At 40.0% G+C, this 60,948-nt stretch overlaps 4 protein-coding genes across 4 annotated transcripts; 2 read left to right on the plus strand and 2 right to left on the minus strand.

The window, feature by feature from the left end:
* The first annotated feature begins 1,558 nt into the window (after positions 1-1,558).
* LOC146364388 (uncharacterized) lies at positions 1,559-3,258 on the plus strand. The gene is made up of 7 exons (XM_084916793.1): positions 1,559-1,594; positions 1,715-1,786; positions 1,887-2,005; positions 2,089-2,149; positions 2,257-2,351; positions 2,692-2,708; positions 2,792-3,258. Exons 1-7 carry the CDS (start codon positions 1,559-1,561, stop codon positions 3,256-3,258), a joined length of 867 nt encoding a protein of 288 aa, XP_084772919.1.
* Positions 3,259-7,153: 3,895 nt separating this feature from the next.
* Positions 7,154-29,462, minus strand: ccdc22 (CCC complex scaffolding subunit CCDC22). The gene is made up of 16 exons (XM_084916363.1): positions 28,993-29,462; positions 28,579-28,756; positions 26,521-26,653; positions 19,404-19,510; positions 19,036-19,120; positions 18,635-18,804; positions 18,031-18,246; positions 16,953-17,123; positions 13,661-13,780; positions 13,466-13,582; positions 13,287-13,388; positions 12,812-12,919; positions 9,454-9,549; positions 9,098-9,157; positions 8,932-9,006; positions 7,154-7,786 (listed from the first exon to the last, which is right to left on the minus strand). The coding sequence occupies exons 1-16, from the start codon at positions 29,040-29,042 to the stop codon at positions 7,673-7,675; spliced, it is 1,902 nt and encodes a 633-aa protein (XP_084772489.1). The 5' UTR covers positions 29,043-29,462; the 3' UTR covers positions 7,154-7,672.
* A 2,334-nt stretch (positions 29,463-31,796) lies between these two features.
* dedd (death effector domain containing) lies at positions 31,797-41,679 on the plus strand. The gene is made up of 5 exons (XM_084916374.1): positions 31,797-32,115; positions 34,722-35,353; positions 37,556-37,660; positions 37,763-37,900; positions 39,022-41,679. Exons 2-5 carry the CDS (start codon positions 34,789-34,791, stop codon positions 39,426-39,428), a joined length of 1,215 nt encoding a protein of 404 aa, XP_084772500.1. The 5' UTR covers positions 31,797-32,115; positions 34,722-34,788; the 3' UTR covers positions 39,429-41,679.
* Positions 41,680-51,440: 9,761 nt separating this feature from the next.
* On the minus strand, positions 51,441-59,986 carry efhd2 (EF-hand domain family, member D2). Its single transcript, XM_084916382.1, has 5 exons — positions 59,806-59,986; positions 59,406-59,707; positions 54,775-54,922; positions 54,528-54,662; positions 51,441-53,211 (listed from the first exon to the last, which is right to left on the minus strand). The coding sequence occupies exons 2-5, from the start codon at positions 59,690-59,692 to the stop codon at positions 53,080-53,082; spliced, it is 702 nt and encodes a 233-aa protein (XP_084772508.1). The 5' UTR covers positions 59,693-59,707; positions 59,806-59,986; the 3' UTR covers positions 51,441-53,079.
* Positions 59,987-60,948: the final 962 nt, after the last annotated feature.

Genomic DNA, 60,948 nt, shown 5'->3' on the forward strand with positions numbered 1-60,948 from the left:
TGTCATTTATGCTTAGAAATATTTACTCATATATGCTTAGATTTTATAATCAATGGCATATTGATAGGGGTTTGATCCTTAGTAGTCTGCAAAGAATTTGTGTGCGTTCCAGAGTGTTCTGGCATGCACACACACAGCTTAAGGTCATGAAAGAGGTTATATCTTCTCTTACTGATATATGGTATAGCAAACACATCTATATCTGTTTTAGTATAAGTGCCTTTTGTTTAGATGAACTGCTGGACTTCCAGACCAGCAGGTTTAGGGAAGTCATTTATGGGTTCACATTCTGACCCCACACACACACAAACACACACACACACACATACTTATACAACGCACAGACAAGGTACTCTTTGTTTGTATGTATATGTCATATGTTAATGAACCTATGCATACTCATGTAACCTCAATAAAGAGTAGTGTTGCGGGGGGAGCGGACGAGAGAAACTGGGGTCAAGCGAAGGAACAGCGTTTGTCCAGTTCTCTCCCGTGCACGAGAAACATAAAGAACTTTGCCTACTCGTGTCTTGCTTCGCTGTGTAGTTAAATTGTCTTGAACGTTCCAACGAATAGGTTTATGCTACAAACCTATCAGTTATCACGTGTATAAATCTCACCATTAGATGTCAGTAGATTGCAGATTGCAGTCAATTCAGTCACTTTTCTTATCCCTCCTAATTCAAGTGCATAAACCGATCTACGTTAGCTCTGGTAATTCTGATGATCGTTCAATAAATCTTAATCTTTTTGTTTGCTTTTTGGAGGAGTGAAGTTACAAAAACCTCTTCAATCAAATTTGCTTTGGTGGACAGAAAACAACCGTTGTAGATTGTTTGGGGTTACCTTTTATAATGTGGGACTAGTATTGAATTTTCAAAACTGAAGTCAGTTCTTCTGACCAGTTTCAGACCAGGATGAACATAAGTACAATATTGAACCTGAAGTATGATCCTCCCACCCACTAGGGAACCGCTCCCAGCTGTGGGTTCACCTCCTCCTGCTGAACTCATAGAGCAGCAAACAACCAGCCCAGGGACAGACTTTAATGTAGCATCACTTTCATCGGTCACTCCCGAACTCCTGTGAAACATGACGAATGTGGCCTTTGTAAATATGAGTAACTAAGAAAACATGTCCACTGTTTTGTAAGTCATTGTTTTACTGCATAAGTTCCCATCTACAGTAATGGAGATAAGCAGGCACATAATATGAAAAGGCTGTAGGTTGACTTTGTCTTTTCTGATTCATCAGTTTGTGTGGCTCTTTTCACAGGAGTGACCTAACCCACACTTTATTTACTTATATGATAAATTAAGTTTAGTGCAATGTAGTGCAAAATACACTTCTTTTAATTTAATAACATGAAGCTGCATCAAGTTTCCATGGTGACTGTTCAAGAAATTCTGCATTCATAAATAAATATCAGACTGTCAAAAGAGCTCATCTGTGCGAGACCACCGAGCTGAGAGCATTTTCAGGTCGAGATCTCCCCGTACGCCATCGTTGGAGAGCATTTAAAAGTTTTTCTTCCTGACTGTGATTTGAAAACGTCTAAATGGAATCAAGTCAAGGAATCTATAAACCTATCAGGGTATGTGACCGTTTTGGTTTTACTTCATTCAATAATTTGAAGAATTTGTTGTAGTTTTAAAAGCTGACAAACTGAGAATCATTTTAAGTAACAATGACTAAATTGCTATTTCTTTGACAGGTGTTGTTCAACACACCGATTTATGAAACAGCTGTAAAGATCTGCTGGCATCTTCCAGGCTACAGGACTCAGGTTAGACCCAGATTCATGCAAACCAAAGCTGACAGAAAATATCAGGTAATTTCTGAGGACCTGAGAGTGGTGGTGATTAAATGTCTCCTTTTATTTTTAGATTGCGATTATGACGGAGTTTCTCAGACTTCAGCAGGAAGATCAAATTCCACTTAACCTCACTGCTGAAGATCTGAGAGATCTTTTGGTGGAGAAAAGCAGGGAGACACTCAGAGAGCAGTGAGTTGCTGTCACACCTGAAAGTCTGTTTGTGATGACGTGTAAATGCTGAGAGAAAACCTCTGTTTTGCTTTCTTTTGAAGGCTATGGGAGTTTGAATTAGAGGATTTTGAAGAAGAGGAAGCCAAACCTCTTCTAAGGCTGGTAAGACTAGAAAACTCACAAGACTTGTAGTAATTTGGACTTTTTTTTTCATTATGTTCACATAACCTTTAAACATAAGTGCACTGTAAATGTGCTTTCTGTTTCAGTTATGGGCAGTGAACGATATCAATAAAATGAGGGACGTTGAATTTCAAGCCAGAATGCTTCTTCAGTTCCCAGAGGCCATACCTCCTAAATTTCAGTGAGTCACGTGTAATATACAGTTATTAACCCTGTAAGACCCAACCCATCAAAAAATAGCCAGAAAATTCAGATTTTTTTGGAACTGAGATGTTTATTAACCCTTTAAACAAAATGCACAAATTTGTTTTTTGACAACAAAACAACATGACAACAGACGTCATGTTGTGTATGATATACTTTTATTATGTATTTATTATATTTTTTTGTATCGCATTTGATACATTGGGTGTTTTGGCAACTTTTTGTTAACAACAATGTTAATTTTAGACAAAAAAAAGAAGAGTTTTGTTCATAACATTTAGAAATTAAGGCAAGTATTGATCATGTTGATGAGATAGAGGTCTCAGAAACTCATGTATGATACAAAGGCGGTTATAGGGTTAACAGTCCAGCTACAGTGTTTCAATATTTAAATGATGCTTTGAATATGTTTAAAAGATAACTCTTATAATGTTTTTCTACAGAGCACAAATGAAGAACGCTCCTCTGACGGTCTTTCAATGGCAAATGTTCCACCAGCCGAAGGATCTTTTTCAGAAAGTGTTCCAGAGCCTGATGTTCCCTGTGAGGAACTTCTTTCTGAAAGGGCATCCAGTCTGAGTTCTCAAGACCTTAAGATCGAAGGAGCTCTTTCAGAAAGTGTGCCAGTGGCTGACATTCCCTGTGAGGAACCCTATGCCGAGTCCAAATCCAGTGTTGAAGGCGAAGATCATAAGATCAAAGGATCTCGTTCGGAAATTGGGCCAGTTCCTGATGTTCCCTGTGAGGAACCTTTTCCTGAACCCGCATCCAGTATGAAGTCCAAAGACCTTCAGATCAATAAGAAGAAGAAGAAGAAGAAGGGCTTCTTCAAAAGACTTAAAAGTCTGTTCTGCTGTTGTTGCAGACCAAAAGACACTGACTGACATTGAAACTGAAATTGTCACCGTACTGAGTCTGCGGCCCAGTATTGGTGTTCCAGTAACTGTAAATATGTTCCTTGATGATTGTTGTTCATGTTTTGGGGGTTTCTTTAGTTTTCAGTGGGCTGGGTGGTTTTTTCCCCTTCGTGTTCTTTACTTAATTCTTGTTCATAGTTCCTGATTTGTTTTCCTAGTTCTTGTTTCTTAGTTTTTAGTTTCTTGATTCCAGTTGAGTTTCTATATGAGTTTTGAGTTTTTGGTTTGTTTTTTGTGACGTTTATCCCTAATGAAAATATTTTTCCGCAATAAAAGCTGCCGATTTAAGTTTCATTCCACGTAAGAGTCCTGTGTTTGGGTCCGACTACCTACCTGTCACAACACACCATGACAGAAATCAAACTTTATAAACTCATTCATATTTCTACATGAGTCTTCATCTAAATTAAAGATTTTTTTTCTTTCAAACATTTGTAAGAGTCTCTTATGGTTCTCAAAATACTTCCACAAGTCCAGTAGGTGTAGTTGGGTAAACATAACATATTGATGGTATTATTTTTAATACAATTTGAACTTATTCTGTTAACATATGAACAACAGTAACTGAAACTGGTATATAAAATGCATTTCCTGTAGAAAATGCAGTGTGAATGCTAATAGCTGAATAGTTTGAGTTGAATTTTGATAATTGCTGAAATCTTTGGTAAAAAACATGTTTAATGGGCTGAAATACAGCGAAACATTCACCTGACAGCCAAAGCACAGAACTGAAATTCACACAGAAGAACTTGGAAACTAGCTGAACAGCTCGAAAATGTACATAAGAAAAACTGTCTAATGGCAAAAGAAAATTTAGAACTAGAATGCATCTGAATGAATATTAATAGCTCATATTCTTTAAATCACTGGAAGAGTGGAATTATGTATTTTAAATGTCTAAACTCAACAATCTCAAATGAAAAAAACAGAATATTTTCAGAATATCTGCTGTGTGTGTGTGTGTGTGTGTGTGTGTGTGTGTGTGTGTGTGTGTGTGTGTGTGTGTGTGTGTGTGTGTGATCCAATTTTTATTCTTCGGGGGCAGCATTTCATTGGTGGATTCAAATTGAGCATTTTCAGACTGGTTGACTGGCATAGACACACGCAGGACACTCCATGCTCTGTGTGTGTCTCTTTGTGCCCCTGTCTGTGTATGTTTGTATGTCCGTGTTTATGTTTGCATCCATGTTTGTAAACATTGCATTCTGGATGTAGGTTATGTGTCACTGCATTTCTGTGTGGGTGTGTCCATATTTGTAAACATTGTTAGGCATGTCATTTTTGCCTTACCCTTGTGTATCTGCCATTTGTTCGAGGGGAATCCTCTGCAGAAATACACTGCAGAAAGCTTGTGTCTCTCTTTGTCTGAGTGTGTAAGGGCTGCAGCAGGTGCAGCTGTTTGGGCAGGAAAAAGTACACAGCCTCTCTGTTTGGTGGATTCAAAGTGAGTTCAGACTCATGACTGGCATAGATTCACACATGCCCCTCTGTGCTCCATATCTGTGTGTTTGTGTGAGTCTCTGTGTGCATATGCTGGCTGTTCCTTCTTCCTTTTCTAATGTTTCTGCCAATATTTCAGAGTTGAAAAACAAGTCGTTTTTGCTTTTCCAATATTTCTGCTTAAGTTATTACTTTTCTCTTAAATGATACTATTTCTGCTACTATGTTACATTTCTACTACGTTATACTATTATACTACTGTATATTAAGTTATACTGTTACACCACTTCTTCCAAGTTGTTATATGTGTGCTAAATATTAACATTTCTGCTTGATTACAATACTTCTGCTATATTGTACTATTTCTGCCAAGTGATTACATTTTTGCTAAGTTGTTATGCTTAAGCAAAATGATTACAAGTTCAACTACTTTTCAAATACTGACTTCAGCTTCTTCAGCTATTTTCAGCTGTTTTCAGCAGACAGCTTCAGCTTTACAGCATTCACACAGCATTTTCGCAGGAAATGCAAATTTTTCTAGTTGAGAATAATGTTTGTTTTTACCTGAACTCAGTACAGAAAATGTATTAGTAACAAACTGAGACATTGACTTGAACCTGAAACTGAAACAGTCTGTGAGTGAAGAATCCTGTGAGAACATTTTCACCTTCAATTAAAACTCCATTAAATCTGCTGTTAATGATTAATGAGGGGTTACTGAAGTGTTTCTGTCCTTACAGATGTGGAGACAGAAACATGCTGCTGTTTGTACATATTTAATAATCAGCTCTGCACAGGAGCTAAAGATAAGTCCAGCCTGTTATTCTTGCAGTATTATAATAAAAGCACAATAATGATTGGTAGTTAGTAAGCAGCCTGGGGATTTTCTCCATTGTTCATGTTAACCGTTTCACTGCCTCATCTTCAGCTGTGGGTCTGAACATCCTTCAGTTCAGTCAGAGCAGCAGAGTTAATGTCTGAACTACAGCACTGACTTTAATGAACATTCAAGTACAGAGTGATTGCTTCAGTCAGGGTATATTCACTCATGTGCACTGATTAGCTACCTATCACACCTTGCACAGACAGCTAACTGCTCATCTTAGTAAGGTGGCCAAGGAGTTACTAATCAGCTTACAAGCACACATTTCACTTACCGAGAAAATGCGGTGCCTCAGGTCCTTCTGTCAGTTATTTCAGTTACTGCAGAATACCTCACATTGTTAGTTTGAAACATATAGTCCTGGTCTCTCAGCGTCCCCGCTGTTCTGGAACAGATCTCTCTCTCTCTCTCTCGGGATATGGACTGAAAGTATCAGTGACTGAAAATTGTGTTTTACCCTATTTTAGACCATTTAGCAATTTTATTTTATTTAATTCCTAAATCTCCATCTTCTGAGAGGGGAAAATCGCCCCTCAGGTTCTCTCGTCATATTAGCCCTGAAGCATTGCTTTAAATCATGTGTTGGATCACATTTTTACCCATGAATTGTGTGTGGAAACTTTGACTGTGAACTTTAATAACGTACTTCTTGAATTATTGGACTCTGTTGCTCCTGTAAAGAAGTTAAGACTTGTCCAAAGTAGAAGCTTGTCTATCTGCAGTCCCTGCTTCTTAATGCTGATAAGACAGATTTGACGGCCATTGGACCACAAAAATTATATTACTACTACTACAACAAGGACTGCCTTTTATTACCTACAGCTAAAATCAGACACGTTTTATCACGTGATGCTGCAGAGGTTCTTGTCCATGCATTTGTGTCTTTGCACTTTGCTTATTGTAACACTCTTCGTTCTGGGTTACCAAAGAAAGGTTTTAGAGGTTTACAGATGGTAGAAAATGCAGCTGCTTGCATTTAAACCAAAAGTGGGAAATGTGAGCACATTACTCCAGCACTGAAATCTCTTCACTGGTTGCCTTGTCAGGTTTGAGCCGATTTTAAGGTCCTGTTGCTCACCTACAAGGCTTTAAAATAGTTTTGCACTTTCATATCTCTCTGCCTTTTTGCACCTCTATATTCCATCCTGTGCGCTCTGGTCTCAGGATATTGGCCTTCTAAGGGTTCCTAAAGCGAGAAGAAAAACCATTTTCTTCTCGTGCCCCATCTTTGGGGCAGCCACCCTCAAGATGTTAGGCAGGCATGCTCTGTGGGGGGTTTTCAAAGCTAAGACCCACATGTTCACCCTATCCTATGTGTCTTAATTGTATGCCTAAAGTTTTTACTGGTTCTTATTGCTAGTCCCTTTTGTTTTATCTGTTTTTAAAGTGTAGTTTTTTTTTCGTGTTGTTTTATTTATCTTCAAATAGCTGTTCAGCACTATGTTTGAAAGCATATATATCATTAAGAATCTCTGCTTTGGGGTATTATTGGATCATTGCTACTTGTTTAAAAAATAAATAAATAAAAATCACAGTATCTTCAAGCATGTAAGGCATCTTTATTTAGGCTGGTACCATATATACAACAATTTGCTGATGGACGACAGATTAACTACATTCAAATGCCATTCGCTCAACTTAAGCTCACATGAAATCATGACAACTTATAGACTGAAGGTCTGAAAATGGAAAACTTACTTGTGTTTTAAAATGTCAAAGGAAAACATTAAATTTCAATCACAACATCTTATGATGTCTCATGTATCATTATAAATGACAGCACCTGCTGCTGCCCAGTGTCGTGTTTCAGTTGAATGCATAACAATCATCCCCCAGGCACACCAAGTACAAATTCAACATTTTCCATCTACCGACCTATTTGTCCATCCATGGCATGCATTTCAATTACAGAGTTCCTGTGGTCCAAAACACACTTTGTCTTTTTCAAAGAAAAGCGGGTCTCCACGTTAATGGACAAACATCTAAGTGTGACAGCTGAAGTGCTGTTTCAGTCCCATTCATGTTTTCACTTTAGCCGCATAAAGCAGAGCTGTCCTTTCATCCTTCTCTCACTTTGGCAGCGAGTGAAGCGTTCTCCTGTCGAATCGCTTTGTAGTCTTCCAGAATCCTCTCCAGGTTAGCCACAGTTTTGTTTCCGTTTTCTGTCTCAATCTAACAGAGAATAACACAAAATGACCAAAAGACCAAAGATTTTTTAAAAGACACATGTTGCCTGTGGTGACTAAAGACAAACATGGATAAAAATATAATTACTGTGTGCCTACTATGGACCTGCTACAGGTATAATGTAGCTTAGCAAATACAACAACAAACAAAAAGACCTCAGCAACCTGTGACTGTTGCTGGTCAACTAATAGCCCTCAAATTTCAAGTCTAATACTTTTTCCTTGTTGGTTTGTTTTCATAAATACAGTATTGAATAAAACTCTCAGCTAAGACTAAATATTTAAACTAAAGAGAAAAATCTGTAAACCTCTTTGACAGCATTGTCTGTGGGGATAGGTGGGTAGAGGTTTGAGGCAATAACCCACAGGAAGAACATCCCCGGGGAAAAGGGTGACCTGAGCAGGAGATTTATAAAGGAAGTTTATAAAGGAGAGGCAGCTACTTTGGGTCCAAATCAAGAGCAGGCTTTAATCTTGAGGAGGGCAGAGCGGATCCAGAAGCACGGAAACAAGAAAGAGAAAGGAGCGGACGAGGTTCTTTCAGGACACTTTTTAATACGTGCAAAAGTCTACTGGAGGAGAAAAATAACAGAAAGCTGCCACCCAGCAGGACCTTGAAGAGCACACCAAGACTCAATTATGTGACCCTGAGAACACCCCACTTGGCTCTCCAGAGCATGTGCCTCGTCTCACTGAGCCAGTCTTCAGGTTTGATACTGCGCCTCCCAAATGGTCTGAAATTAATCTTGTGGTAAACAAGGCTGCCTTGGCACCAGGACCAAATGGCATGCCTCATAAGGTGTACAAGAACTGTCCCCATGGTGCTGAAGCTCCTCTGGAAACTGATGAGAATAGCCTGGAAGTCCCAAGCCATCCCCTCAGAGTACAGCCAAGCAGTCGCCACCTTTACACCTCAAGAGGCCACAACCAGCTGGCATCAGCTTGGAAAAGGCATTGCAATGGGTTGCTCAACCTCACCTATCCTTTCTACCACAGCCTTCAACATCCTGCTCATCGGGTCACAGTTAACTACATCCCGCAGCTCTTTCCAGGCTGGACAACTTTGACTTTTGATTCTATTCTAATGTAACACAGCAATCAACACTGCAGCAGTCGAACTGTAAATCCTACCTGCTCCTCGAGATCTCGAATCTCTCTCAGGATTGTACCGGTGTCTTCAATGGTTTGGATTAGCTGATTACAGTTCTACGGAAGAATCCAAGATGATGAAAGCATTTGTTGTTGATAGTCATCAAGGGTATAGTAATATATGATACACAGACAAACAGTGACATACTTCATGCAAGGCTGCCAGGTACTTGTAGGATTTGCGGACGGTTTCGTCTTTTTTGGCATCCTACACAAATCATACATGACAAATATTTATTGACAAAATAAACACAGGAGCAACTGATTTCTCTGGAAAAAAAAGAAAACAATCAAGTCAGGGAATGGACAAGATTAAAGAGCATCTATCCCATCGCTGGGAAGAACTCAAACCTCTTTTTACTAAACATTTGTTCAATGAAGAAAAAAAATTTGCTGAGAAATGGTAAAATAATAAAAAGAAATCATCCTCATAATTATGCATAACATTTCTGAACAATGAGACAGAAGAGTTCCAATCCTGTGAAAATAAAAACTCTCTACTACCTTAAAGACCAGCTCATCAGTCACAGCAAATGTCCTGTCTAGTTTTCCAGTCAGATTATTGATCTCTTTCTGGAGCTCCTTAGTGTCTGATAAAATCTGAAAGGAAAGTGAACAGTGTTAAATCTGAATTTTTAAGGTGCAAGATTTTCAAATCACCAGGATTTGAACTTTTAGCAGATGCACACATGGTACAAATGTGAAAGTCCTACATGACGTCCCTTGAGATCTTGCATTCAGAAGATTTTCAGAAAACCTGACCTCTGACCTCGACTGAAATTCAAACTTGTATGAGATTTTTAGTAGATGCACATGTGGTCTGTCTAAGGAGCTTGGAAAGAAAAGAGTCTGGACTTCTTTAAGTTTCTTGAAGATGTTTCACCTCTCATCCGAGAAGCAGCTTCAGTTCTAAGAGCAACTGGTGGAGTCTCAGATTTTTAAGCCCTATGGGAGTGTCCCTACTGATCCTCTGCCTAGTCACACGAGCCAGGGTGTAAATCCACACCCGTTTTTAAACCTTGGCTCGTGTGTGATTGCTCTTTCCACCAACTGCTCTTAGAAATGAAGAAGTTTCTCGGATAAGAGGTGAAACGTCTTCAAGAAACTTAAAGTCCAGACGCTTCTCTTTCCAAACTCCTTAGACTGCGATGACCTGGATGACTGAAAACCTTCACTCTAGGATTTTGGTACACGTTTCAAAATTCCTACGTCACCTCGTTCTTGAGTTATCGCATTCACAAACTTAAGTATTCACGCCACCTGCCCGCCTGTACAGCAGACCTCATCAGCCTTTTATGGCTGAGGGGTAAAAACAGAGAGAAAACCCAAACAATCAAAAGACCTCATATGAGGACACGGTGACTCCTACAAACCGGGCTCAGAGAGGAGCAAACATTTGCCATTACTTGTTGTGGGTGAGGGGAAAAGAAGAGAGCAGAGGACAAAAAGTACACTATGGAAGCAAGACAGAATTGAACTAGAAAAAGTTGCATTTCCTGCGAAAATGCAGTGTGAATGTCTTGTAGTAGAAACTGCTGAAAACAGCAGAGGAAGCAGAGCTTTCTGCTGAAAAGAGTTTTAAAAGCTGAACTGCTTGCTAAAGATGGCTGTATTTGAAAGGGTACAGTGAAGAGTGTCGAGAAAGCGGGCAAACATGTGTGGCAATCGCCACAGGTAGGATTCGAACCTTCGCCACCGGGTCTCACGGCGGCTGCTCATCCCACTGAGCCAAACCAGTTCTGATGCCAACCAAAGATATAATGAGAAAAACAATTTGCACTGATAAGAGCAGAAGAAACAAAAATTGTGCTGAAAAGAGCAGAAGAGATTAAGATTTGTACTGAAAAGAGCTGAAAATTGTGCTGAAAAGAGCAGAAGAGGCTGAGATTTGTACTGAAAAGAGGTAAAAATTCTGCTGAAAAGAGGTGAACTTTTGAACTTTGTGCTGAAAACAGCAGAAGAAACAGAAAATTGTGCTGAAAAGAGGTGAAAAAAATGAAAATTGTGTTGAAAATAGTGAAAAAGCTCAACTTTCTGCTGGAAAGGAGTTGAAAAACTGAATATTCTGCTGAAGAGGGGTGAAGAAGCTGAAATTTGTGTTGAAAAGAGTTAAAAAAAAGTTTAACTGTTTACTGAAATTTTTTTTTGTCCTAAGCAGGATTTGAACCTGGGCCTCCCGCTCTGAGAACGGCTGCTCATCTTACTGAGCTAAAACAAGGCTCAGCTCGGTGAGCTAAGCTGGTGATCACACTGATAATGTGGTCCCATTCAGCAAAATAGGCCAAAAAAAAAAATGGCATAAAAAGCTTAATATCTCAAAAAGTATAAAGGTTATGAGCACCAAAAGATATAGCTGGCATTAGTAGAAAGAGCAGAACAGTTGAAAATTTGATTGGTGAAAATCGGCTGAAAACTGAGGGAGTAGTTAACCAGCAAAGGTCGGAGCAACTAGAACTAGAAAAAGTTGCATTTCCTGCGAAAATGCAGTGTGAATGCCTTGTACTGGAATATAAGAGTACACTAAGCAGTGTCAATAAAGCAGAGTACATGCAAGCAGGGAAGATGTGCAGCAAATGTCACATGTAGGATTTGAACCTGCGCCACTAGATCTCACAGCGGCTGCTCTTCCTATTGAGCCAAACCAGCTCTGATCTCAAACAAAGATATGATGAGAGAAAAAATGTTCACTGTGCAGAAGAAGCTAAATGGTGCTGAAAAGAGGTGAAAATGCTGAAGGTTCAGCAAAAAAAAGATAAGGAACCTGAAAATTGCGCTGAAAAGAGGTGAAAAAGCTGAAAATTGTACTCAAAAGAGGTGAATCAGCAGAATTCTTTTGCTGAAAAGAGGTTAACAAGCAGAACTTTGCGCTGAAAACAGGTGAATTAGCAGAATTTCTGCTGAAAAGAGGTAAAGAAGCTGAAGTTTGTGCTAAAAACAGCTGAAGAAGCTGGAATTTGTGCTGAAAAGTAGTGAAAAACTGAAAATTCTGCTAAAAAGAGGTGAAAAAGCTGAAATTTGCGTGGAAAAGAGTTAAAACTGTTGAAATGTTAACTGAAGAAAATGTTGCCATAAGCAGGATTCGAACCCAGCCCGCCTGCTCTGAGAGCGGCTGCTCATCTCACTGAGCTAAAACATGGCTCAGCTCGGCAAGCTAAACTGGTGATCACACTGATAATGTGGTCCCATTCAGCAAAATGGGCCAAAAAATGGCATAAAAAGCTTAATATCTCAAAAAGTATAAAAGGTATGAGCACCAAAAGATATAGCACGCTTCAGCAGAAAGAGCTGAACAGTTTAAAGCTTGAATGGTGAAAATCGGCTGAAAACTAAGGGAGTAGTTAACCAGCAAAGGTCTGAGCAACTAGAATAGTATGGTAGAAGAATAAAGTATAAAGAGAAACAGGAACTCAATAGTGTGAATGCCTTGAGGCATTCACACTATTATAACTAGATGAGTGAAGAAGAAATAGTGAGTGAGCCTGCAGCAGCCCAGGCGTACTGCTTCAGGGTTACCTGATCCAGCCCTAACAAGTACTCTGCTAGGGTGATAAGATATGGGGTGATATCTGAGGACATTAAGTTAAGACTGGGCCTGTTTATTCAAGATCTTGTATTATGTGCAAAGAAGGACTTTAAATCCTAGATTTACCAGGGAGCCAATAAACAGAAGCTGGGAGAAATACACTATATTGCCAAAATTATTCACGCACCATCCAAATAATCGAATTCATGCAGCTCCAATAATTTCTATGGCCACAGGTGTATAAAAATCAAGAACCTAGGTATGCAGACTGCTGGTCTGGTCATAGGACATGTAAAAATCACTAATTAAGATTCCTTCAGTTCTTGGTTTTAAACATACCTTTGTAATTTCCTCCTTCTGTTTCTTGATGTTGCTGACAATCTCTAGAATTCTCTGAGTGTACGCTGAGCGAGACGCATCTTGAGGAAGATTTTCTAACTCTGTTACCTACGTTAGAAGCAAACGGGGACAAAAGACCAGCACATTTATTACATTCAGCAGCCAAAACACATATTTTGCAAACTAATCCTTCCAACTACTTGCCATAACCATTATAAACCTTATATTACGAAACAAGCTTCAAAGAATGAATGACCTAATTTGATGTATTGGAGATGCACTACTTTAGAAAAGGGATCTGTGGAGCAAATTTCCTTGCCTTTTCTCATGACATTTTTTTCAGGCTTAGAAAATACAATTTTCACAGTATTTAAAGGTATATCAACCACTCAACGTTACAAATTAAAATTATTTTTAATGTTTTTAAATTTGTCTATGTCAACCCCAATAAAAATGTAATTAGTATCTTCGATACCAGCTGTTTGTATGCATCTTCCTTCTTCTTGGCCTCCTCTGTAGAAACACGGATCTTTTCATGCAAAGACTTGATTTCGGACAGCTTCTTGGATGATTCCACCTGCGGAAAATACACAAAAATGATCAAACTGTACATTTATTGTTAAAGAAAAGCAAAAGGCCTGTTACACGACATACATCTTTGCTGCTGCAGATGTCTTTGAGTCTGCGATATTCATCAACGAGTGGAGCACGGTGTTTCTCCCACTGAGATGCCAGGTTCACTACTCGCTTGGCACTGGCCTCTACCAGAGCCTGCAGAGAGGAAGGCACATATATATAGTGGATCTGTGAGACCTGCTTGGCTGGGTGACATCAAGCATCAGCTCCTACCTGAAGTTTCAGCAGGTTATTATCTGCATCTGGCAGAAGATCAATTGTTTTCTTCTTCACTTGGATTTTCTCTTCTTTTTCAGAGTTTCTCAGTTCTCTCTGTTTCAGCTCATCCAACACCTGCACCACACCACAAATAAATAAAAATGATATTATTATATGCATCTACAGGTTATTCTGTTACATCATTAGCCACGTCGCCGTGCACATTTGTGAATCTTGAATCAGGAAACAATCATTTGTGCTCATTTTGCTCTTTTCAGAGATTGTGACAATACATATCCTCCACAGGTTCTTACATTTCTGTCAGCACCTTTCAGTATACTGTCTCTTCTCTCTGTGAGATGAACAGACTGACAGTGTCAGGAGTAAAGAAAAGGAAGCAGAACAAGACGTGGTAACGAAGAATTTACCACTCCTACGCATGTTGCAACCCATAACTCTCACCATGTTATGGATTACAGACCTCAAACCGCCAAGACAGATTGCTTAACTCCTCTGACCTATAGACTGGTGTAGACTTCCCATTGAGATGTTGCTGGGAACAAAGGAAATATGAAATATCCTATTTAGCCTTCTGCTACTGCAACCTGACTCCAGATAAGCAAAAGATTATAGAGAGAACGACAGATGGATTTTGTCATCCTTGTTGATCTTCGTCTTACTTTTTAAATCTAGAGCAAACCTGGGCATTGTACGGCCACATTCAGCCCTTTGGTTATGTCTGACTGAACCAGTTGAGATCAATGGGAAGTATAGCTCATGCAGTTTGTCCAGCTTTTCAGCCACCAAACAGTCTGATGCATGTTACATCTCATAATGACCATTCAAATTGTAATCCTTAAATACAGGAATCAAGCTTTACTTCTGACGTTGTGTTAAAAAAAAAAAAAAAAAACCCTCTACACTCTCTCTCTCTCTTTTTAATGTAAGATGACATCATTTGGCCCTTGCAACTCGCAGGACTCATCAACATCTGTTCCAACAGTGAGGGTTTTGTTCTTGGAGGTAACTGAATGTTTGGATATGCTCGAGCTGAAACAAGACGAACTGGGAAGTGTCATATTTTTCAAATTCTTCATTCCATACTTAGTGTTGAGTTGAACAAAAGTCCACTGCCATAAAATTTTGGTGATTGTTAAGTTACGTACAGGCCTCTTGCCATATGAAACAAATGCAAATGGAGAATGTGAAGTTGCTTTTACATGCACAGTGCCAGAGCAGCGCTCTCTGCCTGCCCATCTGTACTGCATTACTTGCTGGGTGTTGCAACATCCATCAATTAATGAATTCACGTTACGTTTTGATTTTGCATTTTATATAAGAACATTAGCAGTGCAGGTAAATAACTGTTCTACGCTTTCATGTTCAGAAATATAAATCAGCAACAATCACAGAGTGCAAGCGTCACTTCCTGTCTTCTGTCTTGCTCATTCGGTGTGGACAACCTCTATTTTAATTGCTGCAATCAAATACGTATGTTTTATAGAAGGGCTCAACGTTATGATTCTGTTATAATTATAATATAAAATGTAAATATGATTATATAATTACAGAATCCTTGAACAAATTTAAAAGGTCTAAGCATATAGTGTAGCAAGCCAGCAAATGAATGTACGTCCATGCTGCTCCCCCTGGTGGATACACAAGACATTACCATCGGCTTTCCTAGATGCTGCTTAGGGGCATTTAGCCCTCGTGATTACATCACCCACGTCACCAGCTTTTAAAGCCTACTGAAGACAATCTGAGAAAAACACTTCTTTTATTCCAAAATGCTGGGACAGCACTGAGGTACATGAAAAACAACTTAGAATAAAGTAAAAAACAAAAACAAAAATAAATTAAAACGCTTAAATGTCTAAGTGGGCATTACATAATTCAAAATAAAGGGTGACAAACGAGCTCTTTGGAGCAACTCTTTAAAAATCACAAGTTTTGCCTTCTGTCCCTCGTTCCTCTAATTGAAACCTTTCACCAAATGTTTTCTATCATTAGTAGTAGGGCTGCCACGATTAGTCGACTAGTCACGATTACGTCGACTATCAAAATCGTCGATGACTAATTTAATAGTCGACGCATCGTTTGAAGCTTTGTAAGATCCCAAAAGATGCAGGAATAAGTAGTAGGATTTAAGAGTGTAATAACGGACTGAAACAGAAGATGGCAGCACTGCATGTACAAGGATGCCAGCTGCCGTTAAACCCCGAAGAAGAAGAAGAAGCTCTGTCCCAGAATTCACAGCGCAGCCCTGCTCAGTTTCCAACAATGGCAGCAGCTAGTTAGTTTTAATGTTACTCTTATTATTCTTTCTGGGTCACAAAATAAACGTTTAACATATTTTCAGGCGGGAATGTAGCTGTGTAAACTTCAAATATCTGCTCAGTTTATCAAGACACCACATATTTTCAAAAGCGCTCCGACGTTTTCGGAGACGTCTGTTACCCACTAGCTCGATAGCTAGCCGGGGTTTAACGCTCAGTAGACCCGGTGAGAACACCGGACTCCCGGCAAATCGTTTTCAAACCCACCGCCGTCTTTCGCTACTCAGGTTAAACATGATATATAAGTCACTTAGATAACTTAAAAATGTTATTGTTTGGCTTTTTTTCAGTATTTTATTTGTTCCTAAGTAAATCGGTTTGGCTGAGATTAAAGTTATAGTTTTTACACAGCTGAATAAATGTCAAGCAGACAACTGATTATCAGAAGTGTGAGATGCTCGAGAATATACTCCGGTGTCCTGTTATATTTTAGATAGCAAGGAGTTTATTAAACTTCACCGAAACAATCTACAAATGTCATTAAAATTTAATAAACTATCATCTTGTCTTTATTTTTAGTTAGCACATACCTTAAACACTTAAAGCTGTAAGCTAAAGATAGTTATATAAGAGCAGATGCATGCTGGTGCAATAAGCTGTACGTTTTACGTTCATGATCTGATTAGTCGACTAATCGCAAAAATAATCGGTGACTAGTCGACTATCAAAATAATCGTTTGTGGCAGCCCTAATTAGTAGCAATACTTTAGTGAAAAAATGAAGTAAGATATGAAAGACACATTTGTGACAGGAACAATTCAATCAACTTAGTCAATAATGACTTCACCATTTCAGATAAGTAGGAAAAACTGCTATACACTCCAGTTTCCTCTCAGAAGAAAGAGACTAGAGTAAATGACATCTTTGCAGTGTATTCAGTTCTTATTTATGAATGAAAACGGGAGAAAGAGAAAAAAAGTAACTATTGACTGCCATCAGTCCATCAGGTTCATCTTAGGTGAGCTTACCTGAGCGTTGGTAACACTCATGTGCTTCATGTCTGCTGCTAGATGGTCAACCTCACTGCAAAGCTGCTGGAATTGCTGCTGAAGGTAAGCCAACTCCTCCTGCTGACCCAGCTGTACATCCCCCTCTGACTGATGATTAGTCGGGATGGTTTTTGCTACTGGAGGCAATTCCTGTAGAACACACACACACACACACTTAAACATGCTTTAAGGGGGAAGTAGGTTACACCCTGGACAGGTTGCCCATGCTAACACAGAGACAAACAACTACTGACAGCTATGGGCAATTTAAAATCTCCAGTTAATTAATTAACAACTACTAATTAACAAAAACATGTAGTTGGTGCATGTCTTTAGAAAAAACTGGGGTACCTGGAAACACGGGGAGAACATGTAAGCTCTACAGAGCAAAGGCCAAGTCTATTTGTCGTAACAATGCGCACTTTCACAGAACAAACTTTGCATTAAAATTTCCTGTTTGAATCTGTAAACATACGGAGTCACAGACAGGATCCATCAGGAAGTTGCTCAACTCAGGAGCTATTAGAACTACAGTGAAAATCTTTCTTGTTATAAGAAACAAAAGCAATTCTAAAGACTTTTCAGGCACTTAGTTTGCAGCATTACTGAAATAAAACTTCATTTCAATTTACTGAGCCCAAAGTAATGACGTGTAAAGGTAAGTTTATTGTTATCTGTATCTAATTTAGTAGTGGAAAGCGAGGCTGTGTGGTAGAAGTAAACCACACAATCTTTCAACTTTTAAGTTTCTTTTTTCAGTGAAATTTCTTACACAGGCTGAAGGATGTGATGTAGGCTTTGTGAGATCTGAGAGATACATTCAGGACCAAAGTTACAGATTCAAAGACAGGATGTGTTAAATGCCCCACAATAAAAGAATTCAAACTGTCAAGCAGGTTGTTTTAGGTTTGCTGAGGTGGTCAAACTTCAATCAGAATGCATTCATTTGTTGGACAAAGTGTAAATTAGGCTGAAAAAAATGTTTTCACTGGTTAAGAGTTTTGTGAGGATCAAACTGTATGTATGCAGTTGTTTTAAACAATGCTGAGGTCTCTACCTGTGTGAAGTTGAACTTCTGTGTGTGGGTGAAGTGTGTGCCCTTGGTCAGGATGTGGCCGGGTTGAACGGAGCCTTTGAAGGCCTGCAGGAGCTCACACAGGTCAGAGGTGGAGCGAGAAACACCAAAGGCACTATGAGAAGAGGGCAGGGCAGCAGAACGCAGTTGGTCCTCGATCCGTTTATGCAACCGGGTGAATTTCCGTAAGCAATATTCCTGTTACACAACATCCAATAAACATGTTCATACAGAGGTGTACAAGGAGTTAACACTTTCAAATTTGGTGCATTTAGACAGAGCATACTCAACAGGGGTTCAGTTAACACTATATCGACTCGTGTGATTCAAAAGATTAGAAATCTGTGAAAAACCTTCATAGTTTCATTCAAAAAGACATTACTTACTGACTTACTACAAGCCAATAATGAAACAAAAAGGGCATGAATATTTTTAAATGTTGATACAATATATCAAAGTTAACTTTTTTGATTTAAATTACAAAATAATGAACTTTTGGACATTTTTTTTGTACTGGCATTAGTAACATTAGGTTAATAGGAAGAAAATAACTCTAAGATTCAAATAGGACTGTGTGAATATTTGCCTGTGGAGTAAAGCGGGACAACAGTCCCTGATTGTTCCACTCGTTGTCCCACTCCTGAGCAGCACTTATTTCAGCTGTGTGCTGCTCCAATATGGACGCCACCACAGAAGCTTGACTGGAAATCTGGGCGGTGACAGGGGAGAGAACGTCCCGCTGGTAGTCCTTCACTTCTGCAAACACAGCACACCTTACATTTCACTCACACTTTCTCTTTTGTAAAGACTTTTCAGAAGTGATTTCACTGCAAGTGTGATGGCAAACTGAACATTTTCATTATTCATAATTAGTAGGAAAAAAAACACACTGTGTGTGTGTGTGTGTGTGTGTGTGTGTGTGTGTGTGTGTGTGTGTGTGTGTGTGTGTGTGTGTGTGTGTGTGTGTGTGTACAGTAGGAGGACTACCTTTTGTGTGCCTCTTGCTTGAGCCTTTAGTGCAGTTTGTTAGGCTGAGGGGCTGGACGTGGAAGCTGTGCATGACTCCTTGTCTCTATACATGTGAAAATAGAAATAAAACATTTTATAAACAAAACTGATCTTTACCTGGCTGTCTGTTAACTCAGGAAACATAGCTATGTTTAGCTCCACTTTATTATTATTTATAAGAATATTATAAATTATTTCATAGTTTATACGTTGTACTGATGCCATGAAGACATAAAAAATGTAATTCAAAAGTCTCACTCACTGCCAGTCATAATTATACACATACATTCAAAAACAAAATTAAAACTATAGCATATAACAAAGAGCAGAATGGGGCATTAGTTAACCTGTGTTTCACAGTTTAGTGGTAGTCTGCATTTTGGAGGCAGCCAAGGTACAGCAAGATGGGCTTTGATCACAGCAGCTATGGTTCTCTCCAGTACCACTGATTTCCCTAAAGGAAGACAAAACCAAAGCTTTGGGTGACTTAAATGCATCGTCCTTGATGAAAAGTGCCCCGGTCATGTCCACATCATGATCACATCACTTTTTTAAACAATCCACAGCAGAAAAATGTGTCGTCTTCTACAGCTGTGGTTCCCAAAGTGTGAGCCAGGGCCCTTGTTGGGCCACAAAGTTACTACAGGTGGGTCGCAGAAATTCACTTTAAAATTACTCACTAGTACGTACAGTTATGTATCTATACAAACTAACTGGCATAAAAAAGTGAAATAAAACTGGTAATAGGAGGTAGGTAGTTTATGATTTTACTCATTACTCTGACCTAAATGTACTCCTCGTGTTGAATTTTGCCCCGATCCACCTGCCAATCTCCCCTCTCTTCTCACATGAACAAGACAAGTTTACAAGATTAAACACAGTTCTCCACTTAACCTGTCCCCATCCCAGAGTGGGAGGGGCACCCTTTCCCGGCTAAGGGTGTTATTTTAGGTTCTAATTCTCATTACTGCCACTTCCCACTCGACTACGGACCACTCCAGTACGAGCTGGAGGGGACCACCTGATGAAGCCAGCACTTCCTCATTATCTGCAAAAAGCAGAGATTCTGAGTGGAAGTCTTCTCCCACTTGGCTACGCCTAAAAATTCTGTCCATAAAATTTATTATAAACAAATCCCTGGCAGAGTGCAACACCCACTGAGAACAACTCCAACTTATGGCTGACAATGCAGACCAAGCTCTGTACCAGGACCAAATGGTCTGTAACAACATGCCAAATACCCCTCAGAGGGTATCTCAGGGGGATTTGGTCCCAGGTTCACAAAACAGGTAGACTGGTTAGATAAACTCCAAAACACATCCTCGAATATCATCAAGAGAATAAAGAGCTGGTCTAGCACTCCAGGACCAGAATGTTCCTTCTAGATCTGGAGTTCAACTAACTGGACAAACTTCCACTCTCACTCCAGGACTCAGCTGCCACCAGTTACCCACAGTTGGCACCTTGGCCCACTCAATAATTAGCCGTCAGACATTATACAGGCCACAGATCCACCTGCAAGCGTTGTTGCTGGTTATCTTTCCTGCTCCTGGTCCTGCTTTAATTTTGTGTGTGTTAAACCAAGTAGAGATATTATCTTTGCCACTGAAGCCCGAGGCCTGTCCTGAGTAAAGGGGGCGTGTCCAAATAAAGCCCGTGTCAAGGCCCGAATCATTCTTCAGAATATTATATGATCAAAGATAAACAAGGTCCTGATTCTCTGAAATGACATGACTGCCTTGTTAAGTGATACAAGCTGTTGAAAAGACGCTGACATTGTTTTTTTTGTGTGAACTGGACCTGAGGTTATTCTGAGGATTATTATGAGCTTGCAAGGAGATTGTAAGCACACTATAAATCCACCGAAAAATATCAGCACTCAGGGAGCATTTGGACATGATATCTCCAATAACAACTTAAATCAATCTCAGAGAGGATGGTTAGTTAGAGGTGTAATATAAAAAAATGTAACAGTATACAGGAACAGATGTTTCAGCTTTGTCCAGCCACTAGCAGGATTTCTGGATGTCAGCCACTTCTTCTACCTGCTGCTTGTCGTGCAGGGACCTGTCCTTCCATCATGGCTCCTCTTCTCTCTCTGGTGTCTGCTGCCTGAGGTATTCACTAAGCACAAGGTCATTTGTGACCTTTCTGAACCTTTAATGAATACGTTATTGTCCCATCACATAGATCTGCAAACGCCTATTAAACCAGATATGTACGGTGGCCCCTAGAGACAAAGCACGTACAAACTCCAAAACACATGCAAACTCCAAAACACAACGGAAGTGCTCCAGGACGCTAGGGGCAGTGTTGAGCTTTTGTTACCTAGTAACTACACAAGCCAAGAAGTACCAATGACCGGATTTGGGGTCTGCAGCCTTAAAGGCCGCATTTTAAGGCCGATTATGTCACAGCGACATGGCGAAGGCTGTCCCAATTCAAAGGCTGCTCGAAATGCGGCCCTCAAATGCGTCCTTAATTTCCCTGAATTTTAAGGATGGGTCGGTGTAGCCTTCATGGCCCAACATATCCCAGACTTCATAGCGCGGCGGTGGTGTGGATAATTTTGCCGGAAAAAAAAAAATGGCGCAAGCGGAGCGGACGAAGAGTAAACTTTCAGAAGTAAGTACTGAATATTATGTCACTTATTTATGCGCAAATGTTTTTATAATGAAGAACATTAAAACATTACTGTTGGTTATGTGACATTAGCGATGTTTGTACTAACTTGGTTTTAAAGCCTTTACTTCAAAATATACGCCATTCAATAGTTGACTTTAATCTTACAGAGAATGTGATGATTTTATGGATAATTAAAGTCAGTCATATATCCACAAACACAACAAGCTGAAAGTCAGTGATGCTGCTCGGTTTGCAGTCCTGAATATCACGGCACAAGCAGGATTCACTGCACTGTTAATGTTAGCTATGTTATATTGCTGCCTCTGTTCGGTGATGTCGAGCCAAACGGACTTTAACGTGTGTTTGAACGAGCTGACGGTTCACTCCTTAAGCTGAAAGAAAGATGCTTTAATCACAGGGGTCACACATGTGTCCACTGTACCATCTGGGAACTCTTCTTGTTTCGTTATAACACAAACACTAAATCCTCCTTCTTTTGTGCTGTTTTGTAGCAGTGTGTACACCTGAGACTGTCACCTGTCTGTCTGTCCTGCACTCTGCATAAGTCACACTTGTGTTTGAATCCTGCAGCTTATCACACATTTGATTTCCATGTGTGACAACTGCAAGTGTCCAGAGTGAGGACAGACTGAGGGACCCACTGCTGCACATCATCTGTGAGGCTTTGCACCCCTGATGATCCACCAGGACAAACTCAGCAGTGTGTGAGGAAGAGGAGGAGGAAGAGCCAGCAGCAGCTGACAGATGCAGAGAATAGACAGACTGTTCCCTGTTTGTGAAGGACTGCTAGGAAAGTTTAAAATAACTAATTGTCTGTCCTGAATCAGTCTTATTAGGTAATGTTCAAATAATTTTATCATTCCAGTGTTTTCAGTGTGGGAGAAAGTACTCAGGGCCTTCAAGTTACACACTATGAAAGGCAGCAACACGTTTAATATTCAGAAACCTAAAGTATGTATCAGCAGCAGAATGGACCTAAAAATAAATGTTTGTTTCAGTTCTATGAAGCTTTGAGTATTTTGGATTAGTAGTACTGCTGTGTTTGTTGCATCATATTGCTGTAATTGTTTATATGCTTTATATATTCTGAGGTAAGTTGATCTATAGTGTTACATCATATTTTATAAAGATGTTATGTGTTTGTATACTTTCTGCCCAGTTTGACCCATTTAGCAGAAGTCAGCCTGTTTAAGGCTCTGATATCTATTCTGTATGACTTAAAGCAGTTATGACATGGTCTGATTTTCTCACCCAATAAAGGAATATTTAATATATCAGTCTACTCTTCATTTTATCAGACACAGTTTTCACAGCTTGTACATTTTCTTTTTATAAATATATGTAAGCAATGAGCCAAATTTAGTAATGCCAACATACTGAAGGAACAACATTTGTCTCTTATATATGATACACCTATATATGCACTGTCAAAGATAGTTGTCTTTGAGTGAAGATTTAAGGTGATAAGACATATAAATAACTGCAACTTGAATCTGTACTGAGGCTCAGTATTTGACACAGAGTTCATGCTCAATGCTGTAATAGCTAATAATGATTAATATAATAACTATAATATTGGCCATATTATATTTACATTACCAAAGTGATATGACTTTAGTCTCATGAACAACATCAGCTAATTGTTATTTACTAACTAATCTTAAATGACCGTTCAGTACAGAAATGAAGCCCAAAAATCATGTTTTACTGTCCTGTGGTCTCAGCCTCAGATACTTATCAAATCACACAAAGCTCTTGTAGAAACAAACAAACAAACAAACGAACAAAATATGTTCTCCTTCATTTCTGTCAAACCAAGTTGTATGACACGTTTCCAGCGGTTAGTATCATGGTTGCTAGGCAACCTGGGAAGCGCAACGGAGACTAGACCGTCCCATACAGACAAACTTGCCGTTTATTTTGCAAATCCAGCTCAACACTGCCCCTAGCGTCCTGGAGCACTTCCGTTGTGTTTTGGAGTTTGCAAGTGTTTTGGAGTTTGCAAGTGTTTTGGAGTTTGCAAGTGTTTTGGAGTTTGTACGTGCTTTGTCTCTAGGGGCCACCGTAGATATGTCCCTGTGTCTATATTAACCAATTGTTGTTAAAAGAGGAGAGCATGCTACACAGGGGTAAACATGGCCCCGTCCTAGCTTTTGATACATGCTACTGTCATCAATTTCAAATTGATCCAATATTCAAAATAAGAAAATGTAGCATTTCACAAATGAATCATTGAATTCCAGGATGCCGCCTGCACAAATAAATATTCCACAGTCAACTGTTTGTGGTATTTTAATAAAGTGGAAGCGATTAGGAATGACAGCAATCCCACCACAACGTAATAATGCTAGTAATAATCACAAAGGCTCAGGCAACCCCCCTCCCCCCCAAGATTTCAGACAGAGGAGCTAAAACAAGAACCACTGGACAGAAAAACAACGTTTCAAAGACGACAACAGGTGATGCACTCCACTGCCATGACCTGCATGCATGCTCCATCATGCAATACTCCACTGCTGAAGAAAGAGCACGTTGAAGCACATTCAAAGTTTCGACATTTAAACAAGCCTGTGAAATACTGGGAGCATATTCCCTGTTGATGGGACCAAAATAGAACTCTTTGGATGTCATAATATACCATAAAGTCTGGAGGTCAAACGACACTGCATATGACCCCAAAATGCCATACTAACAGTGATATTTGGAGGTGGGAACATCATGAGGGCTGTTTTTCAGCTACAGGATTGGCACGTTTCACATACCTAAAGGAATGATGAATGGAAAAATGTACCAAGACGTTTCTGATAAAAATCTGCTGCCATCTACCAGGATGATGGAAATGAAACGAGGTGAACGTTTCAGTAAGATAATGATCCCAAACACAGCCGAGGAAAACTCGGCTAATAGAATGGCCCAGACAATCATCTCATCTGAATCTACTGAAAATTTTAAGAAAGAACTAAAGCTCAGAGTTCATAGAAGACTGGGCCAAAATCACACCTGAGCAATGCTGCAACTAGCCTCTCCAATCAGGAGGCATCTTGAAGCTATCAGCAACAACAAATGCTACTTTATGATGTATTCAATAAGTTTCAGTAAATTCAGTCCCTGTGTTATTTCTCATTATTACAGAACTTAATTGTTGGACATCTAAGGTTTGATTTCCTTGCATGTGGTGATTGGATGGGTTGTTACCAACATCTGGTGAGAATTTCATGTCAAAGTCACCTTTAGAAATAGATTTACTTAGAAACTTGGCGACAGGGCAGAGCAACCAACCCTAAATGGTCTTTCTGCATAACCGTTATTCAAAGACCTCTTCTCGCTTCGGGGCATATCTCAGCCTTCTTAGGCTAGCTAGTTTAGCATTCCACAGAATGTTAGCCATTTCCTGTCACCGGACGCTAGCTACCTTTGCTCATCTCTCCTGAACCCAAAACTTCCCCATGGATCGGGCGTCATACCACTTACCCTCCAGTAAGGCGGTCCTATCTGCACCTGTATATACATATATATGTAAATGATTTTTTTTTTAAAAACCAAGATATGTTTGATCTCAAGAACAACCATTTTTTGTTTGTTTGGCTTTTTTCACACATATTTGTTCTTCATTACGGGTGGGAATTGATAAGAATTTGGCGATTCTGATTCCATTATCGATATCATTTATCAATAACTTATCAATTAACAAATCAAAGATGTAAAACCAGAACAAAGACACTTCAAAGTAGGTGATTCTACTGTAGAAACACGAACAGGTAGAAACAGAGGCTGCAATCTGTCTGCTCATCAAAAGCTGAAGTTGTGTTGCCACTATTTTTCTCCTCTGACACACAGACTGAAATCAGCTGACTGTAAGAACCAATAAGTGGGATTGATATGCAGGCATATTAACAATTACAAGGAATTGGACTACTGGGGATCTGTTTTTGTAGAGAACCAGCTCTCAATTTCCATCCCTAGTCCTCACAGGATCGCCACTACAAACGTGGTTTATAGATATAACAGCAAGAAAAATACTGGTGGCAGCCAGCAGTACCCCTCAGCCTTCTAGAAGATGCACCTATGGTATCAATTTGAAACTCCTACGTTACTTAGTTCTCGAGTTATCGCATCCACAAGATTTTCATAAAACGTGACCTCTGACCCCTGACCTTGAGGTGGAGGTCACTGAGCTTCATACTTGTCAAAGTTGTATGTTCTAGCTATTAGTAGACAAAACTACGGCATCAATTTGAAACTCCAACATCGCTTCAATCTCAAGTTATCACAAACTGGGTTGTTTATGTCAGCCACCTGTCTGCCTGCCCGGCAGGATGACAACATTCAACAACTTGGCTGAATTGGCAAATCACTTCTGTTGTGGCTTCCAGCGAAATGTAGAATTAATTTGAAAATGTTATTAATAGGATATAAAGCCTTTTATGGCCTTGCCCCTGTTCATATAGCCTGTAGTGCCAAGACATTATTCTATCAGTTCTCTTTTTAGCCATTTGATCAGGGCTTTTCACGCAGTTAACACAACAACAGCCTTTGTCTGTCCATCAGGTTGCCTGGGTCAGTGGGTTGTTTTAATGTCTGCTGAATGTCAGAGACATTTTCTACTCGAGTGTCTCAAAAAGATTTGCACTGACAGAAAAAAAATTCACAAAATAAGACCTTTGAATTTACCTGTAGCTGTATCTCATAATACTCTAATTACATCTAACATTAGAGGCTAAAGTAAAACAACAATTACTAGACAATATAGGAACATGTCTTTATCTCCAATATTATATGAAACTATGTGTATGCCAGAGATAAACTGTGTCAGTGCACCTGTCGGCTGGTCTGAAGTCTCAGCACTTTCTCTGGGCAGCTTCTCCACCAGAAACATGAGCAGGGAGCGGATCTCCGGTTCACTGCTGTACAGAAAAGTCTGGTATCCTAGCTCTCCTTTGTATCCAATGTCCTGAAAAATAAGAATTTACTTTGAGACAACAGAAAGCTCATTTTGTACTTTTCTAATAATACGCAATTTTGCTCTTATATCTTCTGTGAACATTATTTGCTTCATCACTCACTGAATTTCTCAGTTGTCATTAACAATTTAGAAATTTCACCTGATGAGAAAGATAAGCCAAAACTCCAGTACAGGCTATAACTTGTTAAACTGTGCAATAAATCATTTGAAGCCTATATTAAATTTAAAATAGTACAAAGACAATACTGGCAGCAGCCAGCAGTACCCCTCAGCCTCCGAGTAGATTCACCTGTGGTATACTTTTAAAATCTTATGTCACCTCATACTCAAGTTATCGCACTCACAAGATTTTCAGAAACCTTGACCTCTGACCTTGTCCTTGAGGTCGAGGTCACTCAAATTCAAATTCATCTGAGATTTTTAGTAGATACACTGATGTTATCGATTTAAACTCAGACGGCACCTGATTCTCAAGTTATTGCATTGACGAACTTGGATAACCACGTCGCTCATCTGCCCAACAGGGTCACGACAATACCCATAAACATCAGTGTTTTACAGCTGAGGTGAAAAACATCTTCTTTCATCTTTTATTTGGTAAATATTTACATCGCATGTCCTTCCTGATGGAACACTTCCAAGGATTCACGTCTTCATTCATAATGTGTTAACTACCACAGGAGACACTGAGGTACAAGCAACAAGGGAATTAAATTTGTGTAACGCTCAGCCAAAAATAAATAATGCACTCATGACTGGGTGTAAAAAGAGGATCCCAGGAAGGTAGAATCTTTCAAAAGTAAAGACAGAACAGGTTCATCACTCAGAAAGAAATAATTTCACAATTTAAGAAAAATATTTATTGATACAAATTTTAGTAATGAGAAGAATGAAAAATAGAAATATCTGTATACAACAGACAATGTTGACAAAACCAAACTCAGTGGGTTTAAGTGAGAAAAGATCATGTAACTTGGAAACTGTAAAATTAATCATTTATTTTATTAAGGATCCATTCATGAAAGGAAGGTCAAATTCAACCATGCAAGAAAAACCCCGAAAAGATCCACACAGTAACTAATTCTAATTCTTCAAGGACAATCCTTTATGAAAGGGGGAGAGAAAGCTCCATCCCACTGCAAAGGATCATCTGACCATTCATAAAAACATCAACAAAATAAGCATTTTCATTGTTATTCCTTTTTCATTTCCTGCCATAACTGCCTGATAGATTTAAAAAACAAAACAAAACAACAACAGCCTGTTAAACTCACAGCTGGATTGTGGAGTTGTTGCTCCATAAAGAGCACAGACCGCCGTATAAGCTCTATAATAATGATCAATATTAACTGATGTAAGTGTGCTCAAGCATTATCAGTGTTCATCAGTACTGTCCCTTGAAGTACTGCAGTCCTTAGGATTCATTCTATATCCTATGAGGCAAAGTGGGCCAAAATTTGCAGGGTGATCTACAAACAATGTGCTGTAGTTTATATACAAAGATGCAGCCAGTTCACTTCAGTAAAAACCAACATTCTCCCAGGAGCAGCGTGAAAAATCTAGAGGGAGCGTGAGGGAGCCGCTGCAGGCCTGCTAACCAAAATAATTCAGTGTAAGCTAAAACCATCAGGGTCTATCACTGCGTTTTATTTACATTGAACTGTTTTGGAAAAAACTAGGTTGTCAGCTTTTTTCACATTCTTCTTTCCATGGTGAAAAGAGAAACAACATGTAGGTGATGTTCCTAATTGTACTTTCTCTACCAGTTAATGATTCCTGTTGTGAAGAATTAGTTGTGCACAAACTCTTTAAGTAGACAACTGCTTACAGTGTTTGTGTCTGAACACTGCCAATTGTCTGACTGGATTCAGCCAGTGATAACAGGGGACAACAGTTCCATTCAGATATCTTACCTGACAGGCCTGTGCCAGGCTCATGCCCACTCTGAAGCGGGCAGACATACCCGGAGGGAGGGAGGTGGCCAGCGTGCTGCTCAGACCAGGATCGATCACCCGAATACATCTGACCACCGCCTCTACTATCAGCTCACTACTGAACTGTTTCACGCTATTAATTTCTTCAGGCACTTCCCTGCGGGACACGAAGACAAAAAAAAACAACTCTTAGCTGCTACAAAGCTGGTCGTATCCACACAAGCTTCAAATAACCCACATACAGCATGATCATATGACTGGGGCTGGTTCAACACAGGACTGAGCGGAAAACTTCCCATTAGCCTGTAAACATGTCAGCTCGGTAACTTATGCTTACTTTTAAGATCACAGTGCACCGCTTGGCATTTATGAAACCCTGTTGTTGATACTTACGTCCCAACCTGTTTTAGGGCGTGAATCAGAATTTTATCAACTTCCTCCATGGCCGGAGCTTCTCTGAAAGAAGCTAAACTAGCTAACCAACTGGATAACAGCAAAGCATCCGGTGACAGTGAGGCGAAATATGAGCATCGACTTCGCTGGTATTGGTTAAAGCTAAAGTATTAGCATCATTTCCATGCATAAAACAGAGTTAAGGTACATTCCATCTTCTGCTAGCTTGAAAATAGAAACCAGTTACTTAGCACGACTGCCACTCCTTATATCGGTAAAACGCATTGTAATTATCCGCTGCGTTGGAGACCATTCGCTACAAAACAGCTTCTTTTATAATTAGTTTTCTTCATTCCCTGCAAACTGAACCTGACCGGGGATTTCTCTATCAAACTAAATAAATCTGACACTTCTGTGTCTCGTACAGTGTGGAAACGAAGTAGCAAGCCAATCGAATAATGTGTGAACGCGGTGTTTCTGGGAGGTTGAGTTTTATTCTAGACTTACTGTCACCGAGAATGAATGAGAAATGAAAACTCGCCAAAATACAGTTCCCAGAATGCACCATAAAGACAGTCTCATGACTATGATAACTTTTTTTTCCTTCAACTTTATTTTAAAAAAAATATGTCATACATAGCCGTGTCCCAATTCAGGGGCTGCAGCCTTCGAAGGGCGCATTCAAAAGCCTCGATGTGTAGCCCAGAAATGCGGCCTCCTTTTTCCTTCGTGGCCCAAACCATCCCAAGATTCACAGCGCGGCGGTGGTGGAATATTTTCTAAATAATGGCGCACGGCTCAAGAGTAAATTTCTAAAATTGATTACTGGGTTTTATCTAGTGATGGGCAAAGGGTGATGTGACACTGAAACAAAGCAGTTGTGTCGAAACTGTATTGAGGCTTCGAAACCCAACCCCATGCCCGCAGACATGCCCTGCACAATTTCAAACAAAGCTATTTATTATATCAGACTGTCAGTAATTGTGATCAGCAGATGTTTTCATACAAACAAGGGAAGAAAAATAATGAGACTGTTAAAGACAGATCTGTGACTATAGTGATCGATGTGCTTCAGCAAATTCCTCCATCTGTTAATATTCGTGCTGCTCACAATAAATCAGTGTATATAGTAAAACAAACAGAGAAAAGTCTGCGGTGTTCACTGTAACGACCACACTGATTTACAGCTGTTTTTGGGCTCAGAGGGCTTCGTTTGTGCTCACAGCCCTGAAACTTTGAATGTGTTTGTTTGACTTTTAAGTTTTCTGGGAGTTCATGTCATCAGGTTGGTTTTACACACTGTCAAGCAAAGCGAGAAGCTGGCATAGCGTTAGCTTTGATTTTAATTAACTTAAAAATATACATTTAAATGAAAAGACTACATGTGTTTTCCTTCTTTATAAAAAAGTTAACATTTTCATGGGATAATTCTGACCAGTCGTAACAGTCCATTTCACGCACATCTTCATCCTCTGCTGAGCAGCCTCTGAACTATGCAGAAACTTTCCTGAACTTTATCTTGTGACACTGGCGTGATGTTTTACTGGGAGTCTGGAGTTTTGGTCATAGTGAACCTGCATAAGAAAAAGAAAAAAAACCCACACATCTGTCATGAAAATTGTTAAGAAATAGATCGCCTGTAATTAATGAATTAGTTTTATTGGCGTCTCTTTTTATAGTATAAACATATTCTTTATGGCAGCGCATATGTAAGTAACGGATTGTAGTGAGGATGAAGTCACTTAATGCTGTAAATGACATTTTATGTTGAAAGCAGACAAAACTAAATGTTCTCCTTAAAGCAGGTGTGTTGTTGTCATTGAGATCTTTTAATGATTTTACTGCCCAGTGTGCCGCTCTCTCTCTCTCTCTCTCTCTCTGCTGATAGGAGTGAATGGAGCTCACCCACCAGCCTCTGTCTCTCGCTTTCTCTCCAGTAATCATTAAAATAAGCTATTTATATATTATTTATAATCTATATAATGTTTATTTCATTATCCTTTAGATTCCAGTGTTTAAGAGAATGGATAGTCTAGTCTTCACAATCCACAGCAAAAATAATAATGACAGAGACGGTATTATTTTCTTTTACACACGCATATAGTAAATTGAAGCGGTAGCATCAAAAACATGAAGTCAATAATTACAAGCCTCAGTCCAAAAGACTGGTTAATAGAAAATGGTACGCCACCAGTCGAAACTGGGGTACCAAAACCTGGGTTTGTCGTGGTCACGTGATCTGGGTGTTTTGAACCACGTTTCGGAGCAGTGTTTCGAAACATCTGCGCTTCGGGATGTCGAAATGTCTGCTTGGAGCTTCCCATCTCTAGTTTTATCCTAATTTACTAAACTAGCGGCACAAATATTCTCTAATAAAGAACAAAATACTGCCTGCTGTAATTTCAGCGGTTGAATATTAGGTTTTGTTTGTCAACACAACTATATATATATATATATATATATATATATATATATATATATATATATATATATATATATATATATATATATCTTAACAGAAGCAGATATATATATATATACGTATATTGACAGAAGCAGATTTGGTGATATGAACTAGTATCACCAAATATCACAGGAGAATCCGTATAAGAATAAGGTTAACCAATGACACAGACCGTCCATGTTACATTTTAATAAGCTATCCAGTCATGACAACATGAGGCTGCACAAAAACTCATAGATAATATTATATTGAACTACAGACACAAGCGCGTCTGTGTACTACCAAGGGGTTTTCACAAAGCGAGTGGCTAATTTGAGTACCCCGAACACCGGAACTGAACTGATCATTGAACTGGAAGTTCTTTCATTTTAGCTGAAGACTGAAAATTGTTTCCTTATTTTCCCACGGTGTCAGGCTGAAGACCAAAACCATTAAACGAACTCGTATCTGAAACTCACCCTGAAAGCAGCAGTGCCGCATGTTAATAGGGTGGAAACCTATGTCTTTAACAAATATCGTGCAGTTGACCAAAACATTAAACGTAGCTAAACTTGGTTTCTACCTTCAAAGAAGCGTTGCTATTACATCCCGAGAAGCTAACTTACCGTTAGCTGCCTACTGAAGTTTGATAGCTTCGGACTCATCAGGACACATTAAAGGTAACATAAATGTATCTTTGATAATTATGTATATCTTTTGTTTCGTTGTAATTTTTTTACTGATCTTATTACTGTAGGTAGGTGACGTTACAGCTTACATGAAATCATGACTAAATCGATGAGGAGTCACAACAAATAACGTAATTCATAAAGATCGGTGTAGCATTGTATTGCGTAATCTTTACATATTAGTGGTTATTAAGCTAGAGAACAATAACAGGGATGTGGCAATCATACGAAAAACAAACAAACTGCAGTTTCTTTAAATCTATTTAAATGTAGTTAGCTTTCTAGCTAACTTCCGTTTGGTACGTGGCTAGCTGTTAACCTGTTTTGTGGTTTGCTGCACAGATGGAAGTGGTTCTTGTTTATTTTATTTTAGAAACTATTCAAGTGAGTTGGGCTCGTGAATTTTTATAAATGCTAACAAGACTTTGAATTACAGTCGCCACAACATAAGCAGACATTTTCGTATTTGACTAGTGATTTATAATGCTTGTTGTTTTCGCAGGCATTGGGACGGTGATGAAACGGGCATTTATATTGATATTTTACTCGCATTCAGTCTAAATGTTCCCAGAATGCAGTATGGAATGTAATTGTCATTAAAGTGGACATGAAACAGTGCATGTATTTTAGGTATTTCTAGGGTATGATATACTCTGTCAGAAACCCTTTTCCTTGTTTTGGTTTAGAAATTCTCATCTCACATTATCTCACCTAGTGGATTGCTTTATTGTATAAGTGAGGAAAAGTGAACATCAGATGTAAATGAAGGCGTCTGTGACATTAAAAATGTATGAAACCTCTAATAAAGAAAGGGAAGAACAAACAACCCAACATGTGGAATCTAAATAATTCAACTTTTTGTAAAAGTATAAAAGTTAAACTTTATTATCTTGTCCGCACCAACAAAGAGTTGATGTTTACAGAATATGCCCAATCACAAGGGTTAGCAAAGCACATATTTTGTAAATGAAGAATGAACTGTAGTGTAAAATATTAGGAGAGGAAATAAATGTAGATTAAATGCATTATACAGTTTAAGCGCAAGATATCTGCTGCAGCCCAGGTAGCGGTATGAGACGGCTGCTGTACAGAGTCCATAGTATTAAAAATTGTTGTCATTAATGTGTGTACATTAAAGGCCCTTTCACATAGGCCATGGCATGTGCTGTGCTGACAGCTAGCTAGAGCGTAGAACCCAAAATCCTCTATGCGAGTTTGTGTTGTAATATGTTCAAATGTTTAATTAAAAAAATGCATTGGTCATTCATAAAGAAGAATGCTTCTATCCCCAGAGCCATTGAAAGGAATGACTTAAAGACTCTGGAGTCAAAACATTTACTGAACTCAGAAACACAAAGAGTTTGTTTTCCTTCCTTGTGTAGTTGAACTTAGCGCAGCTGTAGGTGTGAAGGTACTTTGCAGCATGCAGTGGTGAAAGTTCAACTGGTCTGAATTTTGACTGCGGTATGCACAAGTACTTGCACGATTGCGCTGCGCTTTGCTTGGCGCAGTGGGAAATGTTATTGCCCGGCGCAAGCGTTAGAAATAACTAGGTTTCAGAGCGCAGCACTGCGTGTACCGCGTCCTGTGGAAAAGGGCCTTTAGTGCGTTGAGACATCAGTAAGGCTGGAAAAGACTGATCAGTCTCTTCATTTGGAAAAAAATCTCACTATAATTACGGGCTTGGGCACGCATCAGTTTTCATTTTCTTGTCCTTATGTTCAGTTTGTGTTGACTGTGTTGTGCTTGGGAGTGTTCATTACTTTACTTGAGGCACTCAGTTTCTCCATTTTTAAGTTTCTTTTATGATAGATTTACTCACTGCTGATATTGAGAGTGAAAGAGAAGCAAGGTGCTCAGGAGTGAGCATTTGAAGGAATTATTGTTGTACATGACACAAACTGCTTTTACAAAATAGAACGACTTAGTAAAAAGCTAAAGGTAATTCACATTTATACAACATAAAGCAAATTACTCATATTTTCAGAAAAACCCAACCTTTTATGTGCAACATTGATCTTATTCAGAGTTAATAAACACTTACTTGCTCTGTTCTGTTTCTCTAAATAACGTAGTTCATTGTACTGTTATTAGCACCAGTCATTGCCCAAATGCAGGTTAAGTGGCGTGGAAATTTGAACAGTGCACAAACCTGCTAGTCTTATCTAAATGCCGTTATGCGATTTGAGCAGATACTAACATGTAACGTCGTCATACTGCGTGCCACCGATTGGCTGGTCAGTAGCGTCACTCGGTCTCGTTCGTGAAAATTAAAACCGCCATTTTTTGAAACCCGGAAACAAGGGAATGGTTATAAAAAAGCAACGCCGTGGTCCCCGAAGCACCAGGCTTCTTTTTTTTTTTTTACACACAAAAAAGCAAGATAGTGGCAGGTTAACTGCTTGAGTGGCTGATAAATTTTAATTTCCACCCGTGACTGTAATTATGAAATGCCTTCTCAAAAGTAAGATGTGAGTGATCCTATTTGTTTGTTTGTATCATGTTAACGTTTGGTTATTCATGTTTATGTTCACTAACGGTAAGCTTTATCAGAAGTGCTTGAAAATTTATGTCTTTGTTCCTTTCCTTATTTGTAGTTCATCAATTGATTGGAAGGAGGAGTTGCAGGGATTCTCGCATCCCTCATCACCATTGGCCCCTGAGATGACATCACAACAACCTCAACTCCCTAATGCTCTTATACCTCCCCAGCTTGCTCAGAACTCCAATGCTCAGCAGATCCGACCTCACATTCACCCGAATCAGCTGGAGTCGAGTCAGAGCAGTGCAAATGCTGGGCTTCTTGAACATAGGCCTCTGACAGGCAGGCCAGGCTGCCCTGGTGCTTTAGCCACTACTGGGGAGTTGGTCAACAGGAATGTTTCTGTTTCCTCCACCAACTCTAGCTTGACCAGAAGAGATGGGGGCTTTGAACCATGGCCCGAGGAAGCAGTGGATAACTCCCATGGGCTGTACTCACTCCACCGTATGTTTGACATAGTTGGAGCCCAGCTAACACATCGGGATGTAAGGGTACTGTCATTCCTGTTTGTTGATGTGATTGACGAGTATGAGCGAGGTGGCATCAGGAGTGGAAGAGATTTTCTGCTGGCGTTAGAGCGCCAGGGTCGCTGTGATGAGACAAACTTCAGACATGTGCTGCAGCTTCTAAGGATTATCACCCGCCATGACCTTTTGCCTTATGTCACACTCAGGAAACGGCAGGCCGGTGAGTTAATCTAACCAACTCCATGTTGTCCTATAAATGACTACAAAAATAAGTTGCACATTCATGCAGGAATTTACATTAGAGTGGTGTGAAGCAGGAAAAACTGGAAAAATGGATTTTAGTTAGGCTGACGAGGGCCAAATTGTCATAGGTAGACAACTGGATTGGGGCATCTCAGTGCCCCAGTCTGCAGTAGGTAGTATCTATCAAAAGTGATCCAAGGAAGAAACAGTTGTAAACTATTGACCGGGTCATGGGTAGCCAAGGCTCACTGATGCATGTGGAAAATGAAGGCTTGCTCATGTGGTCAGATCCAACAGACAAGCTACTGTAGCTAAACAAAAAAAAAAAGTTGACGCTGGTTTTGATAGAAACGTGTCAGAATACACAGTACATCACAGCTTGTTGCATATGGGGCTGCATAGCTGCAGGCCAGTCAGGGTGCCCATGCTGGCCTCGTCCACTGCTAAAAGTACCAACAGTGGCCAAGTAAGCGTCAACATTGGACCATGCAGGAATGGAAAGCTGTGCCTAGTCTGATGAATTGCCATTTTGTTTACATCACATGTGCATCTCCATCACTAAACTGGGGACCACCTGGCACCAGGATGCACTATGGTAAGAAGGCAAGCTGGCAGAGGCAGTGTGATGTTTGGGTAATGTTCTGCTGGGAAACTTTATGTCTTCTGGATGTTACTTTGACATATAACTTAAGCATTGTTGCAGACCAGTTCACTTCAGTAAGTTATATAGCACCAAGTCACAACAATAGTTGCCTCACAGTGTTTGTATTGTAAGGTAAAGACCATACAATTAAACAGAGAAACCACAACAATTAGATGACCTCCCATGAGCAAGCACTTTGTGATGGTGATAAGGAAAAACTCCCTCTAAACAGGAAGTAACCGCTAGCAGAACCAGGCTCAGGTAGGGGCAGCCATCTGCAACTCACCCCGTGTTAGCTTAACGGTGCACTTAATCCAAGACTGACACTGCAGTCGATGTTTGGAGACAGGATGTTTGCCTGACGACCACACAGGAGCAGTAATGACAGCCGGAGGCCTCAGGGAAGCGCTTGTGTGACTGTGTGCGTCATCTAGTGGGTTTTACTGTGGGATAATGCTACTTAAGGCCCAGTCTTACTTCATTTTGATTGTTTAATATAAGTGTAAAAAATAAATGGTATTTTTGATGTGGTGATTAAATAAGCTGTTCGCTGAATTGACAGAAAACGCACAGAATTTTGTTATAATACATCATTATCGGGATAAGAAATTACTTTTGGTAATATTGCACAGCCCTAGCTCTATGTAGTTTATCAAAAAGGAAATTTTAAGTCTAATCTTAAAAGTAGAAGAGGGTGTCTGTTTCACAAATCCAAACCACAGAAGAGGGCCCTGAAAGCTGAAGGCACCGCCTCCCATTCTACTTTTAAATACCCCGGTAACACAAGTAAACCAGCAGTCTGAGAACGCGTCCTGTTGGGGTGATATGGTACTATGAGGTATACCATATCATCCTAAGATAAAATGGGATGTGAACTAACTAATAATGCTAGTTTCTGATTATTTTTTTTCTTTTTTCTGTTGCAAATATCATCTTTCTCTTTGCTTTCCCCTGCCAGCACAATAGACACCATGGGGAGAAGAAGTTAAGGAGACAATATACAGTAAATGCAGTAATGTTAAACAGTAATACCCAATGCTGTAATTTAAGCTCTAGCTTTAAAAAACAAAACAAAACAAACCAGCAGTCAGAAATATCATCCAGTGTCACCGGCTCACTAACATGAATTTCAAGCCTTTTTACTTTTTACATTTTTTTAACATGATTTTTTTAAAATTTAATTCTGTTCCATTTTCATTCAAAGCCTTTGTTTATAACCATGTTGCTTGGAGTAAAGACATCATTCTAGAACCGTCACCTTATTTGTGTATTGTCTTAATGCAAACATTAAAATGATACATATAAAGCTAATTTAATCCGTTCTTTACATAAATGTTGATTGCTGCATGTCATCTTTGCATTATGTGTGACTGATTCCTGTAGTTTGAAGAGGATTAAATGGTAAATGGCCTGTATTTGTATAGCGCTTTACTAGTCCCTAAGGACCCCAAAGCGCTTTACACAACCAGTCATCCACCCATTCACACACACATTAGCTTTTGAAATAAAATAATATCAGAAATCATTTCTTTTCAGTGTGCCCAGACCCTGTTGATAAATACCTGGAAGAGACATCAGTGCGATATATATTACCAAGAGGAAGAGTACAGAACAAAGACACTGTACCGTACAGAAGAACAGGTGGGTGCTGACATCTGAGTGCACGCTTATGTCTTCCTATTCACATTTTACAGTACGATTCAGATGACTAAAAAACATAATAAAAATAATGTTGTTTTCTAGGTCCCCAGCCAGTCATTTGTTGTTCCCCATCAGCACCACACGTGGGTCCTGCACAAACAAAGCCAACTCCTCCTGTACCAAACCGCAAACGGAAGAGAATTCACTCTTCGGCTGACTGCAGAGAGAAGCAAACATGCGGTAAGAAGAAACTGCATATACTGCGTTATCTGATTTGATATACCTTTATTAGTCCCACAAGGTGAAATATCAGTGTTTCTATTCTACTATCTTATGTGTGTGTATGTGCACACATACACCAAACATATCCAATCACAGCCCTGCATCATTTTGTTTTTTTTTTTTTTTTACAAATGTATATATATATATGTATTCCAAAGTTGAAAGAGTTGTCAATACTCCCATTCAAGTTTTTATCAGATTCATGGATGTGTGAGCCCAAGTAGCCAAAAGAGGCAGCACAGTCCATCAGCTGGTTAGCACACCAAATATAACAATTTCTGTTTTGCTTTCATTAATGAAAATGACGAAAAGTATTGCTTTAACCAATTCATTAGGTTTTTAAGGCAGTTTAACAAGAACCGCAGTGAATATCATATGATTATAAATCTGGATCTCATCAGCAAAACGATGAAAAGACAGATTATGTTTCCTCAAAGCAAACCTAATGGGCCCAAAATAGAGGTACACAAAATAGAGGACCCTTGAGGTACACTGCAAGAAGGCAAAGGCAAATTTTAACAGAGAAACTTCTGTTAGTTTGACCTTAAATCAATCCAAAGATTCACCTTTAATGTCCACACGCAGTTCAAAGAGATAAAAGAGTAGAAATAAAGCAGTCTTTTGTATTAACTAAAGCAGTGCAATTAGTTTTGCGATGAAAGTCATGGTCTCGAACTACCTTTTGTTTTTTAATCTAGCCTTGTTGCTTATTATTGCCTTTCAGAACTTAACATTTTGGGTGGGATATATTTAAATAAACTACACATATGTGGTTTATGAGCTCTGTAGCTCTCAATTTACTACAAATTGCACTGAACAGAAAAAAGCATGTGGTAATTTGTAGTTGATATGACTGCTGCTTTTAGGAGTGTTGCTTTATTTGGAATATCAGGAAGGGTATAGTATAGAAGCGATGTGTGAGTTTGAAGCATATCTTCTGTTGTTTGTTTGTTTTAACACTGTAATGATTGAAATAATCATTATCTTGTACAACATTTACAAGACAATTAATGACAAAGAAGTTGCCCAGAATACTTTGACAGTCTCTTGTTTTTTGTGTTTTTGTTCAATCCTTTCAGATATTCGTCTACGAGTTCGTGCTGAGTACTGCCAGCATGAATCTGCACTTCAGGGCAACGTCTTCTCCAACAAGCAAGAGGCAGTGGAGCGGCAATTTGAGCGCTTCAACCAGGCCAACACTATCCTAAAATCGCGAGACTTGGGCTCCATCATCTGTGACATCAAATTTTCTGAGCTCACCTACTTGGATGCCTTTTGGAGGGACTACATCAATGGATCATTGTTAGAGGCCCTCAAAGGGGTCTTTATCACAGATTCCCTAAAACAGGCTGTAGGCCACGAGGCTATAAAACTGTTAGTCAATGTTGATGAGGAGGACTACCAAGCTGGTCGACGCAAACTGCTCCGTAATTTGGTCACAAGTGGAGGGAGCTCAGCAGTGGGTAACAAAGACTCTGTATCTTAGAAACATTCTCCAGGTGGTAGGGAGTAGAGTGAGATGTGATTGTTGTTTAAGGTGCCTGAAAGGAACTGAAGAACTTCCAGCCAACCCCATTAAATATTTGAGAACTAAGTTCATATGTTATCTACTTGGCATCCCTTTCCATAGCATGTACAGAGAAATGGAACTGTGTTGGCAAAAACAAAGGGGTGATGCAAACAAGTTGGTATTATTGTTAATTTTCTTCAAGGATGGAATCAAACAAGTGCATTGAATTTAACCAATTTCTTGTTTGTGGTATGTTAGCTCAGCTCATTTAAAACTTTTAACCTAAAGATACTGTTCAATCCTGTTTTAAGGTGAAGTTATTTTGAATGCAGGAAACACTTAATTCTCACAAGTTACTCCCAGTGGGAGATGTACTTATTTTTAGACTTGTTTTGTGGTTTTTTCCCAGGTTTTTCCAGGTAGATTACAAATTGTTTGGCATACCCAACGAGAGAATGTTCTGTGAACACTTTTGCAAAGATCAAGCTTCTCTTTCCCTGTCACCTTTACTGTGCCTGGCATTCTTTAACACATTCTGTCTGCCAACAGCTGTGAATTCAAATTCAATTGTAAAGTCACTGCCAGTTTATGGAAACAATGTAAGAGAATAATTCTAATGTGTTCAATTATTTCCAGTGAGAAATGGACTTTTGTGGTGTTCTTAATATGTATGGATTTGAAAGTGTGTCAGTTCCTTTGTCACCCTGTACCTACTTGCTGTGTTAACTATGAAGCAAGACTGATGTTGAATAAATTTTCTAACGACACTAAACACAAATCTGTAAAACAGCAGGGAAATTCACACCAGTATGTGCAGTCACGTCAGTAGGTGCAGGAAGCAAGATGCCAGACCAAAGTGATGTAGGTGACAGAGAGTCAGTGATTGTCTGTGATTGGTTACAAATCTCTCATCTAGCTTTAGCTTTAGAATTGGTATAAAGAGCAATCTTTTCTATGGATACAACATGAGCATGTAGTTAAACTTGTCTCCTCTAATAGTGGTACAGGAGATGTTGAAATAACATCACATCTCATTTCATCCCATCCCTTAAAGAGCAGTTGTCACAGGTATGGTAACTTTCAAACAGAAAATAAAGTGTAAAAAAATAGCACTGTAGAAGCCAAAATAATATAATAGCAAGATGTAAAGCATGTTGATCCTCCACAATTTAAGTTGCACAATTATATGCTTCTAGTGGTAGGAGGCTTTCACAGTGTAACATGAAACTAATAATGGATGGGTGCCTGTGAAAACCACATGTGCCCCCCCCCGCCCCTAAAATTATAACCACTTGTTATGTTTAATAAATCCAAGTGTAAGACAGGACTAAGAATGTATCAATGTCTGACATATACATGCCCTTTCATCATGCCAAACTATACTTTACTACTTTACAAAATAGGCCCTATTTCTTGCAATGACATGTAACGTTAATGTTAGTGTTCACCATCAAATGTTGATATGCAGAATCATCTTTTTGGATGCAATTCATCAGGATAAATGACTAATTGACATTGATGTCAGGCCAATGCAAGCTCAGTTAGAAAATGTGTAATAGCAGTATATCTAGGATGAAGTAGATCGGAGACTGAATATCATTTCAGTACGTACTGTTACCTGGAACACCAATCTGTAATTCTGCTATTTTACATTTTCCTTTGTTTTTCTGTATGCCTACCCTAAAATCTCCTATGACATGAACAGGCCAGTACTCAAGAGAAGCAAATGTGTACTGTGTAATCAGCAAACTATGTTTTTAATGCAGTTGTTCACTTTCCAGCTTAATATTTTCTCTTAATGCATTACAGATATGCATTTTTTTTTTGTCAAATGTTGTAATGAAATTTTACTTGTGTTAAAAATGTAACTGAATCTTGTCTAGCTTCTCATCAGTTAGTTAAATGGTGACCTGAATTTAGCATTTGGTTTTATGTAACCTTATAAAAATTCCGTGTGTTTTTATTATGATTTTTGATCCTAGGAAAGAAATAAATAAAAGCCCCGTATTGTGTTGGCCATAATGGCATCTTTTGGGACATATCAGAACATGCAAGTTTGACAGGCCACTGTGAATGATATAGAAGAGGCATACATTTTATATTTTTATCCAGTGGAATTTCATGTTAAGGTTAAAAGTTCGTATCTAGGAAATAGGTAGGTGTATGTTGACTGTATGTTATGGTAGTTGTTAAATCCAGCTTTTACATTAAATTGCATGCAACCTGTTATGGTGTCAGTGTCTCAAGTCACAATGTAACCATTTTGTAAATATTTTTGTGGGTCACATTTTCTTACTTCAGTTTTGCATTTCTTTCAGAAAATAGGCCTGTAGAAAGTTTTGATTTTACGTGGCACTGCAAATATTACAAAAAAAAAAAAAAAAGAATAATCCAAACTCACCCCTGAAGGCGCTCTTTATCCTGTATTAGAGGCCTGGGAGTTTGAGGGTCTTGTGCAATAATTTTGCTGTTCATAGGACTGCATTCTTCTGGACAGAGATCTCGGATGTCGTTCCTTGAATCTGCTTGAACCACTCACCCAGTTTGGCGGTCACTGCCCCAAGTAATCTGATTACCACAAGGACTACTGTTGCCTTCACCCTCCGCATCTTCTCGAGCTCCTGTCTCAGCCCTTGGTTATTCTTGAGCTACAGCCATCTTCCTCTGCCTGTCCACTTCTACCACTATTCCTCATGGTTCATGGCTCCTGTTTGCTCGTGGGATTCCAAGGTACATGTAGCTACCTTCAGTGTCTGCCTTCTGTTACTAAATGGCAAATTGTTCTGGTTCTTATATAGTACTTTTCTACTCTTCATGCTTGAGAGTTTTGAACATTGTTGTTATGTGTTGTGTCCTTCAGCCCATTATGCTCTTCCAGTATTTCTGCATCTCCAGCCTTGGTGGGGCTGTTCTCATATTGTCCCCTGCCACTGAGAGTACACCTGGGATGGTTCATTGGAGAACATGTGGTTTATTGACCTGGCTTCTATCGCTCTGGTATCACAACCAGTCCAACGTTTGGACACACTTTCTGATTTAAAGGGTTTTCTTTATTTTGACTACTTTCTACATTGTAGATACCGAAGACATCAAATATATGAAGCAAGATATATGGAATTATGTAGCAAAGAAAAAAATTATAAATAATTCTTAATATGTCATATTTTAGACAGAGCTCCAGTAGCAGACACATCTCTACATGTTCAGAGTGAATCAGGCCTTTATGGTCAAATAGCGCTAAGAAACCACGACTGAGGAAAAGCAACAAGCAGAAGAGATTTGTTTGGGCGAAGAAAAACAAGGAATGGACATTAGACCAGTGGACATCTGTGCTTTAGTCTGATAAGTCTTTGTCTTTGTGTGACGCAGAAAAGGTGAATGATGGTCTCTACATTCATGGTTCTCACTGTGAAGCATGGAGGAGGTGTGAGGGTGTCAGGGGCCTTTGCTGGTGACACTGTTGGAGATTTATTCAAAATTGAAGGCACACTGAACCAGCATGGCTACCACAGCATCCTGCAGCAACATGCCATCCCATCATTGATTTTTCAACAGCACAATGACCCCAAACACACCTCCAGGCTGTGTCATGGCTATTTGACCAAGAAGGAGAGTGATGGAGTGCTGACCAGATGGCCTGGCCTCCACAGTCACCTGACCTAAACCCAGTGGAGATGGTTTGGGATGAGATGGAGCGCAGAGTGAAGGCAAAAGGACCAACAAGTGCTCAGCATCTCTGGGAACTCCTTCAAGACTGTTGGAAACCATTTCAGGAGACGACCTCATGAAGGAGAGAATGTCAAGAGTGTGCAAAGCAGGAATCAAAGCAAAGGATCTGAAATATCAAACATGTTTTGAGTTATTTCACACTTATGTGTTCATTCATAGTTTTGATGCCTTTATTGAGAATCTACAATGTCATGAAAATAAAGGAAAACTATTAAATGAGAAGCTGTGTCCAAACGTTTGACTTGTAGTGTACCTCTTAAGGTGGCTGCCCAAGGCTGTGAGTCTTCGCTTGGCAGTTTCTACGGCCTCAGATAAAGGCAGCTTGTTATACTTCTTTATCACACCTTTTTGCAGTTATGACGGTTGGTTAACTTGCCTCTGTTCTAGCTTGATCCTGGCCTGTAGTCTCCTTCTCCATGGAAGGTCATACTCTTTGTGACTGTTCATTTTGTAACCAAGCATCTCAGTGATCACTGTTGCTGTGGCGTAGATCAGCTGGTGTGTTTTAGTGATGGTCGCAGTAGGGATTATTAATAATAATAATAATAATGATGATGATACATTTTATTTAAAAGTGCTTTTCAAGACACCCAAGGACACAATAGAATAAAACAGATAAAACAAGACAAAACAAAGAACAATTTTAAAAAAGATAAAATAAAGAAACAGTTAGTTCACAGTGAACATGCAGATTTGAACAGATGAGTTGTGATTGAAACTGGGGGAGAGAACCAATGTTTCTTATATCTGTGGGTAGAGAGTTCCACAGCCTGGGAGCAGAGCAACTGAAAGCTCTGCTTCCCATGGTGCTGAGGCGGAAAGAAGGCACAGCAAGTGGGATAGAAGAAGAAAATCCAAGCGAGCGGGCAGAAGAGGTAGTGCTTAACAGGTCCAAAAGGTAAGGAGGAGCAAGGCTATGAGGGGCCTTGAAGGTGAGCAGAAGAAGCTTGTATATTATTTGGAATTTCACAGGGAGCCAGTGAAGTTCCTGAAGTACAGGGGTGATGTGCTGGTAGGAGGGGTTCTGGTGATAATGCGGGCAGCAGAGCTTTGAACCAGTTGAAACTTGTGGAGGGATTTTTTGGGGGAGAATTACAGTAGTCAGTAAGCGAGGATTCGGGGTCACCTGATCCAGCCCTAATAACATGCTTTGTCAAAAGGAAAAGTTTTAAGTTTAATCTTGAAAGTGGAGAGTGTCTGTCTCCCAAATCCAAACTGGACAGCTGGTTTCACATAAGATGGGCCTGGAAGCTGAAGGCTCTGCCTCCCATTCTACTTTTAAATATCCTGTAAACCACAAACTGTGCTAAGAGGTTGTTAAGATAAGATGGGGCCAGATTATTCAATTAATTATTTAATAAATGAATGAACAATTTTTTTCAGCGTCACTCTGAGACAGGATGTTTCAAATTTTAGAGATGTTGCACAAATGAAAGAAGGCAGTCCTGCATATTATTTTAATATGCTCAATAAAGGACATATCCTGGTCAAAAACTATTCCAAAAATCCTCACAGTGAAGCTGGAGGCCAAGGTAATGCCGTCCAAAGTAAGCATCTGGTTAGATACCATATCTAAGATTTGTAGGACTGATTACATTAACCTCAGTTTGATCTGAATTTAGAGGCATAAAAATTAGATGGGGAGAGAAACCTAGGGTAGTTCTTATTTTCTTCAATCAATCATCAAAAGCAAGATGTTCTAGCTTTACCAATGGCTTTTTTTTTATAGAGCAGCGAACTCTTTTTCCAGGCTAAATGGTAACTTCTAGTGAGATGCCATTTCCTCTACAGCTTACAAGTGATCTGCTTTAACGTGCATGTTTGAGAGTTACACTGGAGAGGCAAGAACTTCTGATTTGAGGCTTTCATTTTCAGAGGAGCAAGAGTATCCAGAGTTGTGTTAATAATCCTAAAATTATTAACAATATAATCAACATCTGTAGGAGTGGAGTTCAGTGAGCTGCTCTGCTCTGTTGGCACTGAAATTGATAACAGTAGATGAATTATGTCCTTAAACCTGTTCAGCACTTTCAGAAAGACATGTACTGCGATTAAATCTACTCCCCACTGCTGTGTAATCCATTATTGTAAATTTAAATGTCATTAGGGATCGATCAGACAAAAGAGGGTTTTCAGACAACTGTTTGCAGGCTTAATTTATCTGACGGACAGTTTCTTTCCATCATCACAATATAATTCAATTGTGCAGTGTGTGTGTTCATAAGGGAATGGTGATGTTGCAATGTAATTTTAAAATTAATTATATTGCCTAAGATATTAAAACTGCATTCTATATTACAGGACAAATCAGGCTCATTCATTTGTGACTCATGTTTTTATCACACAGGATACAGACATGGAGGCTGAAAAACAGGGAATGGGGCTGCATGTGAGAGAGGAGATGTGCAACCTTAAGACGTTCAGTTGGAAAAAAGTGTCTTCATTTAAGCTGTGGTGGTCCTCACTGGCTCGGCTAGCATTGCACGGCTGTGGTGGTCTGCTGTTTGGACTTAAGTTACCCACCAGAGCTCAAATACATGTTTTGATTTTTTTTTTCTGATGGACACAAACTGTCATCTAATGCACAAACTCTCAAAAACAAGTTTGTGTGACAAGTAGAACAAGAGTGGCGGCAGCCAGCACCCTTTAATGTTAGGTTTAAGATAGTTATAATTAAGCTAGCATGGAATTTTTAAAAACATGTTTAGTCTTGGAAACTGTTGTGCAAAAGTCTTGAACCACCTGTTTATTTGCTTTTGCTAGGGAAATGGGTGCACATTTTAATACACATGGTATAGTAAGGTATATAGTGTATATTAAAATTATATGGTATACAAGACAAAAACAGTTTTTCACAATTCTAATGACCTTGAAAGTCAATATTTGGTATGAGCAGCTTTACTCTTCAACACAGCCAACTTTCTGAGGCAGCTTTCTGCTAGTAACAAAGTGCCTACATATGAAGTTACATGTACAAATGAGTTCTTTGCTAAGTTGACTGTTATGTGTAGATTGGTTGATCCTTTGGACTCAAATAGACTGAAAAAGCAGCCAATATAAAACACTAAAGATACAAACACACAACTTTGCAAGGGCTTGAGAAAGCCTGTAAAACTACTGCTCAAGATCACTTTTAAAAAATTACCTTTGGCCCACGCCGAAGGTGGGAGCCTTTGGGAAACAGAAGCAGTTAAATTCACCCCTCCACAGAGAGCGATAATGGAAACAGCCAGCTGTACAGATTCTCAGCACAAAATCACCCGTAACTACACCGTAGAAAAACAGAAAATGTGCTGGTAATTTTCTGCCAGGACGTTGCCAGGAAATGGTAAAACAAAAAATCCTGTAGATATAGAGTACACTCTCTGTTCTATTTAGGGAACAGTTCCTTCAACTCTAAAATGGAAAATTCTTTTTTTTTTCACACTATATTTCCTGTATTATTAACGGATATTTTGCATATATAGACTGAGGTGCCCAGACTGAGGAAGATCTTAGTCTGGGTGTCTATTGTCTTGTGTAGTCTGGAAGATGAGTGGATGACGGGGTGGGTGCAGTTTTCTCTGTGGTGGGGTCGGGTGGGCTGTCCCGGGCTCTGTGGGGCCGGGCGGCGCAGCTATGATGGCCCCGGTCCGGATGGGCCTGGGCCCCCTTTCCCTGGCGGGTTGCAGAGTATGGGGGGTGCCTACTGGGGTCAGCGGGGGAGCTGGCCCCAGGGAGGGGTCACTTGCCCCTCCCTTCCTTCTCTCCCCATCTCCAGCTGCCTCCCTCTTCCCGCTCCACCACAATCACCCACACATGCAGGGCCTTGGGGTAAAGGTGTCTCACCAGGGTGCAGGGGAGGCATCCCCCCCTCTGTCCCCTTCTGGCTGCCTGTGCCTCAATTTTATCCCACAACTTAGACATTCACATTACTCACACTCTCATAACAGGACCTTGGGGGTGGACACGCTACACGGAATACAAAAGACCATCAGGGTGTACAACCTCACCCCTGGCGTCGTTGCCCACCTCTCAATTTTAAATACATGTAGACATTGAGGGCTATCAGGAGGGGCTATGCGCTTACCTGCTGCTCTCTGGCAGGTAGCTCCAACCACTCCTGGGTTTTAAAGGCACCTTAGAACACACATGCATCAACACTACATATGAGCGGGCGGAGGGAGGTTTGGAGTCTTCTCACACCCTCGTTCTCTGCGGGTATGGAGGTATGGAGGCCTATCTCCCCCACCACGTCCCCCTGCCAGTGGCAGACGCCCTCAGACATCGGTGCGTTGGTGGTTCTTTGTGTCCAGGGATGGGCGTCCAGGTACACACTGGCTCACTCCTTGGTGGCTGCTTATCGGAGCCTGGGGCTCGCTCGGGCCACTTCGGGGGTGGGGTGCCCTCGGCCTCTCGGCCTGGGGCTCGGTCACTCGGACACAGCTGGCTGCCGGCGGAGCTCACGAGCACGTCACTGCAACCCCCCCTGGCTTCTGCTCCGCGGCTGCTGAGTGACCCCTCATCTGGGACTCTCCTCAGCTCTTTCTGGGATAGTGGCGCAGCTGCCCCTCTGTTGGTCTTCCTTGGTCTCTTTTGTTCTGGGGGCCTCTGGATGTCTGGAGTCTTGATCTCCTCCATACCTGCTTCATGCCCTGGAGGACGGGGCTGTGGCTCCCCACACCCTCTAGCAGATCGTTACATGAAGGAACCTTTTAAAAACAAGCGCGTTCATGCTCACAGGTGTACACACAGGTGCTCACACACACAAACTACACCCTTTTTGGCTCCTACCTCAAAGCACACTGTGCGCTGTCGATCTTGCATGCTGCACAATAATGTTTAATATTTAGTATTTACTTTTTTCTTTCTCAACAGGTGATCCTGTTGTACAAGACCAATTTCAGGCACTTCTTTTCACTGTAAATCAATAAATGTACTTTTTTATATCCTTAACCATACATTCCTATAATTGCTACCTAATATATCATTTGCTCAAAACTTCTTAAACTAAAACGTCTTAATTTAATCTGTGCCAAGTACACAACAACATTGGTACAATTAATGTTAGGTATTATTTTATTCTCCTCAACTCAAAAAAAACAAAATTTTTATTGACTAAACAGCTAATACATGAACCAAATAACTCACAATCTTTCAAATTTGAGCATTTTAATTTTCCATTAAATAAGTTTGTAGTCATGTAAATGTGTTCATGTATATAAGGGATGGGTATTCACTAACTGATATGATTCTGATTCACAGGGTCCTGATTCAAGTCAATTCAATTTTACTCAGACAGTCAAAAATATTATAATTCTGATCATTTACAGTACATATCCATATTTGTATATCTATGTATAAAAACAAAGCTGACACCGTGAGACTTCATCAGAGGTGTGAGCGTCACAGCAGATGCCTTTGTGTCAAAGTAACTGAGGATAAAACACAGAAAAACATGAAGGATTTTCCTGGCCTGGCTTTTTATAGCAGATAACCTAAAAATATTCTGCAGGAGATCAAAAACTGAAGAAAACCATGAATCAACATCTGAACATTACCTGATGCTGAAGTGAAACAGAGCAGACCTCTTGTCAGAGGCTATTTTTGAAAAAACAAAACAAAACTGTGGGCAACAATTCTGGACTGCAGGAAACCGATTTTTTATGGTGAGCTGGTTTTGAAGTACACTCAGAGAAACGACCTGCTCAGCATTACATAAATCCTATTTTCAGTATATGCTGGTCAGCTAGCTAAGTCTTTTCTTTACTTTACCTTTGTATTTCTCAAGCTTCTCGTGTTCCTTCTTCCTGATGTTGCTGTCATTGGGAACCACTACATCTATCACTACAGCCACGTTCTTCTGCTTGTCCACCACTATGTCTGGTTGGTTAGCCATCACCATTTTGTCCGTCTGTATCTGGAAGTCCCACAGGATCTTAGCTCGGTCATTCTCCACCACCTTTGGGGGCGTCTCCCATTTTGACCTCGGGACTTCCAGGTTATACTCAGCATAGATGTTTCTGTACACTATGCCGGCCACTTGGTTATGGCGTTCCACGTATGCCCTGCCTGCTAGCATCTTGCACCCTGCTGTTATGTGCTGGATTGTCTCAGGGGCATCTTTACACAGCCTGCACCTGGGGTCTTGCCTGGTGTGATAGACCCCAGCCTCTATGGATCTTGTACTCAGAGCTTGTTCCTGTGCTGCCATGATTAGTGCCTCTGTGCTGTCTTTCAGTCCAGCTTTGTTCAGCCACTGGTAGGATTTCTGGATGTCAGCCACTTCCTCTATCTGCTGGTGGTACATACCGTGCAGGGGCCTGTCCTTCCATGATGGTTCCTCCTCTTTCTTGGGTTTCTGCTGCCTGAGGTATTCACTGAGCACGCGGTCAGTTGGAGCCATCTTCGTGATGTAATCGTGGATGTTTGTTGTCTCATCCTGGACCGTGGTGGTGGTGTGGATCAGTGAATCAATGTCTCGTTCACTCTTGATGTCATCCATGTAGAGAAGGTGACTGACAACTGCTCCGTTCCGTAGTTGGTATCCGTAGCCAGCCTTGTCAATGATCTCACTACGTCATACCCAGCCCAGGGGCTCAATATCTTTCACGTTTGTTGGAGGTGATACTGAGCATTTTTGCCCAACCCATGTCTGAAACCAAATTTTCACCAGACCTGACGCGTGTGCAAAATTTCACGAGTTTTTGAACATGTTTAGGCCCTCAAAAAGCCAATTCATTTGCAGAAATGATAATAATAACAATAATAATAAAAGCTGCAAGCAGCGATGGGTGGGCCCTCGCACACATGAAAATGGCACAAAATGTTAACAAATTCCTGTTGCACATGGCTCCAAGAAACTTTTTTGTACATCTTGATAGCTTACATGTGGGTGCCAAAATTCAGACTCACAGATCAAGCATAGTGCAGGGGCTTCTGTTTTGAAATTGTCTAGGAGCTGTGGATTTATTTTGAAATACTCAGTGAAAATGACCATATAACATGAGAGCCTTCGTCAAGTTGGAGGTCTGTGACAGGTTACATGAATTTTTTAAGCTTAAAGCACAAAGCTGCTGTAACTCAAAGACACATTTGTCCAATCTCCACCAAACTTCACAGGCATGGTGAGAGTCCAGCCCTGAACAGACAGATATGCAGTTTGTATGCAATACTGAGAGCGCCACCTACTGGGAACAGGAAATACTCAGACGGGTATAATCATAATCTAATTGAGACAAATTTGTCCCAGCAGTCAGCTAATATGACAAATCCTCAAATTTAGATAAATATAAGAACACATTGTTGACATAAAATGACATTTTATTGGTATTGGGGTGAGTGTAGTAAACTAATAAGACAAATAGAGGAGGAAAAAGCAGTGATGCTGGCACATTTGGGAAGAACTGTAACTTCAACTGATTGGTCATTTAACAGTGATTTCCTTATCTGTTCATCTTTAATCTGACGTTATCATGGCAGTTAACCTGGTAAGAAGTAAACCATCTTCCTTACGTGGGTAACCCATAAGGTTTGTCCAAAGTTGCCTGGATAAGCCAAAATCCTGCTCTGTAGTATTTGGCTCTGGTGTGTCATTTCAACATGTTTATAAACTAAAGCATTAATTTCAGTTTATTAACTGTGTGTCTATCATGTCCTTCCTGATGCTGAAAAACAAACATTTTCCAAATTACAGGGTAAAATTGCTCATACTGGAGATTTCAAAACCTTTTTCCTTTTAAAATGTGCATGCAAGTATCCAAGCTGGGTTTTTTCAGCAGTTTAGGTTGTTGGGTAATTTTCACTTTGTGCCCCCTAATACCAAATGATGGCTGCTTCCAGCAGGGTAAAGGCACCACGTAGAGCACCTGTGGGAAGTGATTTGGTGTTTTTTTCTCCCAGCTGGATGGCAGGTTGGACGAGACACAGCGTAGCTCCATTAGATTATTTTTCAACAATGTGCCTCATACAGTATAAAACAGCCTCTTTAAAAGTATTAATGCTTGTACTACACTAAATCCAGCTGTTAAACATGTCATTCCAATTGAAAAAAATATTTAAGAACCAATCTGTTTCAATAGTCCCGTATGAAGTATAAGAAAAGTATATGAACAAATCACTTAACTAGACGCCCCAAAAATACTTTACGAAGAAAGGGCATCGTATCAGAATTACATACATCTTGCAATCACAGTTCACATTATAAGCCATGTGGGACAGTAATTTGGAAATGTGAGCAGAAACCCATACTAACATCATGAATACGCACCTCAGACCATAAATGATTCATGTGAACAAATGTCACACGATAAATTAAGTCTTTTTAATCAAAATATACCAGGGATGTGTATGAATAAATGAATGCTAATTCATTTGAGAAAACAATTTAAAGAGTAATTTGAGTAGGTGAACTTAGGCTGTAGCACCAAGTTTAACTTTGCTTTACATATTGGAAGTTTAACAGAAAAAAAAGAAAAGAAAAAATGCAATCAACTAATTTAGCAACGCAAGAATTACAAAAATAAAATAAAAATTAAGAACTCAAACACACAGGCCTAGAGACTGCTCGACAACCCAGAAACCAGCGATCGCAGTATTCCCCAACCAGTCTGGGGTGGTCGCTGGAGGGTGCCGGTAGTAGTTAGATTTGTCACAAAGAGGTATAAGCCTTGTATAAGGCTTGATTATTATAAGTTTACTGGGCTCCACTTGGTTCCAAGTAACATATCCTTTGCGAATCATATGGCGAGCGTGGACTTCAAAGAAGTATAACCAGACAGCTCAGCCATGATGTCTGCAGCTGTCCGTCTCCACAACAGGCTTTAGACTCTGACGGAGACGATGACTGATTACTTATTCCTGTTATACAGTCTGCTGCCTGGAGCGCATGTTAGTGCATTAAATTCTCCACAGACGAGTCTGTGTGGTCACAAAAAAAATCTGGCAAGTGCCCAGATGTCTGCTTGGCCCCCATCTGATGATGACATTTACAGAGCTCTGACCAATCACCTGTGGATAAGGTGATGCACTGAAACCTTCCTTGTGATTGGTCACTAACAGGTCTCTATAGTCTTACATCGTTACCTTGGAAGACACAAAGCTGTCTACTAAAAGCAAACTACTTGCCAAGAAGCAGTGAAACTGTACAAGGGTGACACAACTTAGAACCAGACGTTCAAAGCAGAAGCTGCACCTTTGAAACATGTTTTAGCATTAAGGCACAATTTTTATCAGTTTTTGGTTGCGTCACATTTTTAAGTTTCACTACGACTTGGTGAGTCGCAGTATGAACCAGGAAAGATATTTATATGATACACACTTTATCATGAACCTGGTTTTTGTTCTTATGCCTTTCATTTACACTTCAGGATAAATCAATTTGATAGTCTGATGGCACATGTGGTTAAATCAAAGCAGAATACAGTAAGGTCACATCATTCACAGCGGTTAGCAGCAAAGTTGGTGAATAAAACAAAGAAGGCTGATTGAGAAAAAAAAAAAAAAAATAGTGCTACAAAAATATTACCTAATTTCTAAAATAACTTCATTTTAAATCTCTGTAGTACACGAAGCATGACACTAAGGAATGATGACCACTACAGCTGTCCCGAGGCTTCTCAAGACCAAGTTACAACCCTGGTATAGGACCATACGACTCTGTGCAGTAAAAAAATGTAGAGCATTACATTGAGTGTCTCTCTTCTAAGACTGTTCAGTACTGAGTGTGGAAATTATGACAAATGTTAGAACTGTGTTTAGTAACTTGAAATTTTGATGTTTAAGAGGCTTAACAGACTGATTTTAAGAGGGCAATACTGATATTTCATATTGTAGGATTTCTATTATTATTAAGACTAAGAGTCTTCAATCTACCAATTTGAAAACTGACAGCATTAGTGATTTAAAGGTCTTGAAGGAGTTATTTGAAAGCTGACTGCAGTTCTTTGAATGCGGCTCGTCTTTGTTTCTGCTCCTCAGCTTGCTTTTTCTTGGCCTCTTGTTCCTGGCGGATCTCCGACTCAAATCGGTTGGATTCATTGATGGCCTTGACCTGTTCAACAGAAAAACACAAAGCTGCCTTAGTAAAGAAGTGAGAATCACAAAATAAAGAAGATAATCCTCTGACCTCTAAACAACAGCTTTCAGGGTTTTCATCAATCTACTATTAATTTGTACCTTTAGTTTTTAGTCAGTGAGTGAAACGCATGCACATGTGACATAAATGCTGAGTCATGTCGAGATGATAGACTCAACCACTGGAAAATATTCTACTTCCTTGCTTGAAATGCTTTTGCAGCACATCTTGGATTACTGTCAACACTTATTACAAAGCACAGTCCAATCAGTAGCAGAGGATCAGTTTTTCATATTGGTGTGTAGAACTCACAGTCAGACTCACACAGCCACTAATCACAACGTTGCATGTTAAGGCAGAGATCAACAACAAGGTCAAAAAATAAACACATTAAAAGTAAGATAAAAAAAATAAAACAAGGAGAAATGTCTTAAAATGAACAACCACAGGAAGATTAATCTACACGAGGTCTGTCAGCTTTAAGCGACCTGATAGCAGAGGGAAGGATTATAAGTCCCTGTTTGTTCTACACTGAGGTACGAGGTAACGGCCTGAGAGTAACTTCCTGAACTCAGATGACAAAACATGTCCAGGATGGATAATAAGGCAGAGGCCAGCCACCCTTTGGAGAAAGCTCATTTCTGCAATCTCATCCTCTCAGTCACTACCCAAAGCTTGTCACCATAGGTGAGGGGCATAGATCGACTGGTAAATCGAGAGCTTCGCTTTTACTCAGCTCTCTCTTCACCACAAGAACCGATCAGATCTCATGAACAAGACTCTGAGATACTTAAACTCCTCCACTTGGTCAGGGATGAGTTCCTGCCCCAGAGTGGGCACTCCACCCTATTCAGCTGAGGACCATGGATATAATAATACTTTAAATATTTTCCAAGGGTCTCTTGTGTTCAATGTGGAAACAAGATTGCCCACAAATAACGCTCTCGCCAAATAATTAGTCTTGATTTCAATTATTTGTATGTTTTTAGGAGGTGCAATGCATCCCTCTTTCTCTGTGCCACTAATGAAATGATGTGTTTTTCAATAGAAAGTTGGGAATCATCTGGTTCAAATTTCTGTGTAGAGTTTGCATAGTTTCTCTGTGAGTTTGAACCAGGTACTCTGGATTCTTCCCATAGTTTAAAGAAATACATACTAGGTTAATTGGTGATAAACTAAATTGACAAAAGACGTTGATGAAAGTTAAGTGCAATGACTAGGTGACATGCAATGATCAGAAAGACTAGGAAAATTCTATAGAATAAATCCTACTCTATTCCATTTCAACTTACTTTAGCTTCAAAAAAGGTCTTGGCTCCTTTGACCCCCTCTGTAGAGACGTCAATTTCAGAGAGGCGAGCAAGGGCACAGAGGCCGCTGTCCTCTGCCAGCTCTCCTGCTGCTGCCTTCCTGAAAATCAGTAGGAACTGTGGAAGACAAGAACAACAAACAGATACTGATAGAACAGGAACTTCGATTCTGACTCTGAATTTTAATTTAATTTAATTTTTTTTTTTTTAAAAAAACCTCTTGCTTCACCTCTCTGAAGCTGAGCTTGTTGTCGAGGTCTTCATCCACCTCTTTGATCATATTCTTCAAGCCGATGTGTGTCTGCGGAGCTCCAAGCTTCTCCATCATCAGCTTCAGCTCCATTAGGTCAATGTAGTTGTCCTTACCAGCATCATACCTTGACAGAATTAAACAGAAGAACAACTGTTGCTACATTTGCTGAAAGAGTTCATGCTGGTTCTGACAGAAAGATGACAGAATACGCAGTGCATCACAGTCAGGGAGGAAATTATTTGAACCCCTGCTGATTTTGTAAGTTTGTCCACTAACCAGTCTACCAAGACCATCGCCAAGCAGTTGGGTGAGAAGGTGACAACAGTTGGTGCGATTATTCGCATATGGAAGAATCATAAAATAACTGCCAGTCTCCCTCGGTCTGGAGCTCCACACAAGCTCTCACCTCGTGGAGTTTATGATAATAAGAACTGTGAGGAACCAGCTCAGAACTACTCGGAAGGAACTCCATCAAACATGGAGGTAGAAACATGCTTTGGGGGTGTTTTTCTGCCAAGGGGACAGAACAACTGCATCACATCAAAGGGAGGATGGATGGGGTGAGAACCACCTTCCTTCAGCCAGGGTACTGATAATGGGTCGTGGGCGGTTATTCCAGCATGACAATGATCCAACACACACGACCAAGGCAACAAAGGATTGGCTCAAGAAGAAGCATATTAAGGTCTCGGAGTGGCCTAGTCAGTCTCCAATCCCACAGAAAATCTGTGGAGGGAGCTGAAGGTTAGAGTTGCCAAACATCAGCCATGAAACATTGATGTCTTTGCAGAGGATCTGCAAAGACGAGTGGGACAAAATCCCTCCTGAGATATGTGCAAAAAAAAAAAAAAAAATCTGACCTCTATGATTACCAGCAAAGAGGGGCAGCCATCTGGCATAGCCGGTTGGGGGCAAAAGAAGACAACCAGAGATTAATAATAAATAATTATTAAATGCAGAGTGGTGGATAAACTAGGGATGTTCCTAGTGATCAATCACTTTGTCGACTAAACAAAGAAAAAAGTTTTAGTCGTCTAAAACTAGGAGACACTCAGATATTAAGGTGCACTTGAGAACCGTCTAATAGAGCATATGAACAAACTAATAACCAAAGGTATTTAAAACCATTTATCACATTTTTCAGTAATGACTTTGTCGCACCGTGACTTAAATGAGGGGCTTATCTGGAGTCAGGTCCAAGGGGCAGCAGCAGGGAATGAGGCGACATTTGGTGAAATGCAGAGAAGGCTGGACATATTGCTAATCCATCACCCAATGAGCAAGTGGTTTGGTGATGGTGGGAAGGAAAAACTCCTTTTTAACAGGAAGAAACCTCCAGAACAACCAGGCTCAGGGAGGGGCGGGGCCATTTGGCGCAACCAATTAGGGGTGAGGGGAAGAAGACAGGGGCAGCAGGGTGGCACGGTGGTTAGCACTGTTGCCTCACAGCAGGTCCTGAGTTCAATTCCACCATCAGGCCGGGGTCTTTTTGTGTGGAGTTTGCATGTTCTACCTGTGTTTGCATGGGTTCTCCCACAGTCCAAAGACATGCACTTAGTAGGGGATAGGTTAATTGGAAACTCTAAATTGCCCATAGGTGTGAATGCAGGAGTGAGCGGGAATGTTTGTCTCTGTCTACGTGTTAGCCCTGCGACAGACTGGTGAGACTTGCAGGCCATACCTAACCTTCCTGTATACCAGGGGTGTCCAACTCGAGGCCTCGAGGGCCGGTGTCCTGCAGGTTTTAGATCTCACCCTGGGTCAACACCCCTCAATCACATGATTAGTTTGTTACCAGGCCTCTGGAGAACTTTAGGACATGTTGAGGAGATCATTTAGCCATTTCAATCAGCTGTGTTGGATCAACGACACATCTAAAACCTGCAGGACACCGGCCCTCGAGGCCTGGAGTTGCCCACCCCTGCTGTATACTGTGCCAGCCACTTGGTTATGGCATTGCTAGGGACATCGTTACACAGCCCGCACCTGGTTTCTTGCCTGGTGTGCTAGAGCCCAGCCTCTATCAATCTTGTGCTTAGGGCTTGTTCCTATCTTTCATTCCAGCCATTGGTAGGATTTCTCAATATCAGCCACTTCTTCTATCTGCTGATGCTGCATGCCGTGCAGGGGCTTGTCCTCCTATGATGGTTCCTGTTCTTGCTCCTCTTCTTTCTCAGTTTCAGCTGCCTAAGGTATTCACTAAGCACATAATCAGTTATAGCCATCTTTCTGATGTACTCGTGGATCTTTGTTGTTGGATAGTGGTTCTGAACCCCTAATGTGTTTTAATTTGCTGTAAGAAGAGACATGGTGATATTCATAGGGGATCACAGTTAGGGGGCAGGTTAAACATGCACTGGAGCCTGGAATAGGAGGTATGCCCACAGGGAGCAGAAACTGAAGGAGTGTCAGAAATAGTTGTTGACTAATTGACTTGTTTAAAAAAAAAAAAAAAAAAAAAAAAAAAAAACCTGACAGATTAGTTGACTGCCAAACAATCCTTAGTTGCAGCCCTACTCTGCACCTTACTAAATATCCCCTAAATAAGTTAAAATTACATTGTTAATTTGTTTTACAACGATCTCATAAAAGCAACAAGATGAAACATGTTGTTAAAACAAAGGTTTTCTATGGAATTATGTTTCTTCACCCCGAGTTGCAAAAGAATTTAACTTTCTACGTCTCCAAAAAGGAACACCGTTGATGATAACTGTAACAAATGTGCAGTAGGGGGAAGTGGCACACACTGTTTAAACTAAACACATTTACACAGCAGCTTATCAGTTCAAACTGGAATGTTTGCTGTAATCCATTAGTTCTCACAGCTAGAATTACTCATGAATGGGGAAACGTCTTCTCAGTTTTTTAATCAATTTAGAGAATCCTGCAAACATGTAGTTGTCACTTAGTGTGTTTACGAGGGTAAATACACTGTTAAATGTAATTAAACTGTTAAATCTTAAACTAACTGTTAAATTGCAGTTAATGTCAGAGTAGAACGCTTGCATGTACACGCCAGCCTCTATCAACTTGTATAGTGCGTGCAAGTTTTCTTCCTGCAACATACAAATGTGATTTTGTTTCAGGAGAATGTATTTTCCTTATGTTGATGGCATGAAAATGTTTGGACATTCTGCAAAATTACGTGATTTGATTACGTGACCATCTCACAAAAAGGCGGAACAGCACCCCCATCGTGTTTCTATGTCAGTACGTCCGGTCATTTCATGTAATTTTTAACCTTCATTGTAACTGCATCCAGTTAAGGAGAGCACTGCTCTTTAAACAAAAATGTTTTTAACTCCCAAGACAAATTTACAAGAACAAACTGTAAAGCTCTGATGTCTCAGGAACAATAAAGAGTTTATGCCATAAGCAAAAAGCACTTAAGTGGCCTAGACAGGCCGAGACAAGATAGAAACTTGAAGAATCTGGGTTGGGCATTGCAAAGAAGCAGCCATGACTTGTGAACATGCAAACATTTCTACCCCGATCTGATTTTTACTGTACTACAAAATTCTTAAACTATGTTTTCTTTGTTCTTTTAAAACAAAGTAGCAAAAACAAAACTTGATAAATGTTATGAGCTTGAAACGATCTTTGAATGTGGTTTTGGAATGACCATGTCAAGATTTCTGGATACTTCCTGCTGAGAATTTTAAATGTGATTTCTGGCATTTGCAGCAGGCAAATGGCATTTAGTTTAATTACATCTAAGAGAAGACGGACAGTTCTACACTACATTTCCAAAACAGGGCAACTCAATCAAAATCATTAAGGATTAACAGTTCAGAGGAGGCTGCTGCAAAGTACATTTCATGAAGAAAGAGTAGTTGAGTTTACTGAAATTAAATGTTTGCAACATCTGGAAGAGGGTTCAGGCCAGCACACGTGAGACTGCCATGGGCTCCTGATGTCTTCCATAGGCAGAACTTCCTTTTTATTTTAGGTTAATCTCTTATTTGCAAAGACGCATAAAATGAGGACTGGTCTCCTAATACACCTCATAACGGTCAGACCTGCATGTAACAGGTTATTAACAAGACTCATGCAAAGCTGTGTTTGTGGTTTAGCCATTTATAGTCTTCTGTAAGGGGCCAAACAACATTAACACCATTAACTGTAAATAACAACTAATTATCAGTCAGCACTATGTCAGACAACAACAACTAAAAATGAACTTCTTAACCTGACTTGAGTTGCCTCCATGTTTCTTCTTTACAGTGATGATGTGACATTTAAATTGTTCTTTTGCAAATGTGTGAGTGTAGGCATTACTGTTCACCCTGGAAATCACATATGAAGGATAATGCAGACAGCCAAAGAAACAGCGCGCATATATCTATATCCATATTTATATCCATAGGGAGGAAGACAGACACAGTTGTTTATTCTGTCATTTGTAGTAGATGGATAAGGCAAGTTATTTCCTGTTTAATTACGATTTGAGCTACACCAGCAAACTGTCAAGTCAACTTCCTTAATCTCAATGCTACTTCCTTGAAAACCAGTGCCCAGTAAAATGACATTAAAATGGGGGCAGCGCTGTCTATAGGCATTTCCAAATTGTAGCTCAATTTAACAGGGGGATATTGTGAAACACTCACGTTTTGAACAAAGTTTCCATATCTTTGATCTGCTTTCGAGAGAACTCTTTAAACTCGGTGTAGGGGTTGAAGACCTTCATGCTGGGTAGGGAGTGTTCACCAATCCCCTCGTTCAGCTCTTCTCGCCGCAACAGTTTAGCGCCCAGCTCCGAGTTTGCGTTGGCCGTATTCGCTTTCTCTTCCGAACCAGTGTGCTGTCCGGGAGCATCCACGGCGACAGGATCCTCGGATCCTTCTTCTATCTGCAGCCGACGGCTGAGTTTGGACGAGAGCTCATCTGTGGCCATTTTCAAACCAGGAAACTAATAATCAAGAGACGGACACATGTCTGATAAACGTTTTACAGCCAGAGAATACAGAAACAATACAGAATGTATGTCAAACTCACAAAGACACTCACCTTTCTTTATTTTTCTGCCAAATAATGCAAAGTTAACATAAATATCTCCACTCCAGAATGTACAGGACGCCAGATAACTGTTCAGTACGCTGTCACGTTTATTACCACACCTTTTAAAGTGGCAGTTAGCGTAGTTGTAGGACGGGCGTGTTTTCAGACTGTCGTGCTCAGAAGCCACTAAAGCCTTTTAAGCCTCGAATAGTGTGCTGAATTTTACAAAATCACAGGCAGCCCCCCCCACACACACACACACACACCCCAGCTCCACCTCCACTTCCCACGGATTAAAAAAGTAAAAGAAAAGAACATTAAACCACACCTGGCTGTATTTCATTATCTCACCTATGGAGACAGCTCTGTACATGTTGCTCCACTCCTGCGTGTCTTCACCTTTCTGCACTCCTAGTTATCCTTATTATCTATGTTTTATTTATTAGTTTTAATAACATAACATCCGACAATGTACCACACCGGGAAAAGTCCCATAGTCCTTTTAACCAATGGGAAAAAATGACTTATGATTATTTTAAACGTAACTCAAACAATAAACCAGTGTTGTGTTTACACATATAAACAACTTAGCAGAGAACCAATTTTGGAACTTGTAACTATGGTACTGACGACAAACAACACATAGTTGTTCCACTTTCTTTAGCTGAATCTTGGTGTTATCTCTGGTATTTCAGTTTGACAGGCGTTAAACAGTATTTTTGCACCAACGAGTTGATTTACAAAAAGAACTTGGCGTATCTCGGCCTGGTGTGCAGTGTGAGCTTAAAAGCAAAACTGCCCACTGCACACAAACAAATAAACAATAATAAGAATTGTAAGACACACCCAGACACAGTCAATATGTTCAAATTTGCTCATTTATTTACACAAGCTTTTCCACGGCACAAGCCTGTGAAATGACATTCACTACCCATGTGTATGCTTTGCACACTTTGTTTCTCCTTCGCACAGCATGTCCTGCTTGCGCTGTCACACTCCCACTCTCCTCTTCCACAGACCAACTGCTTTTTAGCCTCGTCATAAGCTGCTCTGCCACCTACTCTCTTACCAGATACTAAAAATAAGGGAGGCATGATTAGAAAGATAGTCCAATCTCACTCATAAATGTAGACATTAAAAAATTTGCAAAGC

Source organism: Perissodus microlepis, chromosome 20 (genome assembly GCF_051167445.1).
Source record: "Perissodus microlepis isolate ML-2025 ecotype Zambia chromosome 20, ASM5116744v1, whole genome shotgun sequence".
Taxonomy (NCBI): Eukaryota; Metazoa; Chordata; class Actinopteri; order Cichliformes; family Cichlidae; genus Perissodus; species Perissodus microlepis.

Coding starts and splice junctions, on each gene's coding strand:
- LOC146364388 (XM_084916793.1), top strand. CDS start 1,559: ATGGAATCAAGTCAAGGAATCTATAAACCTATCAGG. Junction 2,006..2,088: donor AGGGAGACACTCAGAGAGCA/GTGAGTTGCTGT, acceptor TTTCTTTTGAAG/GCTATGGGAGTTTGAATTAG. Junction 2,150..2,256: donor CCAAACCTCTTCTAAGGCTG/GTAAGACTAGAA, acceptor TTTCTGTTTCAG/TTATGGGCAGTGAACGATAT.
- ccdc22 (XM_084916363.1), bottom strand. CDS start 29,042: ATGGAGGAAGTTGATAAAATTCTGATTCACGCCCTAAAACAGGTTGGG. Junction 9,550..12,811: donor AGAAGGAGGAAATTACAAAG/GTATGTTTAAAA, acceptor CTTTCCTTTCAG/ATTTTATCAGACACTAAGGA. Junction 9,158..9,453: donor CTGATGAGCTGGTCTTTAAG/GTAGTAGAGAGT, acceptor TGATTTGTGTAG/GATGCCAAAAAAGACGAAAC.
- dedd (XM_084916374.1), top strand. CDS start 34,789: ATGACATCACAACAACCTCAACTCCCTAATGCTCTTATACCTCCCCAG. Junction 37,661..37,762: donor TGTACCGTACAGAAGAACAG/GTGGGTGCTGAC, acceptor GTTGTTTTCTAG/GTCCCCAGCCAGTCATTTGT. Junction 37,901..39,021: donor CAGAGAGAAGCAAACATGCG/GTAAGAAGAAAC, acceptor CAATCCTTTCAG/ATATTCGTCTACGAGTTCGT.
- efhd2 (XM_084916382.1), bottom strand. CDS start 59,692: ATGGCCACAGATGAGCTCTCGTCCAAACTCAGCCGTCGGCTGCAGATA. Junction 54,663..54,774: donor ACAAGCTCAGCTTCAGAGAG/GTGAAGCAAGAG, acceptor TGTCTTCCACAG/TTCCTACTGATTTTCAGGAA. Junction 53,212..54,527: donor AGACCTTTTTTGAAGCTAAA/GTAAGTTGAAAT, acceptor TCTGTTGAACAG/GTCAAGGCCATCAATGAATC.